This window comes from Apium graveolens, chromosome 11 (assembly GCF_009905375.1).
Source record: "Apium graveolens cultivar Ventura chromosome 11, ASM990537v1, whole genome shotgun sequence".
Lineage (NCBI taxonomy): Eukaryota > Viridiplantae > Streptophyta > Magnoliopsida > Apiales > Apiaceae > Apium > Apium graveolens.
The window spans coordinates 203091690-203163778 of record NC_133657.1 but is presented as its reverse complement, the minus strand read 5'-3'; the positions used below and the strand labels follow the sequence as shown (position 1 = coordinate 203163778).

General features: G+C 34.6%; 2 protein-coding genes and 2 long non-coding RNA genes across 4 annotated transcripts; 3 read left to right on the top strand and 1 right to left on the bottom strand.

The window, feature by feature from the left end:
• The first annotated feature begins 5262 nt into the window (after positions 1-5262).
• LOC141696900 (uncharacterized) lies at positions 5263-5934 on the top strand. The gene is made up of 3 exons (XR_012564543.1): positions 5263-5406; positions 5706-5773; positions 5858-5934. It is a non-coding gene; the product is annotated as an uncharacterized LOC141696900 (long non-coding RNA).
• Positions 5935-19115: 13181 nt separating this feature from the next.
• Positions 19116-19780, top strand: LOC141696650 (uncharacterized). The gene is made up of 3 exons (XR_012564460.1): positions 19116-19134; positions 19216-19319; positions 19574-19780. It is a non-coding gene; the product is annotated as an uncharacterized LOC141696650 (long non-coding RNA).
• Positions 19781-49149: 29369 nt separating this feature from the next.
• On the bottom strand, positions 49150-50220 carry LOC141696541 (uncharacterized). The gene is made up of 2 exons (XM_074500669.1): positions 49767-50220; positions 49150-49682 (listed from the first exon to the last, which is right to left on the bottom strand). The coding sequence occupies exons 1-2, from the start codon at positions 50218-50220 to the stop codon at positions 49150-49152; spliced, it is 987 nt and encodes a 328-aa protein (XP_074356770.1).
• A 3472-nt stretch (positions 50221-53692) lies between these two features.
• LOC141696540 (uncharacterized) lies at positions 53693-55031 on the top strand. Its single transcript, XM_074500668.1, has 2 exons — positions 53693-54263; positions 54421-55031. Exons 1-2 carry the CDS (start codon positions 53693-53695, stop codon positions 55029-55031), a joined length of 1182 nt encoding a protein of 393 aa, XP_074356769.1.
• Positions 55032-72089: the final 17058 nt, after the last annotated feature.

Sequence of the window (72089 nt, the reverse complement as noted above, 5' to 3'; positions counted from 1 at the left end):
ACAGGATTAATTTTTTAAAATGATATTTTGACGATCCAACCGTACGGATATTAAGATATATCGATTTTAGTCATAAGAACAAATTATTAAAAAATTTGAAATTCATTTTGCATGTCAGGATTAGAAAAATCTCGTAAAAGTACCCCTCCCGACAACGAGACTCGTTCCCGATTTACAGGATTAATTTTTTAAAATGATTTTTCGACGATCCAACCGTACGGATGTTAAGATATATCGATTTTAGTCATAAGAAAAAATTATAAAAAAATTTGAAATTCATTTTGCATGTCAGGATTAGAAAAATCTGGTAAAAGTACCCCTCCCGACAACGAGACTCGTTCCCGATTTACAGGATTAATTTTTTAAAATGATTTTTCGACGATCCAACCGTACGGATGTTAAGATATATCGATTTTAGTCATAAGAAAAAATTATTAAAAAATTTGAAATTCATTTTGCATGTCAGGATTAGAAAAATCTGGTAAAAGTACCCCTCCCGAAAACGAGACTCGTTCCCGATTTACAGGATTAATTTTTTAAAATGATTTTTCGACGATCCAACCGTGCGGATGTTAAGATATATCGATTTTAGTCATAAGAACAAATTATTAAAAAATTTGAAATTCATTTTGCATGTCAGGATTAGAAAAATCTGGTAAAAGTACCCCTCCCAACAACGAGAGTCGTTCCCGATTTACAGGATTAATTTCTTAAAATGATTTTTCGATGATCCAACCGTACGGATGTTAAGATATATTGATTTTAGTCATAAGAAAAAATTATTAAAAAATTTGAAATTCATTTTGCATGTCAGGATTAGAAAAATCTGGTAAAAGTACCCCTCCCGACAACGAGACTCGTTCCCGATTTACAGGATTAATTTTTTAAAATGATTTTTCGACGATCCAACCATACGGATGTTAAGATATATCGATTTTAGTCATAAGAAAAAATTATTAAAAAATTTGAAATTCATTTTGCATGTCAGGATTAGAAAAATCTGGTAAAAGTACTCCTCCCGACAACGAGACTCGTTCCCGATTTACAGGATTAATTTTTTAAAATGATTTTTCGACGATCCAACTGTACGGATGTTAAGATATATTGATTTTAGTCATAAGAACAAATTATTAAAAAATTTGAAATTCATTTTGCATGTCAGGATTAGAAAAATCTGGTAAAAGTACCCCTTCCGACAACGAGACTCGTTCCCGATTTACAGGATTAATTTTTTAAAATGATTTTCGACGATCCAACCGTACGGATGTTAAGATATATCGATTTTAGTCATAAGAAAAAAATATTAAAAAATTTGAAATTCATTTTGCATGTCAGGATTAGAAAAATCTGGTAAAAGTACGCCTCCCGACAACGAGACTCGTTCCCGATTTACACAATTAATTTTTAAAATGATTTTTCGACAATCCAACCGTACGGATGTTAAAAATATATCAATTTTAGTCATATGAAAAAATTATTAAATAATTTAAAATTCATCTTGCATGTCAGGATATACAATATTTATTTATCAAGCTTTCTTGTTATAATTGTTTCCCTCCTTCAACTTTTCATTTCCCCCTTCTTTTCTTTTCAATACCCGCTTCCCCCTCCCCCTGCCCCTCCCATGCCCCATTTCATCTCCTTCTCTGTAAACATAAAACACCAAAGTACACAAATCTAAATTTCTCTCTCTCTCTCCCTCCTAACCCTCTCAATCCACCTCTATTTCAAACACTAATTACACTCTGAATGACGAATTAACTTCATAGCCGTCCGCTGTTTGTGCTTCCATTTCTGATCCGAAGGATCTCAGCTGCTTGAATTGAGTTAGGTTTCATGATTTTTCGTGTTTTCACTTTTTTGAATTTTGGGTTTTAGATGTGTTTGTAAAATCTTTCTGTTATTTTGGGGATTTTTATGTGTGGTGTGAATTTTGTGGTCCTATTGAGTTTTGATTTAGGTTGTGGTCTCTCCCCTTCTCTCTCTCCCTCTCTTTCTCCCCCTCTACTCTCCTTGTTATGAAAAATCTATATATACATAAATATTTGCTTTGATTTGAGCCTCCTTTGATTGATTTGTATGTTTCTTTAATGGAGTATGGTTTCGTTTAGGGTTTCAATTCGACTTCAATTTGGGGTTTTAGTTCGTGTTCAAACCTAAGGCTTTAGGGCTTATTTGTGGATTCAATGGAAGGTGCTTGTCTTTAATTTTGAGGTATCACTCTCTCTCTCTCTCTGTCTAACTCTCTCTCATTTTAGTTCTTATTTTGTGCTGATTTTAGTTCTTATTTTGTGCGTACAAGTAAGTAAAGGGGATGTGGAGGGGAAAATTGAAGCTCAAGAAGAAAATTGAGTGTTTTGATGATTTGTGTAGGTTTGTTTCTGTGTGATTTAAGATGTAAGTGATTTTTTCTTCTCCCAGTAGCAGTTTTGTGGGTGTGTCTGTTATGACTTGCTTGAATGCTATATGATAGTTTCCGTAACATCTCTATATAAGGTATTATCCATCTGGACTATGTAATAATTTTAGGATTCCCACCATTCTACATGAAATGCAAATATGTGATCAGCTAAGAACTGACACAGTTACACAGCTAAGAGTTGTACAAACACATCGAATCCTAGTGTCATGCTTGGAGCTGGTCTTGTTGCAAAGAAGGCCTGTGAGCTAGGATTGGAGGTATGTTATACTTGTCAATTACAGTAACCTCTTTAAAATAATAGGTTCGGGACCAAGGAAATGAATTTCTTTATCGGGCATAAAAATACAATGTTTCCATTATGTTGGTTTCTAGAGAAAAATATTATTTTTTAGCGAGGTTATTATTTTATCGATTAATACTTGATCAAGGTTCATCTGTACTCACTCGTATTGGGTAAACAGAGAGTTTATAGTTATGTCCTCAATACATTGTTCAGTGTTTTTCGAGTGGTAGGAGTCTGCCTTGTAATATTCATATAAATTGTATCTGCAAACAGGTTAAGCCATGGGTGAAAACAAGTCTTCCACCAGGGTTTGGAGTTATTACCAAGTACTTGCTTCAAAGGTATTACAACTATTCTGTAAAAGAGTGTATTTCTGACTGATAATAAATTCCCAGCTTTGAATTGTTTACCTTTCCGTGTTTTAGTGGCCTGCAAGAGTACTTGAACCAGCACGACTTCAACATTGTTGGGTATGGTTGTACGACATGCATAGGAAACTCTGAGGACCTTCATGAATCAGTTACTGCTACAATTACAGACAATGGTATTGTCTTCTTTTTTCTGATATGTCATTCAATGCCTCCACTAAAATTAAGAAATGTTAGGTTGCTTTCCATCAATATTTTGCCTCCCACTGCTCTGTTCCACTGGTATATTGGTCTTAAGATTTTGATTATTAAAACAATTTTCATATCACCCCATGGTGAAATCATCACTTGTATTTTTCTTAAAATGATTTTTCGATGATCCAACCGTACGGATGTTAAGATATATTGATTTTAGTCATAAGAAAAAATTATTAAAAATTTGAAATTCATTTTGCATGTCAGGATTAGAAAAATCTGGTAAAAGTACCCCTCCCGACAACGAGACTCGTTCCCGATTTACAGGATTAATTTTTTAAAATGATTTTTCGACGATCCAACCATACGGATGTTAAGATATATCGATTTTAGTCATAAGAAAAAATTATTAAAAAATTTGAAATTCATTTTGCATGTCAGGATTAGAAAAATCTGGTAAAAGTACTCCTCCCGACAACGAGACTCGTTCCCGATTTACAGGATTAATTTTTTAAAATGATTTTTCGACGATCCAACTGTACGGATGTTAAGATATATCGATTTTAGTCATAAGAACAAATTATTAAAAAATTTGAAATTCATTTTGCATGTCAGGATTAGAAAAATCTGGTAAAAGTACCCCTTCCGACAACGAGACTCGTTCCCGATTTACAGGATTAATTTTTTAAAATGATTTTTGACGATCCAACCGTACGGATGTTAAGATATATCGATTTTAGTCATAAGAAAAAATTATTAAAAAATTTGAAATTCATTTTGCATGTCAGGATTAGAAAAATCTGGTAAAAGTACGCCTCCCGACAACGAGACTCGTTCCCGATTTACACAATTAATTTTTAAAATAATTTTTCGACAATCCAACCGTACGGATGTAAAAAATATATCAATTTTAGTCATATGAAAAAATTATTAAAAAATTTGAAATTCATCTTGCATGTCAGGATATACAATATTTATTTATCAAGCTTTCTTGTTATAATTATTTCCCTCCTTCAACTTTTCATTTCCCCCTTCTTTTCTTTTCAATACCCGCTTCCCCCTCCCCCTGCCCCTCCCATGCCCCATTTCATCTCCTTCTCTGTAAACATAAAACACCAAAGTACACAAATCTAAATCTCTCTCTCTCTCTCTCCCTCCTAACCCTCTCAATCCACCTCTATTTCAAACACTAATTACACTCTGAATGACGAATTAACTTCATAGCCGTCCGCTGTTTGTGCTTCCATTTCTGATCCGAAGGATCTCAGCTTCTTGAATTGAGTTAGGTTTCATGATTTTTCGTGTTTTCACTTTTTTGAATTTTGGGTTTTAGATGTGTTTGTAAAATCTTTCTGTTATTTTGGGGATTTTTATGTGTGGTGTGAATTTTTTGGTCCTATTGAGTTTTGATTTAAGTTGTGGTCTCTCCCCTTCCCTCTCTCCCTCTCTTTCTCCCCCTCTACTCTCCTTGTTATGAAAAATCTATACATACATAAATATTTGCTTTGATTTGAGCCTCCTTTGATTGATTTGTATGTTTCTTTAATGGAGTATGGTTTCGTTTAGGGTTTCAATTCGACTTCAATTTAGGGTTTTAGTTCGTGTTCAAACCTAAGGCTTTAGGGCTTATTTGTGGATTCAATGGAAGGTGCTTGTCTTTAATTTTGAGGTATCACTCTCTCTCTCTCTCTCTCTGTCTAACTCTCTCTCATTTTAGTTCTTATTTTGTGCTGATTTTAGTTCTTATTTTATGCGTACAAGTAAGTAAAGGGGATGTGGAGGGGAAAATTGAAGCTCAAGAAGAAAATTGAGTGTTTTGATGATTTGTGTAGGTTTCTTTCTGTGTGATTTAAGATGTAAGTGATTTTTTCTTCTCCCAGTAGCAGTTTTGTGGGTGTGTCTGTTATGACTTGCTTGAATGCTATATGATAGTTTCCGTAACATCTCTATATAAGGTATTATCCATCTGGACTATGTAATAATTTTAGGATTCCCACCATTCTACATGAAATGCAAATATGTGATCAGCTAAGAACTGACACAGTTACACAGCTAAGAGTTGTACAAACACATCGAATCCTAGTGTCATGCTTGGAGCTGGTCTTGTTGCAAAGAAGGCCTGTGAGCTAGGATTGGAGGTATGTTATACCTGTCAATTACAGTATCCTCTTTAAAATAATAGGTTTGGGACCAAGGAAATGAATTTCTTTATCGGGCATAAAAATACAATGTTTCCATTATGTTGGTTTCTGGAGAAAAATATTATTTTTTAGCGAGGTTATTATTTTATCGATTAATACTTGATCAAGGTTCATCTGTACTCACTCGTATTGGGTAAACAGAGAGTTTATAGTTATGTCCTCAATACATTGTTCAGTGTTTTTCGAGTGGTAGGAGTCTGCCTTGTAATATTCATATAAATTGTATCTGCAAACAGGTTAAGCCATGGGTGAAAACAAGTCTTCCACCAGGGTCTGGAGTTGTTACCAAGTACTTGCTTCAAAGGTATTAAAACTATTTTGTAAAAGAGTGTATTTCTGACTGATAATAAATTCCCAGCATTGAATTGTTTACCTTTCCGTGTTTTAGTGGCCTGCAAGAGTACTTGAACCAGCATGACTTCAACATTGTTGGGTATGGTTGTACGACATGCATAGGAAACTCTGAGGACCTTCATGAATCAGTTACTGCTACAATTACAGACAATGGTATTGTCTTCTTTTTTCTGATATTTCATTGAATGCCTCCACTAAAATTAAGAAATGTCAGGTTGCTTTCCATCAATATTTTGCCTCCCACTGCTCTGTTCCACTGGTATATTGGTCTTAAGATTTTGATTATTAAAACAATTTTCATATCACCCCATGGTGAAATCATCACTTGTATTGTATCTTATATTGTGGTCAAGAGGCTATATTTGTGAAAACATATGGAATTTAAGATTTTATCATCTTTTTACAAGGGAGTATCATTTTTTATTTCACATCAAGATTGATTATATTACTATGGATGAATTAGAAGATAATACAACCTGTATTTTTAAAATAAGTTACCCTTTTAAACGGAGAAAAAGTATTATACATTGTCCTGAATGAAGGCAACAGTTGTGTGTTGTTAGCTGTCTTGATTTACCTTCTTTTCTTCCATTTTCTTCCATTTTCTTCCATTTACCTTCTTTTCTTCCATTTTTGTATATATATATATATATTTATATATATATGGTTATGGTTTTCAAAACTATTAATCGAATAAGGTTTATTCGATAACTTTATCTTTATTTTATTATTTGAATATTATTTCGAATATTTATTCGAGGACTTATGACTCCTTTATATTATTTATTGAATATTACTTGAATATTCATTTGAGGATGTATGACTCCGTTATTTTATTTAATGAATATTATTTATAATATTCATTCGAGGTATTATGACTCCGCTTATTATTTAATAATACTCTTTATTTTATTAAAGAATAATGTTCGACAATTAAACTTACTTTTGATATTCAAATAAAGATATTACTTTCGTATAAGTATATCTTTGATTATTTACTATTCATTTCAAGTAAGTTTTCCAACTTCTACCTCAAGTATTCTTTATGGGAATATTATTTAAATAATAATATTCAGATATTTCTTTATATTGAGACTGATTTACTTTATTAAATCAGCATTATTCCAAACACTCTTTAAAGTGTTTTCAAGTCTTTAAAATGATTTTCCAAAGTTAGAGCGGATCCCAAAACTCATTTTTATATTTAAGATCTTCCTTTTTAAAAAGGGTATTTAAATACTCGCTCAAAACCTGAGGGATCCGGCTCTGTGGTGTGTTTATATTCGCAACAAGGTTGATGTCTTGATAAAAGAATTTTGATTACTTATCCAACACTCGGGAAGTAAAATTCTTGGAACAAGTTAATCCATTAACAGGCATCGCCTGGGAAATATCGGTGAGTTTTCCTTCCCAACTAGATACGACTTCTTGATGGAGCCGTATCAACAAGTTTCTACTTGGGGAAAGTGGGGACGAGCTTTACTTTTCAGAGTCATGGATTTCATCTGAACTAGGAGTGGCGTAAGTGGCCGAGTAGCGCCGGCCCAGCCTTATTATATTGGCCCAAATGGCCTGGAAGTTCCGCTAAGGTGGTCCATTCCTTAGGAGTTCAGTGTTCGGTTGACAAGTAAATCCGACAGGTTCTCCTCTACATGTAGAAAATGGTGGGGTTGTACTACTACGACTGATCATCGTAAGTGGTCTTCCTGGCGCGGTAAACTCCCGTAATGAGTTCATCATCCAATTGGATATTTCTGCAACACTACCCAGAGCACTTCGATAGAAAGGCTACGGTTGGGTGATTGTTGAGTGTTGGCAGGGTCAAGTTTTCAAAATAATATGTGCATCAAATGAAGTATCTCATAACTTCATTTTATTTTGATGATATTTTAAAGATTTAATCTATTCAAATCTGGTCTTGTAGTCTCATCTATGTGATGAACTTTTGAAACTAATTATAACTTGAACGGTGGTAGTTCAAGTAGTATTTGGAAAATATATAAGTATATTGGAGTATCTTGTAACTTCATCTTTAAAACTTATATCTAGTAAATGATTATCTTATGTATGTCAAAGATTTTCAGAAAAACGTTGAGACAAGGTTAGATATATGAGATCACCTTGCAACGATATTTTTATACAGTTATAAACTGGAACTCTGTTTATATCATACATGTCAGAGGATTTCAAAGATTGTGAAAAGTATATATATATGTATATATATACTGAATATTTTGCGACTTGGTCACGTTAAGATATCAGCTTGGTTCATTTCTTTTGACCAAGACTTTCATTAGTACTATGAGTATGCTCATATATTGTTAATCATTATACATATTATTTTGGTGGGCTTGCTGCTCACCCTTGCTTTCTTCTTTCATCACACAACATCAGATAGACAAGATGAACAGGACCAAGATCCTAATTCGCGAGCGGATAGGAAACGTTCCGCAGTTTCCTATAGGCATTGATATCGCTCTAAGCTGAGGTAGGAACTACCAATAGGCTAGGCTTTAACTTTTGATGTACCAGATTTATGTATATTTATGAATTGTAATAATGGCAAAGAAATGTAAATTTATTCAGAAACCTTTTTAAGGGGTATTGACATATAATTGTGGAATAAAATGACTTGTGATTATTTTTGGATATTCATCTCTGAGTCTATAACTTGTGGTGTGTGTGTTTATTGTGGGGTCACAGTACAGAGTAGTTGATTGTGTATTAAGATTGGGTGTTATTAAGGGAAATGGAACTTGTGACAACCCGGATCCCCGACCCCGGATTTGGGGGTGTTACAGAAATGGTATCAGAGCTAAGCGTTATAAACCTCAGAGATGAAGTGACGTTAAGATAATAAGTTCGCTAAGATAAATAAGAACTCTTTCCAAGTTCATAGTCGGACTACCTAATGTAGTATTGACAGTTAAAACCCTTAGGGGAACCCTTATAAATATCGTGATAGAAGCGTAGTTCGTTATCATATATGGTAGCGGGACTCCGAACCCTGAGGTTGAGGAGCAGCAACGCGATGATGTTTTATTAGTTATTGGAGATCAGATTGTGGATCCGATAGAGCGTCCTAACGCAGGACTGGATGATGTTTATATTGAGGATGTAGTGGTTGAGGATGTTATCCTAGATGGGATTGTTGCTAAGGAGGATCTCGTGGAGGATCCTAACAAGAATGAATAAAGGACCATTGAGGAATTGATGACCATGGTTAGGGAAACTAACAGAGGTAGGATTGGTCGATCACTACCGGAGGTTCGTTCAAGTTTGTAAAGATAGTAGCCCCTTTAACGCGGCTTACTCGTAAGACTGAGAAGTTGAATGGACAGAGAAATACGAGAACAACTTTCAAGAACTGAAGCAAAGATTGGTGACGGCCCCTATGATGGCGTTGTCGGATGGAAAAGGAGATTTTGTGATGTGTAGTGACGCTTCGCATAAGGAATTAGGGTGCTTCTTATACAGCACAACAAGGTAATCGCGTGCGCGTCAAGACAATTAAGGGAATATAAAATTCGATATCCCCACCCATGAGCTTGGGCTCGTGGTAATAGTTTTGCCCTAAATATTGGAGGCACTACTTGTATGGAGAGAAATGCGAGATTTACACAAGCCATAAGTACTCTAGTACATTTTCCCGTAGAAAGAGCTCAACATACGCCAGAGGAGGCGGTTAGAGCTAATCAAGAATTATGATTGGGAGATTCTTTATCATTCAGGAAAAGCCAATGTGGTGGCTGATGCCCTTAGTAAAAAGGAGAGACTCAAGAGGTTAATGTCTTTGGGAAAGTTGATAAGAGATTTTGAAAAAAAAATGGAAATAGATATGAAGGTAACTGGAGCCGGTACCGAAAAGATGATTGAGATTGCAATACAGTCCGAATTATCGGAAAAGAACATATTGTGCCAGAAAAAGTGATGAATGAAGGCAGAGAGCCAACAATTAGATAAAAGATTAATACCGAGAAAGATGATAAGAGAATAATGAGGTATTCCTACAGAAATTGGGTTCCAAATGTTCAAGAGCTTAAAGATGAGATCTTAGATGAAAGCTAGTTTGAGGAAAAAGATTTAGAGCAAACCCTGAACGTGATAGTCAGGGAGCTCGCCATCAAGATAGAAGGAACCCATAATATGATGAAGTGGAAAACAAGGATTTTAACGTATAAGATAACCCTGATTGTGGGAGAAGGATGAAACATTTCATACTAAGGAAACAGAAAGTCGAGCGAGATAAGAAGACCCGAGATGGTACTCCTATATGGAAATTCATGGATCTGTCTAAACAGAACTTATACTTATTTCCCAACCACCACCTTGAGGGAAACAATGTAGTGGGAAATTCTTTCAGGACCTCTAAGTTGCTAAGCTCTCAGAGTTCCAAGGAACAAGCTGGCCCAGCCGAGCCAAGGGCCTGGCTAAAGGAAATAGAGGAATCATTTGAGATTCTAAATGATTGACGAACCACAAAAGACTGTTTTTGTCACTAACCCTCCTAAGAGAGAGACCACCCGCTGGTGAAAGACCAATGAAGGCACGGAGCAAGAGATTATAATAAACTGATTTAAGTTCAGTCAATTGTTTTCAGGAAAGTACTTCCCAAGGTTATGGAGATAGAGTAAAAGCTTTAGAGCCAGAACAAAGGCAGACGAGTATGATGAATTATGAATCTAAGTTGTAAAAGTTATCAAGATTCGTTCTGAGGACACGAATCCAGAATGACGGGATGTTTGAAATCAATGCTTATGTTGTGTTGGTTCATGAAATAATGATAAGAGAAAGGAAAATAAAAAAAAAACTGAAGTGGAAAGGGATACAAGGGCAATAGAGTTTGAGGTATGATAAGGGAGTTGGGTATGAGGAAACCCTAAAGACTCGTAGCAATAGACATAGAAAGGTATGCATTCGTCAGGATGAGGGTGATTCACCATGAGTTAAAATTGATGGTTAAGGGCATAAGAGATACATATACTTTATCCCCTGTGAGTTGGGAGGATTCGAGGAAACCTTGAGATAGTTCGAAGGATAATTAATAAGACGCGGATAGACTAAGGAGACAAGAAAGTAAGAAAGTAGGAAAATTGGATGAACGAAGTGACCTTCAAGAATGGGAAATGTAAGACCAGTGGCTCGATACCCAGAAAGGGAGACGCCAGGTATGAGAGATATCCCAAGATTGAGATGACTGTTGGGATAAACAACAAAAGTAAATAAGGAATTATTAAGAAGAAGTTCACATTGAACATGACCAATATCTTCCAGAACATCCTTGTTATCGTTACCAAATTAGGCAAGAAAAGCAGATGACCATTGTTATCTTTTGGAGGCCATATGGATTGACCTCAATTTGAATAAGGATGCTATTATGAAATTAGGTATAGACTATCGAGGTGGGAATGATGAATAAGATAATCTATCAAGAATATATGACTTGATTTATCCATGGAAGGATGCAGGTACCTTTTAAAGGTGGAACTAAGGATAGAACATCGGTTACTTAAAATGAATCCTAGGGGAATGCATAAAGGTTGGCATTTCACCCTTAATAGGGACAGTATGAGTTTTGACAGTATGATTTGGAAAGGGTTAAGGTAACAACAACCTTTAAGAATCAGTGGAGAAATTTTTCAAAAGTATATAGACAATAGTTCTAGTATTAGTAAATGGTATTTTGATATGCCCTGTATCTACGGAATATAGGAGGAATTATTAAAGGATAACCTTAGAGGTTTTATAAGGAGAAAGGAAATATTCGAAATTCTCAAGAATAAAATTGTTGATAAAGGAAATATGACATAATTATAATAATGCCAAGTGGGGCACGTGTTAAACCACGAGAAAGTATGGATCGAACCAGTAAAGGTCGAAATTGTTCAGGGCAATTAGGACCTAAGATAAAAGATGTTCTAAGTATGATTGAGAGTCAGTCGTGACAGTGATTAACCTCTAAAGATTGAGGCAATAACTTATGGAAAAATGGTGATATTTTTTTTATTTACTCATCAGATATTAAAGAAAAGAATTTTCACATAAGCAGTGATTGAAATAAGGTAGAAAATTTATTTGGAGGTGGTTAAAATGACATTGACTGTAAGAAAATTTACTATCAGGAAAGGCCAAAGAGGTGGCCGACACCTTAAAGGTAAGAGGATAATTATAGGCGCTTGTGTCAGAGGAATACAGTAATAAGGGTTAAAGCCGTGAAGGTTGTATTATGGTTTGGAAGATTGACATTCCTTCTGATGACTGTGCAATACCCAACCGTAATAGTAATTTGGTAAAGGTTTAATTCGTATAATTGCCATGAGCGGGCTATCTATCTTAGAAGGTCCTATCTTGAGAATAATCCAGGACCATGTTTCAAAAAGGACTAAACGAACATTTGAGTTAAGTCTTCTATTGAAGGCATATGGTTAATAATGGTATTAACCTGCTATCGTTGTTTTCGTTGAAACTCTTCTGCAATTTTATCTGCTTCATGTCATGAATGTATGTCGGGATCAGGAGTGCTCTTCATGAATCATGAATGGTGATTATGTTACCTCCTGAGAAGAATTAGATACGAGATGTATGGACTCCGTATGGTTAGCTATTAAGACTTCATGGAAAATGAATGACTACAGTAGGTTAGTGGTGGACCATAGTAAGGCAGCAATGATTCTGCGAATAATGAGCTGATTACAACCGGGAGAGTTGTATTGGAATGGGTGTTGAGATTGAGTACCACTAATCGGGTCGTGGTAGTGTATAAGTTATCATTGATAGACTAATTAAGTAGAGTCTCTACCTATTGAATATTTATTCTTTCTTATCAATAGAGAGTCGTATTATTATACGAGGGAGGTTGCGGTGCAAGCATAGAATTCTAGTAACGATGATGTCTAGAATGAGATCCCAAGTTCGATTTTCGATATCGAGGGAGTATCAAAGGGGATTGTGTATAAGCTCGAGGAAGAGCATGGGTCCATAGAATGATGGACGGAATAGCAAAAATATTTAGGCATGTGAAATACGATGCTATAATACTTGATGTTGATATAAATACATATATGTTTTGTTCTCCTATGACAGACCTCTATAGTTCAGAGGTAGATTCCAAGCCAGATATTTTATGGCAATAATTTTTTTTTACGTATATACAATTCTCTTCAGTTCGTTCTTTTCTCTTCTTTTCATTTCATATAAACTGAGAAGAACAACCCTTCCAGAAGGGGAGGTATTGCCGAATGACTATCAATCTTTGTGATAGAAGCCGAGTAGGATACCAGCTATTGTTTAATTGCTTGTCAAGTACTAAAGGCTGGCCACCTTCTGTACTAACTATGCGATATAACAACTGTTCATGATTATAGTGATCTCTCAACAAATTCCTTTACTTCTATATGATTGATCAAACTTTGGGAAATAGAAACAGCTGAAAAAGGAGTAGTAAAATTTTGGTGGTATTCGGAATGGAAACACATTCGTGATACTAAGGTTGACACGATTATTAAAAGGGTTAGAGAACGCTAACGAGCAAAAGTATAACTAGTATAATATTAGGAACGGAAGGTTGTAGCGATTACGAACTGGAAAAGAATGGGTATTGAGAAGCAAAAGCTATAATGCTAGAAGCTATGATGAGAGCCGGTGCAATAGACTTGAAAGAATTTGGAATGATCACTTAACACGGATTAAGTTATCTTACGACAATAGATCATATGTCATTATCGAGATGTCGCCTTATGAGATCCTTGAGGGAAGACAATGTTGATCTCCCTTATGTTAGGATGAAGTTGTAGAGCGCAAGATGCTCGGACCAGCAGTGGTCCAAAGGACCAAGGATTTAATAGATTTAATCAGAGGACGATTGGTAGTAGCCCAAGATGGACATAAGAAGTATGTTGATTTGACACGAAAGAACAAGGAATGGGAAGTAGGGGACCTAGTGTTGTTATAGGTATTCCCTTGGAAAGGAAGGATGAGTTCAGAAAGAAAGGGAAGCTAAGTCCACGAATTGTTGGACCCTTGGATATATTAAGACGTATTGGGAAGATAGAATATGAGCTAGCCCTACCCCCGAACCTGTAGCAAGTTCATAACGTATTTCATGTATCAATGTTAAGGAAGTGTAATTCAGATGCCAGATAAATAGGGGCATATGAGCGCATAGACATGCAACCCAGCGTAACCTATATGGAGCAACCAGGAAGGGTTATAGAGTGAAAAGGAACAAGTGCTTAGGAGAAGGGTTATCAAACTAGGTAGAGTTTGGTGGTAGGACCACAATGTGGGGAAATTTACTTGAGAGTTAGAAAGTGTAATGCTAAGAGAGTATCCATATTCATTTTCTATCTGATTCCGGGACGAAATCCTTTTAAGGAGGGCAGACTATAATAACCCCAATTTTTGGAAAATTTTTGAAACCCTTATGAATAGTGTTTTTGCTGAATGAGAAAACTTTTCATGCCACACTATGTAGGGGTTCTGTTATTGATCTTCTGGGATATTATTAGTACTCTATGTGGTATATAAGTGTATGTAAAGATCGTCAGAATCCAATTCCGAACACTTTGGTTTTTCCCGGAAATACACTAGATACGGAAAGAATTGAGTATAAGGTAACAGGATAAAAAGCATTTAAATTAGAGGATGATAAAAAGGAATATAATGTATTGAGAAAGGTTAAGGGAACCTAGGTAATAAGATCCCAGGTATGATCCCTCAAAAGGTAAACGAAAACGAAAGTTAAGCGAACCGTATAACAGATCAGCGGTCATTAGGCAAACAATTAGAAGCTAATCAAAGGGATTAGTGGGGATGATGTCATCAAACCAATAGGAAGAGGACAAAGGAGGGAGGGTGACATCACTTGATGATGTAAGCATGACATAGGAGGGAAGGAAGTGTGGTTGAAATATAACCACACAAAATCAAGGTTAATTAGGTAATTAACCTAAAACAACTCAAAATTCAACCAACCAAGCAAACATTTCATTTTTCACCAAACAAAACACAAAAACTCCTCCATTTTCAAGGAAGCTCTCGGCTTCTTTTTTTCAAAAATGAAGATCCAAGCTCCACCAGTTACTATTTGGCAAGGTATTTATCTAAGCTTCCCCATGGATAGTTACATACTTCCTATAAGTTTAAGCTTCTAATTCCAAGCCAATCTTTTTCTATAAATCAAGGAAGAAGATGGTGAATAGTACTTTCTTGAAATTAATTTTTGTGTTCTTGATTTCTTTGAAAGAACAAGCTTGTAGGAGGTCAGATTAAGGCTTCCATGGGCATTCCAAGGATCTTTCATGGATTAAAAGCTTCAAGGAAGGTATAAACTCCAAACCCTAGCTTTATTTTTGAGTATTTAGGAATGGTTATGAGTAGTATAGTATATGTGAAGCATGAAGCTTGTTTGTTTAGAGTTTGGGTTGTAGTGGTAGTGGTATGAATGTTGAATCTTGTTGATTTGTTAAAAGAATTAAGTATAGTTTAAATTCATGATGAGAATAACATAAATTGGAAGAACTTGAGGTGTTGGGGCTGTTGGAGTGTGTTTTGGATGGATGTTGGTTGTATGATTGATTTGTGGTTGAATTGTGGTTGTTTTGGAATGGTTTAAATTTGGGAAATCGCGTAAACATAGTCGTCGTAATGTCCGATTTACTTTAGACTGCTTTTGTTCATAACAACAGAACCCTTGAAATCACTGTTAGGTTTTGACCATTGCCATGTTTACATAGTTCATGTTACGAGCTTCGTTTTGATATGTAGTTCGTTTGATTCCGATGTACGGTTTAGGAGAAACGACCGTTTAAAGTAACGGCGTTTCGTGAACGAAACATTTCCCCTCGCCTTACTTTGAAACCTTGGTTAAAGACCTTAGAGGACTAATTGGAGTAGGAATCAATTATGTTAAGTGGATTAGGCAGTTGGTAAGGTACTCGCGAAAGAATCGCCTTAAAACTCGTAATGATTAATTTATTAAAAATGGTGGAGCCGAGGGTACTCGAGTGACTTAAGAGAATCAGTAAGCACAAAACGAGCGTTAGAGTCTAAGTTGGTTAAAGTATAGATTTACAAGTGACTTTGATTTAATTCCAACTTACTTGTTGTTTATAGGTTACCAGACTCGTCCCGAGCAATTGTAACCCCCAGTCGCTCAGGCAAGTTTTCTATCCGTTATACTGTTGTTGTGATGTATACACTTGTATATGCATTATCTTGTAATAGATACATGATGGTTATATTAGCAAATTCTTGCGATATATTGTAGCATGTGATATGGTACATATGCATGCCTGTTTCGTATTCTTTCCATATATATTTGTTTGTTCAGTTGATAATACCTATGCTAGAGAATAGCGGTAATTTGCATATACCCTTAGTATAGGGACCCAAAGCTGAAAACATTTTCTAAACCGGGAGTCGAGGATCCCGAGTAGATTTTGTATATATATATATATATATATTTATATATATATGGTTATAGTTTTCAAAACTATTAATCGAATAAGGTTTATTCGATAACTTTATCTTTATTTTATTATTTGAATATTATTTCGAATATTTATTTGAGGACTTATGACTCCTTTATATTATTTATTGAATATTACTTGAATATTCATTTGAGGATGTATGACTCCGTTATTTTATTTAATGAATATTATTTATAATATTCATTCGAGGTATTATGACTCCGCTTATTATTTAATAATACTCTTTATTTTATTAAAGAATAATGTTCGATAATCAAACTTACTTTTGATATTCAAATAAACATATTACTTTCGTATAAGTATATCTTTGATTATTCACTATTCATTTCAAGTAAGTTTTCCAACTTCTACCTCAAGTATTCTTTATGGGAATATTATTTAAATAATAATATTCAGATATTTCTTTATATTGAGACTAATTTACTTTATTAAATCAGCATTATTCCAAACACTCTTTAAAGTGTTTTCAAGTCTTTAAAATGATTTTCAAAAGTTAGAGCGGATCCCAAAACTCATTTTTATATTTAAGATCTTCCTTTTTAAAAAGGGGATTTAAATACTCGCTCAAAACCTGAGGGATCCGGCTCTGTGGTGTGTTTATATTCGCAACAAGGTTGATGTCTTGATAAAAGAATTTTGATTACTTATCCAACACTCGGGAAGTAAAATTCTTGGAACAAGTTAATCCATTAACAGGCATCGTCTGGAAAATATCGGTGAGTTTTCCTTTCCAACTAGATACGACTTCTTGATGGAGCCGTATCAACAAGTTTCTACTTGGGGAAAGTGGGGACGAGCTTTACGTTTCAGAGTCATGGATTTCATCTGAACTAGGAGTGGCGTAAGTGGCCGAGTAGCGTCGACCCAGCCTTATTATATTGGCCCAAATGGCCTGGAAGTTCCGCTAAGGCGGTCCATTCCTTAGGAGTTCAGTGTTCGGTTGACAAGTAAATCCGACAGGTTCTCCTCTACATGTAGAAAATGGTGGGGTTGTACTACTACGACTGATCATCGTAAGTGGTCTTCCTGGCGCGGCAAACTCCCGTAATGAGTTCATCATCTAATTGGATATTTCTGCAACACTACCCAGAGCACTTCGATGGAAAGGCTACGGTTGGGCGATTGTTGAGTGTTGGCAGGGTCAAGTTTTCAAAATGATATGTGCATCAAATGAAGTATCTCATAACTTTATTTTATTTTGATGATATTTTAAAGATTTAATCTATTCAAATTTGGTCTTGTAGTCTCATCTATGTGATGAACTTTTGAAACTAATTATAACTTGAACGGTGGTAGTTCAAGTAGTATTTGGAAAAGATATAAGTATATTGGAGTATCTTGTAACTTCATCTTTTAAACTTATATCTAGTAAATGATTATCTTATGTATGTCAAAGATTTTCAGAAAAACGTTGAGACAAGGTTAGATATATGAGATCACCTTGGAACGATATTTTTATACAGTTATAAACTGGAACTCTCTGTATATCATACATGTCAGACGATTTCAAAGATTGTGAAAAGTATATATATATGTATATATATAGTGAATATTTTGCGACTTGGTCGCGTTAAGATATCAGCTTGGTTCATTTCCTTTGACCAAGACTTTCATGAGTACTATGAGTATGCTCATATATTGTTAATCATTATACATATTATTTTGGTGGACTTGCTGCTCACCCTTGCTTTCTTCTTTCATCACACAACATCAGATAGACAAGATGAACTGGACCAAGCTCCCAATTCGCGAGCGGATAGGAAACGTTCCGCAGTTTCCTATAGGCATTGATGTCGCTGTAAGCTGAGGTAGGAACTACCAATAGGCTAGGCTTCAACTTTTGATATACCAGATTTATGTATATTTGTGAATTGTAATAATGGCAAAGAAATGTAAATTTATTCAGAAACCTTTTTAAGGTGTATTGACATATAATTGTGGAATAAAACGACTTGTGATTATTTTTGGATATTCATCTCTGAGACTATAACTTGTGGTGTGTGTGTTTATTGTGGGGTCACAGTACATAGTAGTTGATTGTGTATTAAGATTGGGTGTTATTAAGGGAAATGGAACTCGTGATAACCCGGATCCCCGACCCCGGATTTGGGGGTGTTACACACAGTATGCTTCCTTACTTTTTACTTTAATATTATTTGTTTTTCCCCATCTAAAATCTGATTAATAATGTGCATGGGAGGGTTCTGCTAAGCTTTTTGTGCTAAAAGATGAAGAGCTTTCAAGCTACCATGTTATGTCATTTTTTCAAATAGCCATATTATTGTCTTTTTCTTTATCCGGGGTTTTTGGAGCTGGGGGATTATGTATTATATTTAGTCAGGGTTTTCCTTTTCGTTGTCTGAACTTCTGATTCCAGCTCAATGCGATGAGCTTACTGTTGACATTGTCCAGCTGACACATACCTTCTGTACATTCTTCTTGTTTGTAATATTAAGCTAGGCCATTTTTTATAGCTATCTGATATTGAATATAAAAATTTAATGTTATGATCAAGAAATTCTTATCATTATATACAATTGCTAAAGTAGTATCAAATTTAATGTTATGTTTCCTTGCCCAGATGGCAGGCTTTGCTCTATACAGAAGATACATATCCCAGTTCAAGAAAATGCTCAATATCATTTCCCGAAAGTTTGTCAGTGCACTTGAACAACGACCAAATCTAGCCAATGTAGTCATGAACACTTCTTCCTGTATGCCTGCCTTCCTTCTGTCCATACAAAATTGCAAATATGAGTTCAATTTTCAGCACAAATATTATGTTTTCACTTGAGAAATTGTCCTTAACATGCTAAACTAGGTATGTTTCTAAGCTTACACAAGATAAAATTTGTTCTAGTTAACTAGGTTGAATATCTTTTATTAAAAAGTGTGTTGATAGTCATATAATGCAGGTGAGAGGGGAAAGGGATAAATTCAGCAGGTGATCTGTTGATAGTCCTGACCAGCAGAGTTGCTACCATCCACATGTACAGAAAAAACCAGGTGCCAAGTTCTATTTTTCTTAAAACTTATAGATTTTAAATCTCTCTCAAATTACTCTTTCTTATTTAAAAAAATCTAGTGTACATCCCTTTATGATATCTAACAGTATCTAGTGTACATTTAGGTCAATCACATCCAAAAGTTTGTCACAAGGATAAATGATTTTCTATGTAATTATGTTGTATGTAATTATGTTGTAATTATGTAATTATGTAATTATGTTGTCGATTTATTTTGAAGATTGTTTTCTCCAGATTGGGAAATTGCCTATCACATGCTGTAATGATATTGCAAGGACAACATAGCTCTTGCGGAAGACGTGAAGAGAAGCTGAAAATCCTTGTAGACTCTATATTTTCTTTAATTTGTAGTAGAAATCTTAGACTCATGAAGGCAGTGATATCAATATGCTTTTAGCTTTTGTATAACTATGTTGCTGTGATTTTCGATCATGGATTAACTTTAGAACTTTTGTTTAGATTTGCAAAATTAATTTCATTTGATTACTTGTTATATTTTGTGTAAGACAACGCTTTTAACAACCAAGGTTCATTAAAATATCATGTCTTTAATACTAAAACAATGCTTTCGAACACAAAACTTTGGTACAAAATTAACTCTCACAACACTAGTAAACCATTGTCTATATAATATTAAGATATTGTATCAAAGGTATTCATGCAATACGTTTGGACAAATAAACAGTTGTATGTATCTGATCATGCTATACATTAAAATCCAAAACTGTTGTGTGTAGAAATTTATTACAAGAGTTCTACGAGCTCAATTTCATTTTTGTTGTCTATCTGAATACACAACAACGTTTATACAACAATAAGTGTTGTAGGATTTGTTTTAATATTATACCTTACACAACGGTTTTCTGAGTTTGTGAGAACCCTCGAGTAATGTCGCTTGTTACGACGAAAACAAGTAAAAAACGTTGTCTTTTCTGGATGTAATACAACGGGCTTAATCCATAATCATTGTCTGTATAATCTCAGACAATGTTTTTTAGCCGTTGTCTGATCCAACTAACAGACGGCGACTCAATAGTCAACGGAAAAATAGGGTATCAGACAACGGACATAAACCGTTGTTGAAGCTTGTTTTCCTTGTAGTGGATGTCTCTCGGATTGCTAAAACAAGACAGCTTGTATTTTATGACAAAAGAGTCGTAGAAGCTAATTCTTAATTTACCAGGAAACCAAATCACCAACAATACCGATCAATTTTATTTCGAAATGTGGATCGTGAAGATGAAAGTCAGCAACTACGATTGGGACTGTATTTGGCCAATTTTAAGTTACTAAGAGTTTTGTCTCTTGAAAATGTAACGCATAGTAGACGATCCGTTTTAGGTACCTTTTCTGGTACAAATATTGGAAGAGTATTAGGCAGCCTTGTTTACTTGCGCTATTTGATATGTTTTAGACGTTATACAATATTTATCAATAAGAAAATGATCAAAAATTTTACTAATATAATTGTATGGTGTACAAAAAAAATCTGGAAAATGAGGTGTACCTCGCACGGGTTATTATGCTAGTTATCTTAAAAAGCTAAAACTATCTTATATTAACCCTAATTTCACGTCTCTATGTTTTTTATAACATCACTCTTCATCTTTCTATGCGATAAAATACAAGATGATCAATTGAATGAAAATGTATAATAGATCTTATAGTAGTTGATCACTTATTATGAAAGAAACCCTATTATTATTATGAATGAAGTTGTTCAATATTTGACATGTATACATCTTATATTTTTTTATATTTTTATTATTTTTATTGCGGTGTCCTGTATCCAGGACACTTTGATAATTAACGATCCCCGTGTCTCGTGTCCCGTATCACCGTATCAGTGTCGGTACTTCCTAGCTTCTCAAAAATAAATGTACACCGGTATGTTTACACTTCATAATCATAAATTCTTCTCCCGTGAGATTCGAACCTGTGACCAAGATGATAATTAACCCCTCTTTTAACCAACTGAGCCAACTGAGCCAACTCTTGCGAGTTAAACTCACTACAAGAAAAATGCAATCAGACAACGGTTGAAAGACAACGGTTAAAAAAAATACCGTTGTCCTAAAAAATACAACAACGGTGAAATGATTTTGAAAAAAAAACAGTTGTGTGAGCATAAGGACAGACAATAGTTATCTATTAGTTCAAAAACTGTTGTCTTTGTTATGCCCTCCCATGGAATCAGACAACAGTGTGCAAACTAAAAGGTTGTCTTAGAATACTAAGATAACACGCTAGAACTGTTGTTAAATAACAACCATTTATCAGATTAAGACGATGGTTTTGCTGCTTATGTTGTGTAATTTGGACAAGTGCTTATTCTTACCCTTGTCTCATTAAAAATCAAACAACTGTGCGTTTATACCATTGTTAAAAGGAAAGGCCACAGATAATGGTGTTTTAAAGCATTATATTTATAAGATTTACACGACGGATTTATAACGCGTTGTCTAAACACCACACTTTAAAAGATACTTTTAGAGGTTGTTTTGAATTATTTATTTTTCATTCTCCCTCCTATTTTAATTTAATCTCCCACAAAATTTTAACAACTCAGCAGTTTACTTTTTTCATCTATCAACTAATAGACAACGGTTTGAGATGTAAAAAACTTGTTAGAAACTTAAACACACAATGGTTTGGTTCTTCATGCATGTTGTCTAAACTCTAGGTAGAAGATGGTTTAATAGATTATCTATAAACTGTTGTCTCTGAGTAATGTTAAAATGAAAAAAATGAGTTGTATATATATTAAATCCCCAGAAAATTAATCCAAAAGTAGCCAACCAATGACTACCTAACAAAATATCATCCAACCAATATAGACTAGCAAAAAACCCTCAATCAAGTTGGCAAATCAGAATATTTCCTCAAGTCAACAACTAATTTCAATTGGATAATTCACAAACCAAATTACTTATTAAGATGTTATGTAAGCTTACTTATCACACCCAACAAATAATTACTTATTGCAGAATTTCACTCGTCAAAGCAAGTTCACTTATGGAATTGTGATGGAAGAGATAACAACACGAGATGAAAGTAGTAATATATGTCCAGCTGAGCAAAGGGTGTTGCCAAGTGGAGGCGTAAGTGCTGATGGACCTCCGACAACCCTCAGTGGCACTGGCATTGACCGAATGGCATTCTTACAGGCTAATATAACAAGAGACAACACAAAGTTTGTCAATGGAGCAATTGTGGGTGAAAGAAATGTATTCTAGGTAAGCAAATTGATAAAAGTTCATAAATAAGTAAAATATCAAGAGTATTTCTTGAAGAAACTTGATGAGTTGATGTTAGATGATTACTGAGTATTTTCTTCCTCGCTGTGTCTTTCTAATACCCGTGTTCTTGACTTTTTCTGCAGCTAGAGCAGGGTCTTTTCATTGGCAGTAAGTTCCCGTTTTTTAATCGTCACCAGTTGACTTGGACCAAATTCCTCCAGCTGAAGACAGTGGAAGAAGGTGCTGGTAACCCTCCACCCCCAGTAACAAGTTGTTGGCAGAGAAGAAGCAGGGTATCATATATGAACACCTTATTCGATCAGAATTCCAACCAAAACCTTGACAAGCGACCAACAGTTTTAATTAGGCATGTCCATAAAACCAATAATGCAATCAAACAGGTTTTTCCACGAAAATGGGCAAAAACGGGAAACAATGAAATCCGGATCAATAATCAGATTGGTCACTGAAAGAAAAATAAAAAAACTGAACATGGTTACAAATTTAAGATTAACAGGGTTTATGGCCCATCAACACTACTGTCCAATAATTAGATGACACTGAATCCAACATATAAATGCCAGACAGTCCAAACAATCAAGAAAAAAGGGAGCGATAAATTAGAAAATGACAAATTCCAGTATGATAAATCATTTATAAAAATTAAAAAAACTGCTAACTTCATATATATTAAAACAGTAATCGTAATTGACACTGATTAATTAAAATTATCAAATTTTGGCAAATAATAATTCGAGAAATAAAAAAAGATTTACGAATAAATAAATTATAGAAGGCAGAGAGGTAACTCATGCTGGGGTAATTTTCTAGACAATTTAACTTAAAAGAAGGTAATTTTTACCATCATGGGAGTTGAATCCATTCATCTTCGTCCCGCATATAACTAGCTTTTTCCTCATCAAGTTCGTCAACATTGGGAAACATTGGCAAGTGCAGCTCATTCTCAAGTTCTATTTCTACTGATCCATCATTTTCATCGTCACATTGTTCATAACAGTTCTTTTCCGGTAATTTCAACACGACATACCAATGTTTTTCAAGAGGATCATCAATGTAACAAACCTGCTTAACATGTTTCCCTAGCACGAACGGATCATTTACAAAACCTAATTTGTTCAAATTAACAATTGTATATCCCAAGTCATCCACCTTAACCCCCTGGTTCATATCTACCCAATTACAACGAAATATTGGGACTCTAAATTTGTTATAGTCCAACTCCCATATACTTGTTATAACTCCATAGTAGGTCTGTGAAGTATGTTCAATATTCTTCTCCTTACCCTGTACAAGCATTGTATCTGCAACGACACAGACACCACTATACTGAACTTGTCGAGTGTCATCACGCTCCTTGGTGCTAAACGTAACACCATTGATTCTATATCCGCTAAATGTAGGGACATTCTTGTTGGGCCCTTCAGCAATCCACCTTATCTCCTCAGGTATGTTGTTATGGTCATCCAACAATTCTGATTGAATCTATTTAAAACAAATTGATAAATATTAATTATGATGTTTGCTTAAATAAACAAATAACAAATACATTTACCAGGAAAAAATATAAACTAGGCCTATTTATGATGTTTTTATTCAAATAACAATTATACCTTTTTCTTGAACCATTTATGAAATTCTGCATTTTGCTTATTTTTAAGCCAGACTTCATCATTTTCATGTTGTTGGTATCTTGTCATCAAAGATGCCATATGCTCGCTGCGAGAAAAATTACTTTCTTTAGTATATTAACTTTAAATTTGTTGGTATATGTACGTAGATGGCTTATGTTGTACCTGAGTCTGCAAAAAAGTTGGTATTCAGATCGGCCGGGGAAAATGGAGGGAATTTAAATGTCGGCTGACCAAGTACTACATTCTTCCTTATCTGGATCAACCTCAATTTTTTGCACATCCTCCTGCAGATTTTACTTTTATAGAAAAATCACACTGGGACATATTTGTTGCTGACCGCACGTCGCCTGAGTTTCTGGTATATTTCTACTTAGCTTTATTCATTTTAATATTTACTTAGTTATGATCTTCTAACCTTATTGCTGCTTTTTATGAAGAAAATTCATAAAGAACAACAAGAAAGAAGGAAGCTGAGTAAATATCCACATCGAATGTCTCGAAAAGGTTATGCTAATCTCGAGAATGAATGGGTTAGTGAAATGAAATAACAAGCACATTTTTTGCTTCATATTAATTTTACAAGCATGTTTATGTTATTACTAAGGTGATCCTTTACATGTAAATGTAGACTGAATCTCATCCAGATGCAGAGGAAGTAGATCGGTCGGACACTTGGATCCTAGCAAGGATGGACGAAGATGGTAATTTTTTCAATGATGAAGTTGCAGAAAAAGCTAAGGAAATTGTAAGTTATTAATATAATTGTCCATTCTATTTGATGCACATATTTGTGTATTTTTTAATAAGGAACTGAAGTTTCAAAAGTTAAATTTTAATAAATTATATACACATGAAGCCTTTCTATAGTTTATCTTTTTCTATTACAATGTATAATTCGAATTAGTGGTCTCTAGTTTAACTTAGGATTTGTTTGTATGCCTTTAGTGCTAGTAGCATGTTGATTGTATCATATTTAATATTAGTAGTTAATTATATATTTTAATAATCCCCTGTTCACTAAGAGAGTCAAATACACATGTTTATATTGAAAATTGGTTCATAATATTAAATGTCTAGATTTTGTATTCTGTGTTGGTTAATATTTTATTTTAATATTTTTTTATCCTTGGATTAGTTTGTCAATGAATGTACTTACTAGGTCCCCTGTACCACCAAGTAAACTAAGTTGTCTCTTGTGCTTGCAATTGAATCTATTAAATTAAATATATTAAAGGATGAATGTGCTTATAACTAGTAAAAACAAATTGGTGTTAGTTGTGTAATATTTTAATTAAAGGATGAATGTGCTTAAAGGATGTATGTGCTTATGGTGAAAAATGTTACTGAATTTTTTGTAGAAAAAGATGAAGGAGGAGGTTAAGGAAGGAAAGCTTAAAGTTGAAGGTACTAATGATGTGTTAACAATGGCGCTCGGTAAGCCTGAGCACGGAGGCAGAGTACGTGGTCAGGGAATTCATGTGAAGCAGTCGGTTTATTTTGATTTTCTGAGGGAAAAAAAAGCGAGGACAGTGGAAGAAAGGGCACGTGAGGCAATTCAAAAGTACATGGCAGAGGAGACTCCAAAAATTATTAAAGAGAGAGATGCATTTTGGGCTGCTGAATTTGAAAAATACAATGCACATACATCGAAAAATGGTGTACAATATGATGGTAGTCCGAAACCAAATTCCCAGCAGGCAAGCTGTCACTCTAAGGGTGGGGTTGATGTGGATGTGGATGTGGTTGTAGGTGATCATAAAAATGTGACATTGATAGATAATTTGTTTGTAGATTTAGCGGTGGAGCTTGAGGATAATAAAAAGGTGGCAGGTGAGGATGATAATGGAAGGGCTGTTGAGGAAATGAAAGTGGATTCTTCAGGTGGTTCTGTATGCCGATTGGCTGTTGGATCGTTGAGCAACATTGTTGCTTGTGCAACAATTGATGAAGTACGCGTTTTCGAAGGACATGAGAAGACTATCCATGGAGTAAGTCTTGGAGAAAAGAACGCAAGGGTGTCTATCACTAAAGTCATTCAAGGAGATGCTAAGATTCCCTTCCCTATCGGGGATGAAATTTTGACTGTTCAAGAAGCCATGGGAACTTTTATTGCATGGCTGAGAAACATGATAATTGCAGGAAACAATAGCAGTACTTCTCATGTTTTGGCCGCCAAGGTCAGAATGCTTTTTTAGTATGGTTAATATATGTACTATGTGTTTGTTTAGTCTGTTTTTTTAATTATTTTTATTTGCAATTGTTTTAGAAAACCAAGAAAGCCCGTGCTAAGAAAATGAAGAAGACGTATAAAGTAATTGAAGATGTTGAACCAGAGCTTGTTGTTCAAATTGGTCCGAATTATCCTTCTGCAATGAAACGTTTGTGGACATGGGCAAAGGAAGCCTTGAGTGGTGGCCGAACAATTTCTTTTGAGCTAAGCAAAGAAGCATTTGGCTTTACAAAGAAGCAAATCATGTTCTTATCTGATATACATGCAGTGTGCTCTGGCGGTGAAATGGCCGGCTCTGTCATTTGCCTTTTTATTCAGTAAGCTTTTCATTTTAAGTTTTTTTTCGGAGTATATAGCCTTGGAATAAATATGACAATCTTTACTAAGGACTGCTTAATTTAATTTGTAGCTTCTTGAATGAATATGTGAAGAAGCATAAGATGGTCAACATGATTAGCTTTGTAGATCCAGGCACAATCGGTGCCATTGGATGTGGCAGTGCAGTGTAGAGGTCGCGTGAATTGTGTACAAGATTTAAAGATTCTAGGAAAGGGCAGCATTTTCTCCTGCCGTACAATGATGTGTAAGTATTTTTACTATCCCAAGCTATTAAGCTGTTAAGCCTTGCCAGTTTTTTATTAATTTTTTCAAGAATTTAGCTTTAATTTTGTAAGGAATGGGTTCAATTGTATAGTTAAACTCGATAATATTTGTTGAAATTTATATTAATTGCATTGGTTCAGTATAAACGTAATCAAATGCCTTGACAGTTTTGAAGTTAATATAAAAGTAATCAAATGGCTTACAATATTTAATTGATTTTGTTATTAGATGTTAGGTTTGTTTCTCAGACAGGGGAAATTGTATAGTTCAACCTCATAATATTTCAAGTTCAAATTTGATGATAATTGTATAGGTTCAGTTTTAAAGTTGATTTATTTACTGGAATTTAAATTTTATCAGTATGAGCCTTCAATTTTTGATGTTATACCTGATCATGTTTATTACAGTAAATTACACTCTACTAGTATCATATTTTAGATTATTTTTCACAAATAGTGAGTTTAAATAATTTTTAGGTTGATTTTAATTCAATAGAAATGTAATTTTTTTTATGATATTTAAGTTGTTTGAGTGACAAAAAAGCATCAAATTTAGGCTTTACTATTTAACAAGCACCTCTGTTTATTTTTTGTAGCAACCACTGGACCCTGACAGTTGTCAATCCAGACGCAGAGGTAGTCTACTATATGAACCCTCTTAAACGCCGAATTGCAAATGGAGAATGGGTGGATGTTGTCGACAAGTAAGAGTTCACGTTATAAAATTTGATTATTAAGTCTTAACTTATAAATCTTGTCCGACCATATTTTGTAGTGGTTATTTTATGTTTTGATATATCTCGTTTTGGTTGCAGTGCCATTAAAATGTACAAGGAGGATTTGAAAAAGGTTCCGAAGAAGAAAGTATTGTGGGAGAACATGGCGGTATTTATTTATTTTTGTGATCATATATTAATTATGTTATTAAAGGAGACTGGATATTTTAAATGATTTTTTGTTTGATATTTTAGGGAGTTCCAGTGCAAACCGGGAACAAGGATTGTGGCCTGTTTGTGATGCGATACATGATGGAAATCATTCATGATAAGGAGCTGGACTTTGCTAATAAGGTGACAATTGACTATCTATGGGCCTTTTCATCCACTTTGTATTTACTCTTATAAGGGCATAACATGTTACTTATACAAAATTTTGGATCATATTTCAGTGGCTGCGTAGATCAAACCTGGTTTACACTGAGGATGACATCAACGAGATCAGGGTTGAGTTTGCAAAATATTTTATGAAACATTGTGCAAGCTAGGTCCTCGCCTTTCTTTTCTTTTGAACTTATCGTAAACTGGATGTTTTATGTATGTAGTTGGTGACAAGTAGACTCGTTTGAACTTATCGTATGTTGACAAGTAGACTCGTTTGAACTTATCGTATGTTGACAAGTAGACTCGTTTGAACTTATCGTAAAGTGGATGTTTTATGTATGTAGTTGGTGATAAGTAGACTTGCGATAATGTATTTTGTGTTCGGTGGATTGCTGGTAGTTTGGTAGGTAGATCTGGTTGTTTTGGATTGTTGAACGGATGGATTATGGTATGGTATGGATTATGGTATGGTAGTGAATTGGTTTTGTTTTGGCGGGGGCCTAGATTATGGTATGATTTTGTTTTGGATTATGGTATTTTTATTTTGGCAGGGGACTAATTTTTGTGGTTTTTTATGCAGCTGGTTTTAATTAAATATGAAATTGATATGCAAAATGCATATACCTAATAAGATAATGGTTTTTTAAACTGTTGTCTATTACTTAGTAAACTGTTGTGTTACAAATATTTCTTCAATGGTTCCCGAAAAGTAATTCGTTATCTCTTTTGCATTATAACACCACCCTAAAACTGTTGTCTAAAAGATACTTATATTACTACCTCTGAAAATAACTGTTGTTGTTCTATTACATAAATAATAGATGGATAAAATAACTGTTGTTTGGAAAAGATATTTAAAATTGGAAAGAAAATTTAGAACTTTCTCTTGACGTAAATAAACCGTTGTTTATTACTAAGAAAACTGTCATGTTAAAAATGTTCCAACAATTGTTTTTCTAAAACAACCGTTGTGTCATCCAGATTGTAACCAGTGTTAAACACTGTTGTTGAATCTCCCTTATTACAACTGTATTAACAACCGTTGTCCAACCTTCGATCACACGAGTGTTGGATAGACAACGGAAAAACTACCTTTCAGACAACGAAAAAAAACAGTTGTATGATTGCAAAAATGTTGTAGTGACTATAATTCTATTCTTTATACACCACTTAATACATGTGTGGAAAACATGGAAAACTGGACTCCTTGGGACATGTTGTATTTCCACGAGCAAATCATCAAGGACCAGGTATGTTGTAGACTAGTTAAATACTTATTTTCGTTTTATATCATATCAATTTTCTAAAACATATTTCTTAACCGGGGATAACTTTGTTTGACAGAAAACAAGAAAAAAATATTTAAATATGTATTTTTATGAAAAATTTCATCTACAGTGCATTTGGCGCCATTAATTTTTAAAATAGTACGTGATGAGGTAAATACTAACCATCACTTTGAGTTAGCTTTGCTCTTGGCGCTAAAATCCTGCTCATATAGCCGAAATTTTGATGATGGATAGTATAAGAAAGATTAAAATTAAATTATTTAGTATATATATACCAATTTGTTTACGTTTTTGAAATAAGTGAAATCATTATTCAATAATGAAAAATAATTATATTAGACTAGGTCGAAATCAAGTTTTGTATCATGTGAAACTCGAAAAATAGACCGAAGATAATGTATTTCTTCAACTTCAGATAATTCTAAAATTATCGTCCATCATTTGTTTATAGGTGAAAATAAAATTGACACTTGACCATATCCAAATTGATCGTAAAAGAGATACTTTTTTAAGTTCAGTGTTCCCAATTAGTCACCTTGAGAAAAAATATGTGAATTTTAGGGAAGAAGCAAAAAAATGATAGATGAAATGCTTGCACAAAGGAAAGTAAATACTGGAGCTTACCAAGTGTTATGCTGATGCCATTTCTGGAGATCGGCATTGCAGATGGAAGCCGATACGCCAAACGAAGCGGGAGAAACAATTCTTCACGTTGAATTAAGGAAGGGAGCTATGGAAAATATTCGGTTTGTTTTGAATGCGCGCATTTGCAAACAAAAACCTTTTAGTCAGGCTGGATAATCAAAAATAAACTGCACTTTCCCTTGCAACACATCATGGACACACTAAAGTGGTTGAGGCTTTCCTTAGTATAACCAAACATAATTTAACTTCTTCATCAGCAAATGATGATGCCTAAAATCTAGTTACTCCTTTTCAAACTTATATTCGGCAAGCTAATGTTCCAGACCAGAACACCACACTTGACAGTCATTCTTAATGACGTGGCTATTATTAATCTCATAGTGAAGGCTGATCCAAATGATAAACATGTTCGAAAACTGCCAAGGCAAAACTCCAATCTACATATGTGCGGAGAAAGGGTACAAAGAGATAGTAAAGAAGATTTGTGGGACTTGCACAACTCTGTCTTTAGATGGTCCTTTGCAAGGGCAACTGCTTTGCATGCTCTTATTCAGAATATTGACCAAGGTGTGCGGTATTCTCTTTCAAATTCAATTATTAGTTACATACACCAAACTTAGTCTTACTTTTTAGTTTTACTACTAAAGATTTTGCTCAAATGAAAACTGTGAGATTAGTGATTTTCTTGGTTAAAATTGGTGAATTTATAAAATTTTAAATTTTTGTTTCACATGAAATTTTATCAAATTGCTGATTTCAAATTTTCAATTTTTTAAAAAATTAGCAGTTTCTACTACAATAATCACCAGTTCTCACTGTTCTCATTTCAAGAAATCCTCAGTGTAGAGCCAACCTTACTACTAATTTCATACTGTAAAATAATATAAATTTCTAATAACAATTAAAAACATAATTTTTTTATAAATTTAAATAAATTCTCTTATGCCACCCATGTATTTTTCCTAGTGAGTAAAATAAAGTTGATATTTTTAGAAAATTTGTCAAAAATACTCAACTTTTCAATAATTATGCAAAAATACTGAAAAAGCTGCATATGAAGTTGCACATAGTTACACGAACTTACATATATGAGTTTACAAAGGTTGCATTTCTTGTTGCATTTGCACAGTCTTTTTGTAAAAAATATTTGCTAGCGGGGTATTTTTTAAAACCCCCCTTATTTCCATCATATGTATCTCAATATGTATTTTACTTCACCTATAGTGAATGAAGGAGCCAACGACATTATTAGGATGATCATTCATGCAGCCAAACGTAGGAGTAGTGAAGATTGCGAAGCTTTTTTTGGTAGGACAAACGAGTTCGGAATCACTGTCGTACAACTTGCTGTGGAAAATAATTGTGTAGATGCTGTTAGACTGATAGTACAGGAAGATCCGGCCTATCAACATGGTCATAAATACATAACACCTCAATGGTGTCCCAAATTTATATTTGAGCCAACCAATGCTCAAACATCTCTCACACTATACCTAACATGACTACATCTCTTAAACATACATCAAAATAATAACATGACTATGTATATATAGCCATCACAAACTTGACCACCAAGATTAATAACCTAAACATATTATAATAATAATTGTCTTCCCATAAAATTATTACCCAGCTCAATTATGATAATAATTATCTACCCATACAATTATTAACCAACTCAATTATGATAATAATTACCTACCCATACAATTATTACTCAATCCAATTATATTTTGTATTACCAAGCTCATATACATATTGGGTTAAACCCCAACATTTATAATCACCTAATTGCTGCACGCTGGAAATAAGTCATTTTGAAGTTCTCTGAAATATTTTTTTCCTACCTATTGATTTGTGCAATGGTGCTCATCTGCATCCTTAAGAAAAATATCAACCTCCACAATAACATTTACTGTAGCCAGTGGTGTTATCGATAACAACAAGCATAAGTATGTGTTGATTCCATGAACTGGATCCTCTCACTTGGGGCTCTTTCTTTGAAACCAAGAAGATTAGAGAAGAATGCCAACAAAAATAATGCAAAACAGATAAACTTGGGCCTATAAAAAATACTCATATTTTACCACCTGACAAGGAGGTTGCTAGTACTTCCGGTCATAAAATTATTAGTACACAACTTTTAAATATACTCTTGGACATAAATTTTAAAGGATTTGTCTAGTGTGTGCCCATGGGCACATACTAAACACTAAAATCTATAAATTTGAAGCATTTTAATTGGTGTAATTAGTGTGAATGCAGGGGGTTCTTCACTATTAAGAAGGTATAAGCCAATCAAAATAAGGTAAAATTATAAAAGTTTGTGTTTAGTGTCTGTTTATGGGCACATTATAGAAAACCCGAATTTTAAATCCTTTTGTATTTGGTAAGTAAATTTGTTATAAGTAACCTATTTTGAACTCACAAGTGCAGAAAAAACCTAGGCCAAACCAAAAATATTCTAATTTATAAATTATTATAAACACCGAAAGTGCAAAGAACTTGGTGCTCTGGTTCTGTAATCTATAAAGAATATGCTCGTACCCACGTAATCGCTTAGGATCAAGTTCTTTAGGTCCCCATATATGTTCACGTAATCTCCTATATAAAATCATTCATATGTTATACCTGGAATGTGAACTGACAATGTCTTTATTCATAATGCTTAGAAAGATATAATTTGATATATGAGCCGCATATTACGACCTTATGAATGACTCTCCATTATTATTTTGGTCACTTACTAGTCAGGAAATTGGCATAATGTTTAGCTTCGTTGTTCAATCTTTCTCACCAGATATCTGAACTCCCATTTGAGTTGGTTCAACTCCTGTGAATAAGTTCTACAACACAAAAAAAAAGATTAGAAAAAACCCAAGACAAGAAAAAAGCACAAAACAGGGCAAGTAAAGAAAACCGTACGTAGAATCCAAATTTAAAACCCTAAAATTAGAAACTAGCAAATTAGGAAGAACCCAATTGAAAACCCAAACTAGTAACTACTCACAAGTCGATTTATGATTCGTTCGATGAAGGCAAAGTGCTCAATGAAGGCTTCGGATTGATTCTTCAAATAAAGCTATAGAAGTACAAAGACGTCTCCATGTTCCATACATAGTGAAGAGAAATTAGCAAGTAAAACATCTTAAATTATTTTTAGAAGACATTTACTTTCATAGTGTTCGTAAATGGGCTTTGGTAGCGTTTATAAATTATTAAATTATTAAAAAAATATAACTAAATACTTAAAATACGTTTACTTACATAACTTTTGTGTAAATGATATAGAAGCTACTTCATATATAGCGTTTACAAATAAAACACTTGGTAGTATGTTTTATTTATTTTATATTTATTTTTAAATTAGCTGATTACACCTTGCATAACATTTATTTAAAAACATTATATTAGCATCTCCCTTCCATAGCATATACAAAAAAGCGATATACAAGTGGTATATTCTAAGTTTAAATTTGTAGTAGTGTTAACTTTTAAACAATTTCTATACTTAGTTAATATATCACCAAGATACCTGTGCAATAATACAAAATAATATTTTTATGAGTTAGGTCCAATTCGCATATTTCTTTACTCCTCTGTCCAATACAATCGAAGTTCGATACAACATCATTGAATAAGCTTGTCTTGCATGAAAATAGAAATGCTTCATTTTCTTCTAACACCTGCAATACGGTTGCCACATTCCATTTGTACATTATCAACCCATGTGACTCTATCAGCTTTTGTCAAGTCCCTTTTAACTGCTATTTTGGTTGATCATCCGTTGAGACTTCATAGGTGTTATCCGTTGAAATTTCATCTGTTATCCATTGAAACTTGACTAGCTCATCCGTTGAGGTCTGTAGAGTCTTCCGTTGAAGCTTTTTAGATTAGCAGTTGAAGTTATTTCCATAGCAGTTGATACTCTTACACTTATACAAAATTACTTATACAAAATTACAAGGAATTTTATATTTATAATTAACACCAATTTTTATATCATTCTAGTATTCAACATGACTTAAAAATAACTAAAACTCCCAAACCCCCAGCTATTCTAGTGTACAGAATGTGCTACATACTTATTCATAAAAGCTAATTTTTGAACGGATAGATAACTAAAGCAGTCTTACCAACAGAGATCATGATGCTCACTGCCAGGTATGGATTGTTGACAACTGATATGAATAGAAAAGAATTAGCACATGACATAGATATAGGGGACGAGCATCGAGAGATTGCAAGAATACGTATGGTGTATTACCAACAGAGGGTTTCTAACACATATAACAAACATGTTCATGTGAGAGTTTTCCGTGTTGGCGACTTGGTACTGAGGAAGACGTTCCAAAACACTGTGGACGTGATAGTAGAAATATTTGTCGGCACCTGGGAAGGACCTTACCTTATTGATGTAGTTGTTGGACGTGGGGCTTATCTGTTATAGGGTTTGCACGACACCCAAGTACCAAGAAGCTGAAATGCATGAAACTTAAAGCTTTATCACGTGTAAAGTTTTCTAAATCATTCTTTTATTGCACTTTTTAGGACCTTTGATAATAAGTCGCTAGGACATAGCATTAGTTGATCATTAAATCTCGTTTATATCAGGTATGACGTTTTTACTTGGAAAATTTCTTATTAAGTTTTCAGGTCATGACATCTTGCATCATACATTTTATGACAATGTGAATTTCCTTTAACAATTGTTTTTGCTCTCTAGAATTAACTGTATTTACGTTAGTTTACTTTATCATGATAAATTTAGAAATTGGTCATAAGATAAGGATATACAATCGATTTATGATGAACAATATATGACAACTATGAGTACAAGGGTTGATCACCCTACTACATTGTATTACATCAAATATATAATAAATTAAACATGCAACAGTCTTGGGTAACATGGACGTATTGTTGAATTTCTTGTGATGACGAATAGCATCTACACATTCGCGACATACTAACAAATAATGTAATATTTGGTGAGTTTCAAGAGGGATAAAGGCCTCTTAACCACTCTACAGGAGCATGCACCAACATATATTGACGAATCAGACAAAGTGGACTAACAATTATAATTAGGTTTATAACAAAAAAATTAAATCGTCAAGATAAACAATTAGAAGGATTTTGCTTTACAAATCGAACAACAATTCAATGCTTAAAATTTACAAAAAATTGTTAAGTTACGTATACGATATCTCGTAAAGAGAATAACTAAAATCAACAAAAGAGAAATGAGTGAACCAAAAATACGCTTGAAATATATAAGTAACGATAGATGATAAGATGACAACGGAAAAAAAAATTTATACGACGCAATAATTCAAAGTCAAAAACCACCAAAAGTAGACCATATGAGTCCCCGCATTAATGCGAAACATTGATTGAGCATAGAAGAATCAATAAAAGTACCAAAGAAAAACAAGTTCTTAGAAAGATAAAACAAGTTCATAATCGAATAGAAATGCTTGATTATGCCTCGTCAGGATCACCGTCTCTAGGGGACTTCATCTCTGTGTCACCGTCATCAGGACTGTTGAATTCATCAATTGGAAAAACATCATCAAGAAAGGCTTCATTCTAGATCTTTATAATTTCGAGTACGTCCCATGAGCATCATTCACCGTTGTAATATTCAAACATCATATCAACGCGTGTCCTCATGATCTGTTGGTGAATGACCTTTCAGCTTCAGAACACATGTTCTGCTTCATGGACTGCACTTTGTAAGCAAAATCATCAAATTCTTTCTACGAATTATCAAGGAGACCAGCCTCTCTTTAGCCTGGTTTTCCGCAATATCTAATTTCTTGGCACAACTTTTATGTTCGACTGCAAGTTCCTTGTTCATTTGCATCTTGTGATTAAAAACTTCACGAGCGTCCAAAATACTTTGAAGTGCCTACATAACGACAAAGAATGTGTTAGGGAAAAATTGCAACATGCATATAACATAATATAAAGATGAACAAAATTTTCATGAAGATGACTTACATGGAATGAATAACGAACACCATCATCGAGTATATCTTCATATTCTTTGGCAGTGAGATCCTCCATAGATTGTCGAAGTATCATATCATCGAGCATGTGAGCAAAGGTGGAAGGACTTGCATGGACAGCATAACTTTGGGTCAGAAGTGGCAAAGAAACGTCAGAACCAATAGTGGTAATAGAAGGAATAACCCTGACCTTCTTAGTCATTTGACTCGTAGTAGGGCTCAACAGGGGCTTGATAATATAGGAGCTTTAGAAGACTTAGTTTCAGAAGGCTTGTCTTCACGAGAACTTTTAAACAAATATTTACTATAGATCATTAATGGCTTGATGACCGGGGGTTTGAACTCTAGAATTAGGAAGCAAGGGTGAATGTGTATTAACAAAAGTAACAAGGAATAACAAAAAAAAGACACATCAACAAGAAAAATATTCGACGTATACCTCTAGCATACTTGAGTCCTGCGCTCATCTCATTCTTATTCACAGTTTTTGGACATTTTATAGATTCTGAAGAAACATTGTGGAGAGGAACCAAAGGCTTAAGGATAGGAGTGGACAACTTACTTCTAGTCCTTGTAACAACACCTTTACTTTCAGGAAGCTCGGAAATACGCCTGTCACCAACGGGAAGGGCACAGATTTTTTCAACAATCTCTTTCGTGATAAGATTACTCTCATCTCCTTCAAATTCATAATCTAGCCGGAAATAGGAAAAAAAGGAAGATGAGAAAGGAAATGATGAATAAAAATATGACGAGATAAAATACAAGAAACGTTATAAAAGGACGAGCAAGAAAACAAAAAGCCAAAGCTATAAAACTATGGGAATAATGAGTCATCTGGGAAATAGCGACATGCAAAATAAATTGGGCATGAATGACATGAAAGTGCGACGTGAATAGCTCAGCATAGTGATAACATATAAGTAAAATAACAATTAGGAAAATATAAGAACTGTGATAATACTATGTAACATAGAATACAACTACAATAAAAAAGGGGTAATAGTAAGGACGTGATGAACATTAACAAGTATTGTTCCAACGCTCTAGCAGATAAGCACCACTATCGCCAAGGGATTTCTTCTCTATAAAGAAAAAATACTTTTTCCAATTTCTGTCGTTCACGGTGTCATGGTTCAAAATTAGGGGACCATCATTTGTAATACCTAGTATACCATTTGCCTTTGTTCACTTTTTGACCCGAAGCGTTCTTATAATTGTCAAGCAGCTGCAAAACCTTACTTGCCTCCATTGTGTCATATTTAAAGTAAAAATAACTGTCATCAACGAAAATGATGAGAAATAATAGGAGCCCTTCAACATATTTTTATTCAATGCAACCAATGATTAGCCTCGTATTTTCTATAGTATCTGAACACAATACACACGCACACTCTTATGTGTATAACACAGTGAGGAAGTAAACCACAGTACTTCTTATTGAACCAAAACAGCGTACAAGAGAATAAATAGAGAACATAACAGAAAATAGAACCTATAAAATAGGATCTGCTTAACAACTACTACTTATCTAGTTAACTACTCCTACTAAACCTCTTCTGATTTTATTCAAGCCCTACTCAGAAGGCCTATTCCATTTTCACTCCTAACGACTTAACAAACTAATTAGATAAAACAAGCTAAGACATGTTAAGATTAAATATAACACCCAACACATTCCCCCTAATCTTAACATGGTTCCAGAATCTAGTTCAGCTTCCTGCAGCAAGGTTTTTAACTCCTATTGCCTTCCTCATCTCTTCAAACTTGACTCTTCCCAGTGCCTTAGTTAAAATGTCCGCCCTTTGCTCTTGATTAGCCACATTCTTGACAATCAACTCTCCTCGTTCAATACATTCATGAATGAAGTGAAATCGAACATCAATATGCTTGCTCCTACCATGTCATCAACTCAATAGCAGACCTATTGTCTATATGGAGTATAACTGGACCAACTTGCTGTCTCGAGATCTCTCCCAATAACCCCCGAAGCCATATGCTCTGGCAGGCTGCTGTTGTGGCTGCTATATATTCCGCCTTACACGAGGACAGAGCAACAACCTTTTATTTCTGTGAGTTCCACGAAATTAAGCTCCTATTTAGATAAAAACACATCCCTCCCGTGCTTCTTCTGTCAATAACATCACCAGCCAAATCACTGTCCGAAAACCCGTGTAAAGTTCGACTAATCTGCTCCTTTTCATACACCAGCCCATAGTCAATCGTTCCTCTTATATACCTCAAAATATACTTAACAGCCTGTTGATGCTTGATCGTAGGACTCCCCATAAACCTACTTACTACTCCCACGACATAAGAAATATCTGGGCGGGTGTGTGTCAAATAACGCAGATTTCCAACTATACGTCTGTACTCAATAGCATCTACCAAACTTCCCTCTTCATCTTGATCCAACTGCAATTTATATTCCATAGGAAACTTCGACAAGTTGCAGCTCATCATTCCTGATTTTTCCAACAATTTCTTAGCATACGCTGATTGTTTCAATGTCGTACACACTTCCCTTTGGTTGACTTCAATGCCCAGATAGGAAGACAGCAACCCCAGATCGCTCATCTCAGACTGCTCATTCATTCCCTGCTTGAAAACCTCAATCTCTTGTTTGTCTGAACCAACCACTAGTAAATCATCGACATACACTCCTACCACAAGTACACTTTTAGTTCCACACTTCGTAAACACAGCCTGTTCGTGCAAGCATTTGTTAAAGCCCATCTCTTTTAAACATTTGTCCATCCTTGCATTCCAGGCTCTAGGAGCTTGACGTAGCCCATACAAAGCCTTTATCAGTCTATACACCATCTGTTCTTGCCCTTTCTTCACGAACCCCTTGGGTTGAACAACATAAACCTCTTCAGTTAGTTCTCAATTTAAGAACGCTGATTTAACATCAAGGTGATGGACAACCCAACCTTCTTTTGCTGACAATGCTAACAACAATCGAACTGTATCTAGTCGAGCAACCGGGGCGAAAACTTCATCATAGTCTATACCCTTTCTTTGAACATACCCTTTAGCGACGAGCCGAGCCTTGTATTTCACCACATTTCCTTCCGGGTCCCTTTTTAATTTAAACACCCATTTCAGACCAATTGGTTTATGCCCAGGTGGCAATGTCGTAAGTGCCCATATCCCGTTCTTCTCTATTGTTTCAAACTCTGACTTCATTGCATCTCCCCATTCTTCTAATTCTGCAGCTTCACGATATGAAATTGGTTCTTCAACCTTTAGTAACATTAACTCATCAATTATATCAACAACTTCACTATCATTATAAACATCACTCAACAACCTGTACCTCTCAGGTTCACTACTGGTTGATGATGACGATGATGACCCACCGGTGGTTTCTGCACTTGATTCAGCTGTGGTGACAGGCATAGTCTGTTGTGACGATGACTGCACAGATCGTGACTGTGAAGATGGTGACTGCAGAGGGGTCATGGGTTCTTGTTCTGTCTCGACACTTTCTTCTGTTTCTGCAGACTCGTTTATTTCAATATAGTTCCCAGGAAATGTCACTTCACCATCCTCTTCTCGTTACCATGGCCAAAACATACCCTCTTGGCACACCACATCCCTGCTAACATGTACAGCCCCTGTCTTTGGGTCGTACAAATGACACCCTTTAGTTCTTGGTTCCTTGCCAATGTACACCACTAACTTACTCCTATCATCTAGTTTTCTCACATGTACTGATGGAACCTTCATAAACGCAGTACATCCAAACACTCTCAAGTGCGTCAAGTATGGTTTATTCCCACGCCATACTTCATATGGAGTTCTCCCATCCAGATTCCGTGTAGGAAATCAATTCAGAACATAGATCGAGTGACGTACCGCCTCTCCCCATAAAAATGCTGGTAGGTTTGCCCCCTTCAACAAACTCCTCGTCATGGCAGCAACCGTCCTATTCCTTCATTCAACCACCCCGTTTTGCTGTGGAGTGTATGGCGTTGTGTAGTGCCTTAAGATACCCATCTTTTCACAGTATAGTGTAAATTCCTTGGAATAAAACTCACCTCTCCGATCGGTCCTCAAGATTTTTATAGTTTTCTCAGCCCCATTTTCGACTAATGCTTTAAACTTCTTGAACATTTCAAATGCATTGCTTTTCTCTTTCAACATATAAGCCCACATTTTCTTACTAAAATCATCAACAAACAATAGGAAATAACGATTACCTCCAGGCGTCAATGGCGAGATTGGTCCACAAATATCAGCATGTACTAATTCAAGTGGTCTCCTTGACACAGAGCTAGTCTGGCGTGGGAAGGGCTTTCGGGATTGCTTCGTCATCAAACAGCCTTCACATTTCTTTAATGGTTGAGCCATGGTTGGAATTCCATATGCCATTTTCTCTCGTGACATCAATTCCAAGGCTTGAAAATTTACATGCCCAAGTCGAGCATGCCACAACCAAGTGTCTTCTTCCACTTTCGTGAGTAGACATGAGGCTTTACTTTCTTCGAGACTGATTTTGTACAACCGATTTTCAGTCCTTTTTACTTTCATCAACAACCTGCCACCAGCTTCGTGAACCCATAAATATTCTCCGTCAAGAACTACTCTATTCCCCGCTTCAGATAATTGACCCAAGCTTATGATGTTGTTACATAAATTCGGAATGTAGTATACATCCTCGAGTGTTCTCTCTTCTCCATTTTTACACTGAAACGCAATTGTCCCCTTTCCCTTGATACTCACGGTTGACCCATCACCGAACTTAACTTTTCCAGACACACATTCATCCAATGTTTTGAACTTTCCACGTTGCCCAGTCATATGGTTACTAGCACCGTTATCTAGGTACCATACTTGTGATTCCTTTTGGTCTTCGTTATTTATCCGTAATTTTGGTACCACTGCCTCTTCCTTCAAGAACATGGCCAACTTCTCCGTTTGTCCAACCTCAACAATCAACAGGGCCGGCTCATCCTCTTGAATACAGGAAAGGTTCGCCTCCCTTGACATGTCTCTTTCCTTCCTTGGTCTACGGCAATCCGCAGCAAAATGTCCTTATCCTTGACAATTAAAACATTTCACTCTACTTCTGTCCCGTACCCCACGAGTATTTCCTCCGCCTCGAGTCCCCTCTCTGTTACTCTTCTTTAACCATTCCTCTCGAGTTAATAACAGCTGCCCCTCGCTGCTTTCTTTTCTTTTCCACTCTTCCTCTGTCAGTAGCAATTGTCCCTGGCCTTTCTCCGTTGTTCCTCGTAACCTCTCCTCATGGGCCTTCAGAGAACTGACAACCTCTTCTACCGACATCTCTTCTAAATTCCCAAATTGTTCGATAGCCGATGCAATTTGCAGAAACTTGGAAGGAACCGCTCTGAGAAATTTCTTGACCACATAGGCCTCATCTACTTTCTCTCCCAAAACTCGAATGTTGGTGACCAAACTGTTTAGTTTCAAATAAAACTCATCCAGTTGCTCCTCTTCTTTCATACGCAAAGCTTCGAATTCACTCTTAAGGGTCTGTGCTCTGGCCGCTTTCACCTTATCTGCTCCCAAGAACATGATTTTGATAGCCTTCCAAGCATCTTTGGATGTGTGTTTCTCTGAGATTGATAACAACACATCCTCTGGAACCCCCTGCTAAATCACAGCAAGTGCACGTTTGTCCAGTTTGTCATCTACAATAGCCTCAGGATTCTTAGGCTCGACTGCATCCCACACCCCGTGAGCTTGCATGAAGACCCTCATTTTCAGAGCCCATGCCTTGTAATTTGTTTTTGTCAACAACGGATAACTCAGACCAAACGAACCCTCTTTAGTCTTGCTCATCCCCTCCATCCGAACCTGTTAAAGCTCTGATACCAAGTATAGTATCTGAACACAATACACACGCACACTCTTATGTGTATAACACAGTGAGGAAGTGAACCACAATACTTCTTATTGAACCAAAACAGCGTACAAGAGAATAAATAGATAACATAACAGAAAATAGAACCTATAAAATAGGATCCGCTTAACAACTACTGCTTATCTAGTTAACTACTCCTACTAAACCTCTTCTGATTTTATTCAATCCCTACTCAGAAGGCCTATTCCATTTTTACTCCTAACGACTTAACAAACTAATTAGATAAAATAAGCTAAGACATGTTAAGATTAAATATAACACCCAACATTTTCTTAGTAGTGTAGATAGTCCTTCAACATAGATGATGAATAAATTGGGAGATTGATGATCCTTTTGATAGATGCCTCCACTTTGATATATGAGGACCCAGCTTGTGCTCACCAGTGTAATAAAGTAAGATACCGTAGTGACACATTTGAGAACCAGCTAAACCCATCATTGAGAGAACCCCATTTTGTACAGTATTATTCTCAAAAGTTCTCATTCAATACGATCGTATGCCTGGCTCATATACAATTTTAGGGTTATATATCCATCTTTTCTGATTTTCTTTCTTTTTAAGTAGTGCATAATTTCATAGGAGATCATAATATTATCGATCAATCTTCCTGGAATGAACGCAATTTGAGTATCTAATACAACACTTTCCAACAGTTCATTCAAATGGTTTGCCAAAACTTTAGTAACAACCTTCATTCTTGTGTGAGATTGAACACATCATCACTAACTATATCTCCTAATATTTTTGAAAAAATGCTGGTGTTATGCCGTCCGGCCCCGGGGCTTTATCCAGATCCATTTGAAATAGAGCAAATTTGACTTCTTCTCTCATTATGTCCCTAATAAAATTCAGGTTCTAATCATGAGAAATTGTTTGAGGGACACAATTAAGTACCTCATCGTAACTTGTGAGAGAGGACGTGAACAAATCATTATAGTGATTTGTGATTGTAGTCTGAAGACTATTGTTCTAGTCCACCCAATATCCCTTATCATTCCTCAACCTTTGAATATGATTTGCACGGTGTCTAGTATTACATGATGTGTGAAAATAGTTGTTGTCTTTATGTTCAGCTTGTAACCATAACTGCTTTGATCTTTGGCGCCAAGAAACCTCTGTTTGATCTATAATAAAAATAACTGTTGCTTTGTATCTTTAAATTCCCGGATATGGTTAGCGTCAAGCTTGCCTCTGAGATACTTCAGTCGTGTCTTACATTTCTTGATTCTTTTACCAAAGCAGCTTATGAATTTTTTCCTATTTATTCAGTTTGTCCCCACATTGCTTCACCTTCTGTAGAATATTAAAAGTATCATTCTCCCAATTATCTTTGACAATCTTCTTACAAAGAGGTTTCATTAACCATACATTCTCACATCTAAACTGCCTTTGATTACTTCTACTTACTGGATCAAGATATATAAAACTATGGTCACAGGGCTAACCCTCCAAGTTAGATAGCTTTGCTAGGAAATAATTCGAACCATTCACTTTTAGCCATAAATCTATCCAATATAATATCCAACCAGTTCGGTGTGCTCCTTCTTTTTTCCCAAGTGTACTGAGGCCCATATAACTCCACGTCCTTCATCAGTGTTCCTGTTTGAGAAGCCAATACGATAATTACTGAACTTCTTGAGACTGTAGGCCTGCTTGATCACCTCGACATCGATTTGAAAGTGATGCTTTCTTTCAATCACGTCAAGACAAGCAAGGGTCCTCAATGTAAATGGAATGAGTTAACCGGGAGAGATATTAAGGGTCTTTAATACGTCAACAACCAATTTGGGAAAGGGGAAAATGAAACCAATATCGAAGGGGTAGTAATAGAAACATACCCAATTAGTCCTGTGAAAATCAGCACGAACATCAATATCTGGAACAAAAGCCATAGCAACTGAAGGAAAAAGTAGTTGGGATTCATCAAGATTCTCGGGTTTCATGGAACAGAGTTGACTATCGCGAGAATCCAACAGATTGGTGACAATCCATCCCGCAATTTTGGAGGATTTGACGGGGCTCTTGGTATTGGGGCTCTCGACATGCTTGGAACTTTTTCTTATCCATGAGGATAAAAGAGGTGGGGGTTTTACTAGAGTTATGTTCTTGGAGAGGATTACAGATCTGAGAGAAAGAAGTTTAGAGAATAAAAGACTGGGATTATCGAGACTATATAGGGAACTGCAAAAGAAAAGTGTTAAGATTTTGAGAAGAGATTTCTTAATAACTGAAGCGCCAATGTATGCTTATTACACTATGACACACTTGCTTTCGAAGAAGGGCTAGGGTAAGGGTTCACATATCTAACACGAAACCATATGCGTACAGAGATTTAATTTCCAAATTAAATTATGGAGATTTTATTGTTTAAATATATTAATTTAATAAAAATCTGGGGCTATTATTATAACCGGTTTTTTATCACCGTGTCATGACAAGAAGAGGGAACGCCGTGAGACATGAGCAGATTGAAGACATGAAGAGGCAATTAGGTGATGATTTGGAAGGACAAGACTAGAGACCGAGTCCATGAACGTCCCTATTCTGAAGGAACATATTTAACAGTAAGACCTATTTTTTAAGCATGATCTAACAGTGGAAGAGAGGGGAGTAGAAGATATAAGAATGTTGAAAAGGAGTAAAAGGAGGAACAAACGGGGAGAAGATCAAGGCTTATAAACAAGAACACAACACGAAGAACAAAAAAGAAGAGGAAACATACAGATACACTTCATAAACATCATTCCACAAAGGATCATTCTCCAGTGAACAATAAACACTCATTTGTCCATGCACACATACCCTAGCACAAACTTAGATTATGTATTAAGAACATGGAATATTGCACGATACATATCTTGTATTAATTATAAAGTCATAGTTAAATTTCTTATGTTGGGTACACAATCCCATCCCAGTTTTTTTCCAGTTCACGGTTTTTTACGTCACATATTTATTGTGTTCATTTATTTTAGGATCTTATTTGTTTAGCTACATTTCACCAATTAATCTAAATAGTCTTTGGCTAATAACCTACTAAATTTGGTAAAAACACTCATCTGTTACAAACTAATATAGAATATATTATATAGAGAGCATTACAAGAACAAAATTACTAAGAGAATAGAGAAGATTTTCATTTCATCTATCAATCACATATCTTACAATGGTTTATATAGGGCTAGAGTTTGTAGGTTACAAGTAGCATGAAAAGCCAAAGGGTGTAAAATGAAAAGCCAAAGGGTGTGAGAATTAATGGGGTAAGTTGTAAGGTTAAAAGTCATTCAAATATATAACACTCCCCCTTGAATGACTCGTATAAACAACATGCCTCATTAAAACCTTAATAGGAAAAACCCTGTGGGAAAAACCCTAGTGAAGGAAAAAGAGTACATGTGTTACACGTGTAATAAAGAGTGCATTATATCTCCCCCTCATTTTAACATGACTATGAAAATCAGCATAGATCTCGAAATTTACGCATCCCAATCTTGTGTACCAGCTTCTCGAAGGAAGATGTAGGAAGTGCTTTTGTGAACAAGTCTGCTGGATTTTCACATGATCGAATCTGACAAACATCAATTTCCCCCCTTTGTTGAAGTTCATGGATAAAGAAGAACTTTGGATCGATGTGCTTTGTCCTATCACCTTTAATGTAACCTTCTCGAGTCTGAGTTATGCATGCTTCATTATCTTCAAATAAAATAGTAGGGCTTCCTTTATTGACTAACAGACCGCATGATTCTCGAATATGATGGACCAAAGACCTTAGCCAAACACATTCTCGACTAGATTCATGTAGCGCCAATAACTCAGCATGATTCGAAGAAGTTGCTGCAAGAGTCTGCTTTGTAGACCGCCAAGATATTGCGGTATCACCATATGTGAATACATAACCTGTTTGTGATCTTCCTTTGTGTGGATCAGACCGATATCCTGCATCTGCATAGCCAACTAATTCCACTTTTGAGTCTTTAGAATAAAATAAACCCATATCCATTATTCCTCGAAGATATCTAAATATTTGTTTCACACCAGTCCAATGTCTTCGAGTTGGAGCAGAACTATGTCTTGCAAAAAGGTTGACATAAAATGCAATATCAGGACGTGTACAATTGGCAAGATACATTAGTGCACCAATGGCACTAAGATATGGTACTTCAGGATCAAGAAGTTCTTCTCCCTTTTCTCTTGGGCGGAATGAATCCTTATTCTTTTCTAATGATCGTACAATCATGGGTGTACTCACAGGATATGCCTTATCCATAATAAACCGTTTAAGAATCTTTTCAATATACGAAGACTGGTGGACAAAGATTCCAGTAGATAAATGTTCAACTTGAAAACCAAGGCAGAGTTTTGTTTTACCCAAGTCCTTCATTTCAAACTCCTTTTTCAAATATTCAATCGTCTCATTAAGTTCATCTGGGGTTCCAATGATGTTTAAATCATCAACATATACTGCAATGATAGTAAACCCCAATTTTGTCCTTTTAATAAAAATACATGGACATATTACATTATTGGTATATCCATCTTTCAAAAGATATTCACTGAGACGATTGTACCACATACGACCCGACTGTTTCAATCCGTATAATGATCTCTGTAATTTAATTGAGTAAATCTCTCGGGGTCTTGAACTATATGCTTCAGGCATTTTTAACCCATCAGGGATTTTCATGTAAATGTCACTATCGAGTGATCCATACAAGTAGGCAGTTACAACATCCATTAAATTCATTCGGAGCCCTTCTAGAATTGATAAACTTATTAAAAATCTGAATGTTGTTGCATCTATTACCGGGGAATAAGTTTCTTCGTAATCGATTCCCGGTCTTTGTGAGAAACCTTGAGCAACAAGGCGTGCCTTGTATCTCACAATTTCATTTTTCTCATTTCTTTTACGCACAAATACCCATCTATATCCGACGGGTTTTATACCTGCAGGTGTTTGGACAATAGGTCCAAAAACTTGGCGTTTTTCAAGTGATTTCAGTTCAGCTTCAATAGCTTCTTTCCATTTTGGCCAATCATTTCTTCTTTTACATTCATAGATCGATCTAGGTTCATGATCCTCGATTTCCTCAGAAATGTCAAGTGCAGTTGCATATGAAAATATATCATCCATGACAATTTCTTTTCTATTCCACCTCTTTCCTGAAATGACATAATTTATCGAGATCTCTTCATTGTCAACAATTTCAGGTGTTTGATCATCTTTGGAAGATGTTTCTTCAGTGATCATCAATTCTACGATGTCATTTAATGTTCCAGCTTTATTATCAAGTCTCCTTGTTTTTCTTGGAATTTTATCCTTGGATCCAATAGGTCTTCCACGCTTCTGGCGTGCTTTAGACTCATTTGCTAGCATGATTTTATTATCCTCTTCAGGAAGTTTAATCTTACAAGGAACATTAACAGCTGGTATATGTGACTTTGTCACATTTTTGACATCAGTAAATGCATCAGGCAATCTATTTGCGACTTCTTGTAGGTGGATAATCTTTTGAACTTCAAGTTCACATTGATTTGTACGAGGATCATAATGAGACAGGGACACTGCATTCCACAAAATTTCTTGCTTTTCTTTTTCAAATTTTGTCTTATCTCCCCCTAATGCAGGAAAAATTGTCTCATCAAATTGACAATCGGCAAATCTTGCCGTGAATAAATCACCAGTCTTGGGCTCCAAATATTTAATAATTGAGGGAGAATCAAATCCAATATATACCCCTAATCTTCTTTGGGGTCCCATTTTTGTTCGTTGGGGAGGGGATATTGGAACATAAACAGCACACCCAAAAATTTTCAAGTGAGAGATATTTGGTTCTTGACCATTTACCAGTTGCAGTGGGGAATATTTATGATAAGAAGTCGGTCTTAACCGAACTAAAGAAGCCGCATGTAATATTGCATGTCCCCAGGCAGTAGTTGGTAAATTTGTTCTCATAAGTAATGGTCTCGCAATTAGTTGTAGCCTTTTAATGAAAGACTCGGCAAGACCATTTTGAGTGTGTGTGTGGGCAACAGAATGCTCCACTTCAATCCCAATAGACATACAATAATCTTTAAAAGATTGGGATGTAAATTCTCCTGCAGTGTCCAATCGTATTTTCTTTATATTATAATCAGGAAATTGTGCTCGTAATCGAATTATTTGAGCAAGGAGTCGTGCAAAAGCAACATTACGAGTGGACAATAAACTAACATGTGACCATCTTGTTGATGCATCAATGAGTACCATAAAGTACTGAAATGGCCCACTAGTTGGGGTAATTGGTCCACATATATCTCCTTGAATTCGCTCCAAAAATTTTGGGCATTCGATTGCAACTTTCACAAGGGATGGTTTTGTTATCAATTTTCCTTCAAAACAAGCAACATGTGAAAAATCTTTGGACAATGGAACAATTTTGTTTTTGAGTGGATGTCCATTTGAATTTTCAATAATTCTTCGCATCATTGTTGAACCCGGATGGCCTAAACGATCATGCCATATAATAAAATTTGTCGGGTCAACAGATCTTGTATTAATAGTCATGTGTGACTCAACTGGATTTATGAAAGTATAATATAATCCAGAATTATATGATGGGAGTTTTTCTATCACATGTTTCCTCCCTGAGATAGTAGTCGTGATACACAAATATTCACTTTCAAGTTCATTTGTTGTCTCAATATGATAGCCATTGTGGCGTATATCTTTAAAACTCAAAAGATTTCTTTTTGATCGGGTGGAGAATAGTGCATTTTCAATCAACAAACTTGTACCATTAGGTAGCACTATACTTGCTCTTCCGGAGCCTTCAATTATATTTGATGCACCCGATATTGTATTTACATTAGCTTTGGCTAATGTTAGATGCGAAAAATATTTTTGATCTTTTAAAATTGTATGTGTGGTTGCACTATCTGCCAAACAAAAAGATTCCTCATCTTTTATAGCACATGATGAGAGGTTGCTGGCCATATTTCTTCACGAAAAATAAAATAAAATTAGAAGTAGAGGTAAAACATCTCAAGTACTTCATTAAAGAAAATTACATAAGCAACTGATAAGGATGATTATCATAGTTCAAAAATTAAGTACTAACAATCCAAAATAAATAAGGAAAACGTTCAACAAGCAAGTAAGGCCTTTCTTAATTATTCTTAGGCTCATCACCACCAAATTTAGGCATATTCACATCGACATCTTCAAAGAAATCACCAACTTCCATGTGAGTAAAGGCCGAAGGATCAACTTGGCCATCACTTCCAAGATGTGCTTCAAGATGAGCAATCCCCAAAGGATCATTCTGTTCGGTGAAATTAGTTTCAACATTTTTCAAAGATGCTTGATATAGGTCAGCAAAGTGCTTGGAGGTACGACATGTACTTCTCCAATGACCTTTCATTCCACAACGGCTACAAGTACTTTCACCCTTTTTAACCATCGTACTTCCCTCGGGTTTCTCCTCATTTGTTTTCTGTTTTTGATAGTAAGGCTTCCTTTTAAAGTGGGGGCGATTTTGTTGATTTCGGCCTCGACCACGCCAAAATCCATGACCACGGGCACGCCCACGTCCACGTCCATATCCATGCCCACGTCCACGTCCAAATGATTTATTATCTCTATATTCATTATTAGTCACCGCATTCACTTCAGGGAATGGTGTTGAGCCAGTGGGACGTGCTTGATGATTTTTCAGCAAAAGTTCATTATTTTATTCAGCAAGAAGCAACACAGAAATAAGCTCATAATATTTCGTGAATCCACGTTCACGATATTGTTGTTGCAAGAGCATATTATTGGCATGGAAAATGGAATATGTTTTCTCCAACATATCTTTATCGGTGATATTCTCGCCACATAATTTCAATTGAGATGTAATTTTGAACATGGCAGAGTTATACTCGCTCACACTTTTATAATCATAGCGAGCTTTAGGAAGTATTACCGTTTTCTGGTGATCATATCTTTCTTTGAGATCTTTCCAAAGAGTTGATGGATCTTTAATAGTCAGATATTCAGTTTTCAAGCCTTCATCAAGGTGATGGCGAAGAAATATCATGGCCTTTGCCTTGTCTTGTTCAGAGGTCTTATTTCCCTCTTTTATGGTGTCACCGAGACCCATTGCACTAAGATGGATTTCAGCATCAAGAATCCATGTCAAATAATTTTTGCCGGTGACATCAAGTGCGTTAAACTCAAGTTTCGTAAGATTCGACATTTTCACTAAAAATAAACAAAACTCGAATCAACATCAATATTTATACACATAAATATAATGCAATGCGATAATTTTTTATGACAAGATAACAAATAATTTGTGAAAGAAACAGATTATCACTTATCAAATATACTCACTTAAACAAATATAATATATTACACATAATGATGCATTTAATCAACAAGTTTAATAGAACATGATTTTAGTTAAGTCTCAGAGACTAAAATATATGCTATTCATTGATAACAACCCATCTTAGTTAACATGACAATTATTAACACGCATGCACAAGTAAAACAAATATAAATTACTGCTACATCAACTCTTAGTCACGGAAATAGATTATAAAAGCTGCAGGAGACAAGGCATAGCCTAGCTTTTAGTTTTTAACTATTCGTGCAAAGTGCAAATCTCCCTAAATTTGTACAACCAAACTGTTGGCTTTAACATGGCGTTGTAACAGATACACATGCATTTTAATTACGCACAGAAATTTATAAAAAACAAGTGAAGTGATTTTAATTTTACTTACGCAAATGTTCAACTAAGCAGGCATGAAAATCAGGTCAAGCAATTAGCATAAATGATTAGTACAGAATATTATACAGGCATCCACTTATATATTTAACCACCCGCAAAGTGTAATACGTGAACATGACAAATATGAACTAAAAGAATAGACTAGCATGTTATGGATCTAGTTTTACTAACATGCAATCATGCCTGCGGTAATATATTCATTCAATAATTAAAACATGGGCATACCTTTTGTAGAGACAGGAAGTAATGATCACCCAGCTAGTACTAGTACCTGTGTTGACAAGAAACTCGTGTAAACTCGTAAACCAACTTCTCCTTCTGGTGCATCCACAGATCTTATTAGCTTTCGTGCTGATAACGTGTTACAAACTAATATAGAATATATTATATAGAGAGCATTACAAGAACAAAATTACTAAGAGAATAGAGAAGATTTTCATTTCATCTATCAATCACATATTTTACAATGGTTTATATAGGGTTAGAGTTTGTAGGTTACAAGTAGCATGAAAAGTCAAAGGGTGTAAAATGAAAAGTCAAAGGGTGTGATAATTAATGGGGTAAGTTGTAAGGTTAAAAGTCATTCAAATATATAACATCATCTGAATAAAAGTTAATGTATGTGTTATTAAACGATTATACCCATTATTGCCTATCATCAACAGAAATTCGGAACGGTCAAAATTTAGGTGGACAGACTTTCTATCGATCAAGAAGTATTAGCTAGTCTCTTTTTGTTATAATATTAGTATAAAAATATATATATTTACGTCTTTTATAAGTTAGTTACTTACCATCGAGGAACATCTTCCAGAAATGTTAAAAATCACAGTTTCAATTTGTACTAGTATGTGTGATGTATAGATAAAAGTAAGTCTACCTAGTTTGTTTGATTCGTAAGGGTCAACTAGCAGGTTGTTAGAACTTAGAAATGATATTATCTTAACTAAAGTATTTGTCTTAGCTGCAATTCACTCTTATTACTTTATTTTAACGTGTTCTACAGTACTTAACTAATTAACCACATCTGGCATGTGATTGTAAATCATCGGGAATTGTTTATAAAATAGGTTTTTTTTAATTAAATACATAATTAAGATGATCGTCTTTTCTTAATAGCATGTTTAATAGGTCAAATCAAGTGGTAAATAGCTTAATTAACCTTCTCTTACGTCATAGTAAAAAAATAAGATCGCTTTTTGTTGGGTGAAAAAATGATAGTAGCCTTTTAAAATTATTTAAAATAAAAAATATTGTGAATACAAATTATAGTTCCCAAATTAGTCATAATTTTTATTTAAACGATGATAATTTATCTGCATATTTGTGATGAATAAGCTGGCCTTAATTGAGTTATATCATTCTTTATCTTAAAAGAATGATGTATTGTAATATTAATGATTCTTTATATTTTATTTTACTTTTTTGTATATGAAATTCCGATATTTATTATTTATATGAGGATATTTTAATTCTACTCAAAATCTAATAATTTAATAAAAAGAATTATAGTCAAATAAGATATATGTTATGTTACGCGTAGATGTGTAGTTGTGCTCTTAAATTTAGATGGGTGAAAATCCAAAATACTCCCCATTTGGAGAAATTTGGCAAAAATGCCAATTGGCTGGATATTCCACCTTTTTTACCAATTAAATACGCATGTAAGGTATGCACATTCATATTTTAAAAATTGAACAAAGGATACGCATGTTTAACATGCATATTTACATTTTTTTTAATACTCATGTTTGCGTATTCTTTGTAAAAATAAAAGTGAATATTCATGTTCAACATCCGTATTTTTTTTTAAAATTTTAGAAGGTTAAATACGCATCCCTTAAATGTGTATTTCGTGTATATTTTGGACGGTTCGTACCCATAGATGAAAAGTAGTATATTTTAGACATTTTCAAATCAGATCTAAAAATACCCTGCCCTAACAACCTTAATTATGAATTTACTAATTGAAAACTGACACTACATTCGAACTAACAACACCAATTAGCTAGACACCAATTAGATTACTTCATGCACACGAATAATAAGATTACTCTATGCAGCTCATTCCATACCGTTTGAATTTTTTTTTAACCCATTTTTGGGCCTTTAGAAATTTTAAATTATTAAATTTATTAAATTATTAAAAATGTGAAATAAATAAGATGTTTTTTCAAAAATTATGTTTTTTTTGTTGCAAAAAATTTATTTTGACTTGCAAATATACGATTTTACAATTTTCTTTTGCAAAAATACCATTTTGCAACCCTCACCTATCTCAAATGTAACCAAAAGTTTTTTTTAGTACTTTTTCAGTTAAGTTGTTTTTGGTTGCAAACAGTACTTTTGCAAAAAAAATTTAAAATATCATATTTTTGCAAAAAAAAAAAAACTTAAGAAAACATAAATATTTTGATATTTTCTCAATAAATAATAAATATTATTTGATTATGTATAACTATGCGGAAATGTAAAATCAAAGTACTGAAATTAAATAAATAATTATGTTATACACACTTGCAGATCAGAATATAACAGTAGAAATTGTCTATCAATTTAATTATAGAGAGAGAACTAAAATTTGTTAATTTTGAATTTTTTTAAGTATTGCCCCGAAAACAATTGTCCATATTGATAACAGAAGTATCAATTACTTTAACAACCCAGTAATCAATTAACAATTCACTAATCAGTTGTTAGAAATTATAATAACATTATTTGAATTTGTCAAACATTAATATTTTATTGTAGGTGGCCACACACCATGTGGATTCATAAATGGCCCGTCCGATAATCAAGTGTATCCAGCTGGGGCTTCATATTTCTTAAGGTTGATTTACTTCTTATAAGCCGAGTGATTCCATCGGACATTTATCTATACACACACATCTATAATTACTAAAGAGTCTTGTTGAAATAAGATACTACAGTGATGGGTAAAGTAGATGCTTTGTATGATGCTGCTATAGCAGGAGATGCTGATGCCAGGGCTAAATTAGAGATGGAAGCTGATACGCACCACCTTTTTGGCAAAACTATCCTTCACATTGAATCGGAGTCTGGAAATACAGAACGTGTTCGATTCATTCTGAGGGCGTTTGCAAACAAAAATCTTTTGGCCAAGGTTAGTAAATATAAACATTCTGCACTGCATTTGGCTATATATGGCGGACATACTGAAGTAGCCGGGGTCATCATTGAAGCAGCTAGACGACAGTTTCCAGAAACTTCATTTCAAGCTTTTCTTAGGCAAGGTGATAAAGATAATGACACCGCTTTACACGCTGCCGTCATGGAAGAAAACGTAGCAGTTGTTAAGCTATTAGTAGAGGCCGACCCTACTGATGCACATGCTCAAAACCATGAAGGTAAAACACCAATGTTCATAGCTGTGCAAAAGGGCCTGAATGAAATAGTAGAGATAATCTCTACAACTTGCACAGCTCCATGTTTGGACGGACCTGATGGTAGTATTGCTGTGCCCATTAACAACCTGGACCAAGGTATGCCTCAATTTTTTTCTGATTCATTCATTCTCACAGTAATTAAGTAGTTAACTGTTCTTAGGACACTGCATTGTCCACCTCCTTAATTAATTTTACCTAGATTTCAATTTGCTAGACCTTTTAGATCCACAATTTCACACATTTCTTTGCACAGTTAAGAGCCTAGGTGGAACACTCTACAAAATAATGGATAGAGATGCTCTGTATGATGCTGCTATTGCGGGAGATGCTGATGCCGTAGCTAAATTGGTGAAGAAAGCTGATTTACTCAACAATCGTGACGAAACAACCCTTCATATTGAATCTAAAAATGGAAATACAGAACGGGTGAGATTCATTTTGAGGGAGTTTTCAAACAAAAATCTTTTGACCAGACTTAATAAATATAAACATACTGCCCTGCACTTGGCTATATATGGCGGACATACTGAAGTGGCTAAAGTGATAATTGAAGCAGCTAGACGACATTTGCCGGAAACTTCCTTTCAAAATTTTCTTAGGCAAGGTGATAAGGATAATGACACCGCTTTACACGCAGCAGTCATGGAAGAAAACAAAGATATGGTTAAACTATTAGTAGAGGCCGACCCTACTGATGTCCATACACAAAACGACGGTGGTAGAACACCAATGTATATAGCGGTGGAAAAAGAGTACAACGATATAGTAGAGTTAATCTCTGCAACTTGCACAGCTCCTTCTCTGGACGGACCTGATGGTGGTACTGTTGTGCTTATAAACAATCTCGCACAAGGTATGTCTTAAGATTCTTTTTTTAAAAAGATGTTAAACGGATATACTATATTTTAATTCGATTTATTTTTTATGCCAAATCCATTTTCGTTTTTCTCAAAATTTTATTCCATTCAATTCCATGATAATTCCTCATTGTAAGTAGGTCTCTGTTCTTAAACATGTTATACCTAGATTTTAATTTGCTGAGTGTGTTAAATCCACAATTTGACACGTATTTATATTTTTAAATATAGTTATGAGACGTGGTGAAACACTCTATAAAACGTTCACTCTATAAAATTAAAGTTATAGGTTGCCGTTGTCGGTGACACTGTTCCTAGAGCTAGGTTTGAGATATAGGCAGATACAGAAAACAAATATGAAGAAACTACCCTTGGCGTTCAATCCAAAAACGGAAATACAGAAGACCTATGATTAAGGGGGATGATCCGAATACGGGTGTAATCGAGCCGCGCCGAACCGAGTCGATTACTGTCAGGTCCGGCTCGATTCGGCTCGAGCTCGATTAAAATAGTTCGTGCTCGAGTTCGATTTCGAATTTGATCGACCCTTTAATAAAATATATATCCACTGTTTGTGTATTCTATGTTAAACCATTCTAAACTATTATTTTAAAAACGAAATATTAAAAGTTTTGTTGTTATTCCTTGGTCACTCAAGCCGTCAGATCAAACTGATGAAAAACTTTAGATATAATCTTAAAAATTATTATATAAAAATTATAATTTAGAATATGTAATGATTAAAATAATCGTGGTGCATTGTAAAATTATTATACTAGGGGTATAAGTTTCGAATTCCAACAACAATATATTAAAATTATATTTTACAATATACTAGCTTAAATCCCGTGCGATGCACGGGTTCCATTAATATTTAAATAAATTTTAAATTTTATTATATTTATATAAATATATATTATTTATAGATTTATAATGAAAATAATAAAAGAATTAGGAAAGAGTTGTTAGCGTAGTTTAGTAGAATAAGTTTTGGTGGTAGTTTAGTGGAATAGGGAGACCGTGTCTAGTAATTTAGCAATTTAGTAGTTTAACACGTATAAAACACTGTTTATTTTTATTTTTGATAACCAAAATAAGGAGATAACCGTTAAACCAAAATATATCCCTTTCCGGCTACTATATTATATATATATAGTATAGATAATGATAAAAACAATATTGTAATAGACCAAATATAAAAAATTTGATTGTCTTTCTGCAGAAATTACTTAGTTATCCTAATTCATGTAACAATTATTTAATACCCTTACTTAAGGCTTAAAGCTTTTTTAACTGGCATTGCCTCTACAAGGATCGGAGAGACCAGATGTGGGTAGAATAGAGTTATGGATTGGATGAGAAGACCATCCGAATCACGAGTGACTAGACCAAAATAAAACTATCCTCCTCCAAATGAAACTCGGGTTGTATCCCAATGTGGAGTGTATGAAATCTGTACGAGCAAAGTATCGTGCTTTGTATAATCTCGAAACTAGACTGTTCAGATTAACAATAAATTGCACCCATATTTTCTCAGCATCGCAATATTACAGTCTCTGAAATTTTTAAATCCTAGGCCACCTACAGATTTATGCTTTACCATTATATTCCAAGCCATCTAGCATAATCTAGACTTATTTGTCATTTGATTCTTGATCGTGTTCAACTAAAATTTGGTTAAACATTTCTTAATATCTCTTGTAATCTACAGAGGAAGTAGAAATACATTCATTGCATAAATTGGCAATGCCTAAGCTACAAACTTCACCAATAGCTCTTTTCCTGACCTCGATATACTTCTACCATCCCAACTTTTATACGATTCCTAACCTTTTCCTTCAAAAACCCCAAGATGGCAGTTTTGTGTCTACCAATAACATTAGGCAGTCCTGGGATACTACTGTGTTGATCAGCCTCCTTCATTTGTATTAACTGGCATATTATTTGTCCATTGTACTCTATCATATTTGCACTAAAAAATATAAAGGACTTGCCTTTGTTTACTTCTTGACCCGAAGCGTTCTCATAACTGTCATGCTTTCTACGAATTTTTATGCCATGCAACCACCGATTAGTCTCATATTTCCTTAGTAGTGTAGATAATCCTTCAACACAGATTGAAACAGCCCGCACTTCCGAACTATTGATTCTAATTTAGTTTTAAATCCTGGTACTTGTCTAATTTTAATACTTTTTTCTATTATTCTTTTTTATTATAATTCTAAAAATTACAGGCTATTACATATCATCCTCCTTAAAAAGAATTGGGTCCCCAAATTCACAATAATTCTACACTCTAACAAGTTCGTCTACCCCATATTCTACCGAAGGTCAAACTTAAACCATGCTTTACAGAAACGCATCCTTAGGAATGTACTAGCCCCATACCTAAGACACTCTGAAGGACAGTCTGCTCTTGATAACAATTGAAACAACCCGCACTTCCGGACTATTATTCTTAATCGAAACTAAAATACAATACAATTAATAATCCAAAATTCTATTATAAAGGCCACTATTATAAACGCGCAGCTAAAAGAGAAAGTCCAAAACTCAATCTACTCAAATATTTCTAAATCTTCGAACACCAATGATATCCAACTTGAATTTTAGACGAAATCTGAAAATTTAAAGAGTGAGCTGCGAAGCCCAACAAGCAATTATCATCCAACAGCTTAAAATAATATTTTTAATTTTTCGAAAACACACTTTATACATATGACACATTAAGAAATCACATAAAATCACACAAATATTCGATAACAATTAGCATAAGATTCAAACGACATATCCTACAACAATTATCAAAACAAAGCGCACAACATATTCTATAATCCACATCATAAAAATTCTTAATCAATCAATAATTCCTAATAAAAAATTCTTATCTTTAGTCCCACAATCCTAAACCACTCCGTATTCCACACTTTGCCGGTGACTGACATCTTATACTTCATGCCACACTTCCTAAGTGACCAAGTTATTATTTTTATTCGAATAGTGGCTAGTTTACGTCCCTCGTCAAGTAAAACCGAAGCTTGAAAATGTATCGATGTGTTCCAGAATGTGCACAAACTAGTTCTATATTGTATGTATCACATTACCCAGTGATGGTTTTAAGTTTTATGCATGACTAAGACTAGGGATTTCCGAAAAAATTGTTATCATAGTAATCACATATCGGTATCACACTTATAACAACTAAACCAATATTGAAGAACATTTAATCACACATAATATGGAACGTTACACAATATAAGGAATGATAAATATTCACTAAAAGAACATGTAGGCAAAACAATAATACAGAGTAACGTAAAGTTAATTACACAATAATTGAGAACATGTAAGCAAATAAACGTTACATTATAATACGGAGCAATGAAAAGTTGCTTATATCAAATACATAAACGGATAATTCATATCAGATAACATATTCGATCAATAATAACTCATCAAATACGCAATATCTAAAATGTCGAACTTCTCCACGATTTCAATTCTGATCAGATCCTTATTTAGCATTTTTGACCCTCTAAACGATGTTTTCTTGGAAAACACAAAACATAAAAGTTCTATAGAATGAAAAGTCCTTTCTGAAAAAGTTCAGAACCAACGATTTCTGAATTATGATAATTTTTCTAAGAATTTTACAAAACTGTTAATTTTTATGAGAAAAAGTCCTACAAATTTTGATATTAAAGATGATGCAAACATATTTGACGTATTTATACCAATATAAAACCCTATGTCTTAACCCACAAGTTATCCGTATTAAAATATGATCCAAATTTTAGGCCCATATGTCTAATTCAATTTTAAATCCTAGTCCTTATCTAATTTTAATTCTTTTAATTCAGTTATTTTTATATTATTATTATTCTAATAATTATAGGATATTACATAACTGAAACAACCCGCATTTCCAGACTATTATTTCCAATTCAATTTTAAATCTTGTTCTTGCCTAATAATTTAATACTTTTTTGTATTAATTTTTTATTAATCTAATTCTAAAAATTATGGGATATTACATAGATGATGAATAAATAGGGAGACAGAGGATCTCCCTGACAGATGCCTCTGCTTTTATATATAGGACCCATCTCGTGCTCACCATAGGTAATAAAGTAAGATACCGTAATGACACATTTGAGAACCAGCTAAACCCATCATTAAGAGAAACCTATTTTGCATAGTATTGCTCTAAAAAATTCCATCCAATACGATCGTATGCTCTGCTCATATCCAATTATATCCAATTTCAGGATCATATATCCATCTTTTTCGATTTTTTTCTTTTTAAGGATTGCATAACTTCTTAGGAAATGGTAATATTATCTTAGATCAATTTTCCCGGAATGAATGCAATTTGCCTATCTGATACTACACTTCCCAACAACTCTGTAATCTGATAAGATAAAACTTTAGTAATAATCTTCATCGAGACATTACATAAAGATATAGGACTGAGATGGCCAATTACAATTAATTAGGTTCTTTTTTTGAGGAATTAACATTATGTTCGTAATATTCAAATCATGCATAAGTTCTCCTATTTTGAAGAATTCTTGTGTGAGTTTGAACAAATCATCACCAACTATATCTCCCAATGTTTCTGAAAAAATGCTGATGACATTCCGTCTGACCCGGGGGCTTTATCCAGATACATTTGAAATAGAGCAAACTTGACTTCTTTCTTGGTTACGTCCTTAATCAAATTCAGGTACTCATCATGAGAATGGTTTGAGGGATACAAGTAATTACCTTATCGCAACTTGTGAGAGGTGACGTGAACAAATTATTATAGTTATTTGTGATGGTAGTCTGAAGACCATTGTTCCACTCCACCTAATCTCCCCTATCATTCCTCAACCTCTGAATTTTTTATATAGGACTATGGTCATTCAGCTAACCCTCCAAGTTATATAGCTTTGCTAGGGGAAATATTATAAACTAATCATTGTTAGCCATAACTCTGTCCAATATAATCTGCAACCAGTTCAGTGTGTTCCTTCTTCTTTCCCAAGTGTACTAATGCCCACATAATTCCACATTCTTCAACCCTGCTTCAGTAATCACTTCATTAAAACCATCCACCAACCACTGTGGATACAAAACACCTCCTTTTTCATCCATCTGTGACACAATGTTATTTATGTTACCAGTAGTACATCAAGGTAAATTCGAGTCTCTAGCTAGGTTTCTTAACAACTCCCACATTTTCCTTCTTTGAAGCTATAAGGTTCACCATGGAAACCTGTTAATTGCCATGGCTGTATCACACTTATATTAACTGCTACATCAATATGGTGATATGCTAAACTAATAAGTATAATCTGATCAGTCTCCTTCCACACCAATGTATGAGCCCCACCACGACCCTGAACTTCTACTACTAGCAAACTTTGAAACCCAAGTCTTGTTTGAATTTGTTCCATCCTATTGAAAAATCTCAAAGAAAAAGAAAACACCTACATTTTGCAGAGAACTTGTACTGCTATTTTAACTTATTATTTTTTTTCCTCTTGTAAAACTCAAGGTAAACTAGCCATTATATAGGCTTTACAAACATATTAAAATTAACTACTACTAAAACTAACCACTACTAATTAATGGGTAAATTATATGTCCATAATTTATTCCATAACTCCACTACCCCACTACTAAACAATTCTAAAATAATATTTTTCTCTAATAATTAATCTATTGCTAAATATCTAAAATATCTAATAATTAAATAAATAAATAATTAATAACTAAATTTAAGATTATTCCAACATTCACCCCCATAATCTTAAATTTACCAAGCACTTTCTCTTCCCCTGTTATGCACTTTCTCATCAAAAGCACTTTGGAGCACTTCTCTCCAAAAACACTTTGGAGCACTTTCTCTACACAACTCTAAAATAAAATTTCTTTGATGGCCTCTTGTGCCATGATATCTTTCTCATTATTTCCACCGCTCATGTTCCTCCTTCATTTTTATTCTTGCTTCTCTTTTCTTTTTCCACGAACCATTTCATTGTTGGTTTTAATTTAAATTTGGTTTTCGTATTTTGAAGTTTGTATTTAAATAAATCAGCTGTTAAGTCAGTACTGTAGCTAAGGCTTAGTTAGGTGTTTGTTTCCTGTTTTATAGGATCGTGGAGTAGTAGATGAGGAGTAGGAATGTAGTCGCTATTTACTAGGAACCAGCAACTCTTGTTTCTATTTAAGTACTTCTTGTAATCTCTTTGGCTGAATAAGAAGCTAAGTATCGTATTAAGCTCTTCAGATTTATCTACTTATGTTAAAGAGTTCAAATATATAGTTCTGTTTTTTCATTTGGTATCAGAGCTCGTATATTCAGAGTACTCTCGAGACAGCACTGTAAGATGGATAACGGGAAAAACAAAGGTGGATCGTTTGGGCTAACTTACCCAATGTTGGCCAAGGGAAATTACACGGCGTGGGCTTTAAAAATGAGAGTGTTTATGCAGGCCCAGGGAGTATGGAATGCGATAGAAGCGCCTGACCCCAAAGATGAGAAGAGTGACAAGATTGCCTTGGCCATGATTTATCAGGGCATACCTGAAGACATGTTATTATCCATCGCTGAAAAGAAAACAGCCAAAGAGGGGTGGGAAGCCATTAAAGTCATGTGCCAGGGAGCTGATCGTGTAAAGAAGGCCAGAGTGCAGACACTTAAGGCGGAGTTCGAGACTTTACGGATGAATGATGGTGAGCAACTTGATGACTTTTATATGAAGCTCAATGGTCTGGTGTCTACCATTCGAGCTTTAGGAGAGGAAATGCACGAATCATATGTTGTTAAGAAATTGCTTCGAGCGGTTCCGTCCAGATTTCTCCAAATAGCTTCAACAATCGAGCAGTTTGGAGATTTAGAGAAAATGACAGTTGAAGAGACCGTTGGTTCGCTTCAAGCTCATGAGGAAAGATTGAAAGGGCAGAATGAGACAGCAGGGAGTAAGTTGTTGTTGACAGAGGAGGAGTGGTCCAGGCGTGAGAAAAATGACACTAAACTTTTACTCACACGGGAGGACTGGCTAAAACGTACAGGCAACAATGATGGGACTAACAATTGGCGAGGTGGTCGTGGTTTCAAAGGCATGAGTCGAGACAAAAGCACTGTGAGGTGTTTCAATTGTAATATGCTGGGGCATTATGCTGCAGATTGCAGGAGGCCTCGTCGAGAAAGAAATCAAAAGTCTGAAGCAAATCTGGTGGAAATCAAAGATGACGAGCCTGCATTATTGCTGTCTGAGCTAGATGAAAGTAAGACACAGATGGTGTTGCTGAACGAGGAGAAAGTAATCCCGAGATTGGAGACAAACCCAATAGCGAAGAGAACGTCACAAGTATGGTACTTGGACAATGGAGCTAGTAATCATATGACCGGAGATAAAACAAAATTCTCGACGCTGGATGAAGGAATAACAGGTGAGGTAAAGTTTGGAGACGGGTCAACCGTGAATATAAAAGGGAAAGGGTCAATCACTTTTAAGTGTAAAAATGGAGAAGAAAGAATATTTGCTAATGTATTCTATATTCCATGCCTGTGCAACAATATTATAAGTCTTGGACAGATGTCGGAAGAAGGTAACAAGGTGGTAATGCATGGTGATCTATTGTGGGTTTATGAGAAAGATGGGAGGGCGTTGATGAAAGTTAAGAGGTCTGTGAATCGGCTGTATAAAATTATGCTGGAAGAGTCACTAGGTGCCTGCTTATTTACACAGAATACAAAGATGGAAGAAGAGTCATGGCTATGGCACTGTCGCCTAGGCCACGTCAATTTTAACGCAATGTCCATCATGAAGGAAAATGATATGGTTGTAGGTTTACCCAGATTGCTTCAACCTACTGAAGTATGCAAGGGATGTCTCATGGCGAAGCAAACACGGACTCCGTTTCCCTCTCAGTCAAGCTATGCATCTAGCAAAGGGTTAGAGCTGGTCCACGGTGACTTATGCGGACCAATCTCTCCACCGACCCCATCTGGAAAGAGGTACTTCTTACTTTTAGTCGATGATTTCAGTCGTATGATGTGGGTTTTCTTTTTGTCAACAAAAGATGAAGCTTTTGAAGGTTTTAAAAAATTTAAAGCACTGGTTGAAACTGAGTCAGACAAGAAAATTAAAACTCTTCGTACTGATAGAGGTGGTGAGTTTTGTTCCCTGGAATTTAAAAAATTCTGTGAAGATGCTGGAATTTTTAGGCAATATACTGCTCCTTATTCTCCACAACAGAATGGTGTGGTGGAACGAAGAAATAGAACAGTTGTAGCCATGGCACGAAGTTTTTTAAAGGAGAAGGGCGTACCGTCAGAATTCTGGGGGGAAGCTGTAAGGCACTCAGTATATGTGCTAAACAGATTGCCTACACGAGCCCTGTCAAGCCACACACCCTATGAAGCTTGGACAAGGCGTAAACCTGATATCTCTCATCTCAGAGTGTTTGGTTGTTGTGCGTATATGAAGGTACCATCGGTGCATACTCAAAAATTGGATGATCGCAGTCAGTATGTTGTGTACCTTGGACGGGAACCCGGCACAAAAGCCCATCGTCTGTATGACCCAGACAAAAAGAAGGTGTCTGTGAGCAGAGATGTAAAGTTCGTGGAGTCAAAATCGTGGGCTTGGAACATCATGGGCAAAACAAATGAAGCCCATACTCAGTTCTTTACTATCGACATGCCCCATGAACAAAGTTCTAGTGAAGCTAACACAGAGGAAGTTGAAGAACCTGCAACACCAGTTACCCAGACTATATCAGTCCAGTCGAGTGAGGCACTCCCATCAGATGGATCAATATCGACAGGTAGCAGTAGCTCTCAGACATCAGGTGCAAGCAGCACACCAAAACGTTTCAGAATGTTGTCTTCAATTTATGGCACGACAGAAGATATAGAGGCAGAGGATGAGCAGTTGTTATTCTTGGGGGTCGAGGAGCCAGTTACATATACTCAGGCAACAAAAGAACAGGCTTGGAATGACGCTATGCGAACCGAAATAGAAGCTATTGAAAGAAACAATACATGGCGGTTAGTCGAGCTTCCCACTGGCCAGAAACCAATAGGTTTAAAATGGGTCTACAAATTAAAGAAAAATACGGAAGGAGACGTGGTGAAACATAAAGCGAGGCTTGTCGCAAAAGGATATGTGCAGAAACAGGGAGTTGACTTTGAGGAGGTATTTGCGCCAGTAACCCGTCTTGAAACTGTGCGTTTATTGTTGGCGTTAGCAGCAAAAAACTGCTGGGAAGTCCACCATCTTGATGTTAAGTCAGCCTTTTTGAATGGTGATCTACAAGAAGATGTATATGTTAATCAGCCAGAGGGTTTTGTGCAAACAGGCAAGGAACAGATGGTGTACAAGTTAATGAAAGCGTTGTATGGACTTCGACAGGCTCCACGGGCCTGGTATGCTAAGTTAAACAAATGTTTGGAAAGTCTGGGCTTCACTAAATGCCCATATGAGCATGCAGTATATACGAAGCGGGTAGGCAATGAAACAGTGATAATTGGAGTATATGTAGATGACTTGTTGGTTACAGGAACCGACCTATCACTTATAAAATCGTTCAAGGAACAGATGAGTCATATATTTGATATGAGTGATCTTGGCAGATTGTCTCATTATCTCGGAATAGAAGTGAGCCAAGGAAAGGAGTTCATCGAGCTGAAGCAAACTTCACACGCAAAGAAACTGCTAGAGAGGTGTGGTATGGGCGAATGTAAGCCTACGAAATATCCAATGGAGCCAACATTACAGCTGCACAAGGATGTGAATGGAAAACCAGTAGACTCAACTGAGTTTAAAAGTGTTGTGGGAGGTCTGAGATATCTGGTTCATACGCGACCAGATATCTCCTATGCTGTTGGAATTTTAAGCCGTTACATGGAGCGACCCACGGTCATGCACTGGAATGCAGTGAAGCGAATTCTCCGTTATTTGAAAGGTACGCTTGGTTTTGGTCTGATTTATTCAAAGGGAAGTGGAAATAACATATTGTCGGGGTACTCTGATAGTGATCTAGCGGGGCAAATAGATGACAGAAAATCTACTGGGGGAATGGCATTCTATTTAAATGAGAGCTTGATTACATGGGTGTCTCAGAAACAGCGCTGCATAGCTCTATCATCATGTGAAGCAGAATTTATGGCAGCTACAGCGGCTGCTTGTCAAGGTATATGGCTACGAAATTTGCTGGGAAATATTACAGGGGAGAAGGTAGGTCCTGTAGTCTTATACATAGACAACAAGTCAGCGATCGATTTAGCTAAGAATCCTGTGTTTCACGGGAGAAGCAAACACATTGATATACGATACCATTTTATTCGTGAATGTGTTGAGCGGGGTGAGATAAAGGTTGAGCATATTGGAACTGAAAATCAGCGTGCAGATGTGTTGACTAAAGCTATGGCCACTGTCAAGTTCGAGAGGCTACGGGCACTGCTTGGCATGAAGAACTTGCAGAAACCAAATTTAGATTAAGGGGGTATTTGTTGGTTTTAATTTAAATTTGGTTTTCGTATTTTGAAGTTTGTATTTAAATAAATCAGCTGTTAAGTCAGTACTGCAGCTAAGGCTTAGTTAGGTGTTTGTTTCCTGTTTTATAGGATCGTGGAGTAGTAGATGAGGAGTAGGAATGTAGTCGCTATTTACTAGGAACCAGCAACTCTTGTTTCTATTTAAGTACTTCTTGTAATCTCTTTGGCTGAATAAGAAGCTAAGTATCGTATTAAGCTCTTCAGATTTATCTACTTGTGTTAAAGAGTTCAAATATATAGTTCTGTTTTTTCATTCATCTTGATATTTCACTAAATATATATGGAGAAATTTTTAATGCCATTTGAAATCTCAAATAAATACTTATATATATATATATATATAAATGTATGTATTTTTATACGAGTCTCACAAGCCCTAGATAATATAGCTCTGATGCCAATGTTGAAAAATCTCAGAGAAAAAGAAGACACCTACATTTTGCAGAGAACTTGTACTGCTATTTTAACTTATTATTTTTTTTCCTCCGGTAAAACTCAAGGTAAACTAGCCATTATATAGGTTTTACAAACATATTAAAACTAACTACTGTTAAAACTAACCACTACTAATTAATGGGTAAATTACATGTTCATAATTTACTCCATAACTCCACTACCCCACTACTAAACAATTCTAAAATAATATTTTTCCCTAATAATTAATCTATTGCTAAATATCTAAAATATCTAATAATTAAATAAACAAATAATTAATAACTAAATTTAAGATTATTCCAACAATTTCTACCACATAATGTTTCACAAAAAATAAAATTGGAGGCCATTGTTGACGAATGACGTCATGGAGGAACTGAAGTTTCAAAGGTGGCCAAAAGAATTATTAAAACTCAATATAGTCTTGAGGTATGGCGGGCTTGCAAAGCAGCACCGGCCAGAAGAAAGTTTTTTTAGTTCTGATTTCCTTCACTTGAGCTTGTAATCATGATGTTCTCCTCAAGCCTGGTCGATTTCGTAACAAAAAAACAGGCATTGAATAACAAACTCAATGTTAATATTTTATATTAAAATTTTAACCAAATAATAACACGATTGGCCCTATAGTTTAACAAAATATTAAATCAACATTATTTGGTAATCAAATATTGGATTTCTTATTATTCTATGAATTTATATTTTTATATAGTTTGTAATGGCATATTTTATTTGTTAGGAAATTTTTTTTATATGTATGATTTATTTGTGCTAAAACTGAATTTTATAGGTATAAATTTAAAAATTACAATGTATACAAAATTTTATTTATATAAAAATAATATAAATATGTGGAATATAAGAATCAAAAAACGGGTAAAATGATATATGTACAATGATAAGTCATATAGGAATAAAAAATTTATACATTTAGTGTTAATATAATATTTGAAGAGGGTGAAACTAAAAGTTGATGAAACTAAAAGTTGATGAAACCAAAAAGTGGTGAAGCCAAAATTACCATGATTTAACTTATTAAGAAACGTTATTAATGAATCTAAAAATTACAATGCATATAGAATTCTATTTATATAAAAATAATATAAATATGTGAAATATAAGAATATATAAAACTAACAAAAAAATATAAATAAAATTATAAGTCATATAAAAATAAAAAATTATTAGAATTATACATTTAAAATTATAATAACATTGAACAAGCCTGTAACTAAAAGTTATGAAACCAAAAAGGATGAAATCAAAATATCACTTAAAAGAGCTAAAAATAGTTAAATGACATAAAGCACATATAAGTCATACCCACTTTCAGTAAAATGATAGAAAAAAATTCAATTGAGATTGTTTAGAATAAAAATTCAAAGGGCATGTGTTAATACCCAAAAATCTACCCCTGACACCTGAATAAAATTTCAGTTGAGCTTGTTTACCATGACACAAAAAGTCTATACACCTTTTTAGCAGCCATGTTGGATACTTTAATAGAGATCATTTCTAATGATTTGAATGTTGTGCTGCTACTTTTTGATAGACACAATAGTTGAGTACTGAAAGAACTATATATTCCTTTTATATATGTAGTTAAGAGCACCCGTGGAACGCTCTATAAATTGATGGATAGAGATTCTTGGTATTCTGCTGCCATTGCGGGCGACACTGTTGCCAGAGCTAGGTTGGATATGAGGGCAGATGAAGTGAACAAAAACAAAGAAACTATTCTTCATGTGGAGTCCAAAATTGGAAATACAGAACACGTACGATTCATTTTGAGGGAGTTTGCAAACAAAAACCTTCTGGGCAAGCTTAATATCAAAAATGAAACTGCACTGCACTTGGCTATATATAGGGGACATACTAAAGTGGCTAGAGTCATCATTGAAGCAGCTAGACGCCATTTGTCGGAAACTTCCTTTCAAGATTTTCTAAGGCAAGGTGATGAATATAATGACACCGCCTTACACGCAGCAGTCATGGGAGAAAACAAAGCTATTGTTAAACTCTTAGTAGAGGCGGACCCTACTGATAGACATACACAAAATGACAAAGGTAAAACACCAATGTTCATAGCTGCGGAGATGGGGTTCAAAGATATCATAGAGATAATCTCTACGATTTGCACAGCTCGTTGTCTGGAAGGACCTGATGGTAGTACTGCTTTGCATGCTGCTGTTAAGAATCGCAACCATAACTTTGAAGTGGTTGAGGTTCTTATTGATGCAGCTAGACGTTTGCTTTCTTCTGATTCTGGCAGTCATGATACTGAATCCAATCCGGTTACTTCTTTCCAAGCTTTCCTCAGGCGGGTGGATGAAGATTTGAACACTGCCCTGCACATAGCTGTTATGCAAGGTAACATGGCCACCGCTAAACTATTAACAGAGTCCGATCCGAGTTATCTAGGTATTAAAAACAACAAAGGTGAAACACCATTCTACATAGCTGCGGAAAGAGGGTACCCTGATATACTGAAGATGATCTGTACAACCAGCACAGCTGCTCCAGTTAACTTATATGGTCATCCCTCTTCTTGGCATGCTGTTATTAAGAATCTTGACGAAGGTACGTAAAACATATATAGGCATTGTTCATGTTAATTTATTTATTTCCTTCACCAATTAATTATTTAGTTAGTAAACATAACATGTACAAGATAAATCTGTGATATCCTGGATTTAACATGTAAAATAAATTGAATTAGTGTTTGTTATTTTTCTTGGTATATATAAAGAAAAAAATGTGAAATAAATAACTGAATTGATATTTAATAACTAAATTAGCTCTTAACTAATGTATGTTCTTCTTCCGGCATCATTCAAAATTTAATGTGCAATATCTCGCATAACAAAAAAGATCCACAAGTTTTCATTATAACAGATACATTTGCTTTTGCAGAGGAAAATGAAGTTAGAGATGTGATTAAATTGTTCCTGGATATTTGTAAGAGTGCACTTATTTCAGAGATCGGGGACCTCGACAAGTACACACTATACAGAGTGTTTGCTGCTGAAATATTTTCTCAAATTGAGGATGGACAAACAATTTTGGAACTAGCTGTGAAGAGAAATTATGTGAAAGTGGTTGAATTACTATTAGATGTACGAAATCCGGACTATAAAGATGAATGGATTGGTGATGACTTTATTAGTCTTATGCCTTTAATTTACATAGCCAAGGATAAGGACTACAAGAATATGGTCAAAGTACTCAACCAGAGGTACCAAGCTGGAACTAAATTATCTACACATCTCAAAAATCAAGCAAGTCTAATTTCTGCTATTAGAAAGCGCAAAACAGGTATGAAAAGTGTATTTATGAATTTTATTTCTATATTTGTAAGTACTTAAAAAGTATATTTAGCAAGATTTTACCTTATATAAAAAAAGTAAAAGTACTTCAATCTATATGTTAATGTGTAAGTTCCTTTTAAAAAAAGTGATCACAATTTTTCTCAGAAACTGTCTTCAGCTTGTTGGATGATCATGCCGACAGCCTAGTGACCTATGTTGACAATTTAGGATGGACAGCCCTTCATCATGCAGTATATCATGAGTTTAGTTCAATAATTAAACCCATTGTGGAGGCTCAGAAAGATTTAGAAGCTGATCAGAAAGATTTTGAACTTGTATACCGACACAAGGTATCTACGCCGTTTCATGTAGCAGCCAAAAGAGGATCTACTTCCACTGTGATACTTCTTATGCAGTTATGGTCATCTTCCTCTTCAGCATATACAAGTGTCGAAGAAAATGGACATAACATACTACATTTAGCGGCATTGCAAAGCAAAAAACAAATGATACAAGGCATTTTAAAATATTGTCCAGACGAGCATAAAAATGAATTGGTGAATAAGCAGGATAATGATGGCAATACACCTCTTCACCTGCTTATCAAACTAGGTTGCTTTGTCCCGGAACTCTTAAATTACCAAGGACTTGATATAAGTCTAAGAAACAGGAAAGAGTGGAAGCCTTCAGACATGTTGTATGTCGGGAAGCAAATAAAAAACGACCAGGTACGTTGAAAAGTACTTAAATTATCTTTTCTCATTCTATATTATGTTAATGTACTAAAACTATTTTTCCTTAATTAGGGTTAGCTTGATTTGACAAAAACATTAAACAAAATAAAATATTTAAAAGTATCTTTCTGGACTTGTTTGTGTACTGTATATTTAACATCAAAGTTTAAAACCCTTAACCTTTGCAATTAGTAGGTTATGAGGTAAATAATATTAATCTATACTTTGCCAAAAATGTATAATTTGGTGTAAAAAGTACTAAACTACCAAATTTTGATATTTACCTACTATAAGTTGACTTATATTCTTTATAAACTTTGTTTTTTAACACAAATCTACTTCTATTCTTTTTAAATTTTATTTTCTTTTTTAGTTAGTGTTCATCTAATCGTCTATTTACTTCATAAATTAAAAATATTTTTTAAATGATTTATAAATTATATTAAAAATTTATGAAGTTACGTTAAATTAAGTAAAATAACAATATATATATACTTTTATTTTGAAAAACTACTAACTACAAATAAACTACTAACACGAATTGACTTCTATTCTCTGTAAACATTATTTTCTATAGCATTATTTTAAAAATAATTAAGTAACAACAAATGACTTTAGTAACATTTATTAACTTTTAAACTAAAAATTATTGATTTAATGATCGTATTTGTTACTGTCCATCACAGCGTTTATTTAGTTTAAATTAAAAAACATATTTTAGCAGTAACAGATTTATGGGTTGTATTTAAATTATATTAAGTAATATTTTAAGTTTAATAACATCTATTTACTTTTAATTTGTAAATTATTTTTATCAATAATTAAGTAACATTAAATAAACTATATTGAAAAGGCTAATTATAAGATAAGTATTAACTTATATTAATTAATATTAAATTATCTAAAGAACAAATATTTGGTTTATAAGATAGAGATATAATTTATTTTACAAAAATAAAACTAATATGTTAGATTTATATATGAGGTAAAACAATGCAAAATTAAAATTATAGTGATAAATTTCAAAACTGATTCGATTCTTTTTAACAACATAACTTTTTTTTGCAAGTAACAATTTAATAATTGATATTAATATATTAATTTTAATTCATGTTTCGCTCGAATTATGAATAATTTTCTACAAATATTATTTCAATATTTTTAGTGTCGGACCGTGTTTCGCACGCGTTATCAACTATGCGTCCCAAATCTTGGTACTCACTCGAAAATTATACAACTATTTTTAAAATTTTATATAATAAAATCTAACTAACAAAAATTAACTTCTACTATCTGTAAATTTTATTTTCCCTCAATTTTTATTTGTTGTTAAACATCCAAATGTCGGTTTACTTTAAAATAAGCGTATTACTAAGTTAACATGTGATTTATATAAGTAATTAGGTGCATGCATAACTAGAACTATTTGGTGAAATTTTAGAATTACGCTTAACTTCGATTTTTTAACTACATATTTTAACAACATTTTATATATTATATTTAGATCTGTATTTTGCACGGATTATGAGTTTTAGTTTTATGCAAATAATAATGAGATACTATTATTTTTAATTTTGGACCTGGCCACTAGTTTTTACTAAATTGTCAAAGTAAATATTAACATTAGCTAATTTTATTGATGAATTAAATATTAATATTTATTTTAGGTTAGCATTTCCCTCTACCCTCATATATTCTACTCATATGTTAGAAACAAATTTTACTCTATTAAATTTTTCCTTCACGGTCACTCGTGCTGTTAAAACTTAGATGAGATATTCAAAGGAATAAGGAATAAATTATTGTGGACCAACTAGCACATAATTGTGAAACCTCTCTACAATGGAAAAGAGAATTATAGTGGATTTGGTTTTAATAGAATTGTGAAATTATATATCGTCCATCCTTTATTTTCAGGTAAAAATCAAAGTTTTCCTTGAACATATCCAAATTTACCAGAAGTGGGATAATTCTAGTCCAGTGTCAGCTAGTGAACGAAAGAGAAAAGATGAGAATTTCAAGAAACAAGCAGAAAT

Excerpts from the sequence above, each read along its gene's own strand:
- LOC141696541 (XM_074500669.1), bottom strand. The coding sequence starts at position 50,220 with ATGTCGAATCTTACGAAACTTGAGTTTAACGCACTTGATGTCACCGGC. Across the intron at positions 49,683-49,766 it reads GCAACAACAATATCGTGAAC|CACGTCCCACTGGCTCAACA; the intron begins GTGGATTCACGA and ends AAAATCATCAAG.
- LOC141696540 (XM_074500668.1), top strand. The coding sequence starts at position 53,693 with ATGGGTAAAGTAGATGCTTTGTATGATGCTGCTATAGCAGGAGATGCT. Across the intron at positions 54,264-54,420 it reads CATTAACAACCTGGACCAAG|TTAAGAGCCTAGGTGGAACA; the intron begins GTATGCCTCAAT and ends TTCTTTGCACAG.